Source organism: Schistocerca cancellata, chromosome 2 (genome assembly GCF_023864275.1).
Source record: "Schistocerca cancellata isolate TAMUIC-IGC-003103 chromosome 2, iqSchCanc2.1, whole genome shotgun sequence".
In the NCBI taxonomy this organism is placed as follows: Eukaryota; Metazoa; Arthropoda; class Insecta; order Orthoptera; family Acrididae; genus Schistocerca; species Schistocerca cancellata.
In genome coordinates this window covers 933,809,657-933,881,745 of record NC_064627.1, presented here as the reverse complement: position 1 = coordinate 933,881,745, position 72,089 = coordinate 933,809,657, and the positions used below count along the sequence as shown (strand labels likewise).

Here is a 72,089-nt window from a genome sequence, read left to right as displayed (position 1 = left end):
CGAGTTTATGTCGTTCACAAGACTGGCAAGTTCGGTTAAGACCAAAAACACCATTTCCGTTGACTCAAACCTAGGGTCGGGCCTTCCAGCTACCTGCGTGCAGTGTCCCGATTTCGAGTGTGGGATTAACCTGACCCTTTCACAGTACCCTCCGTGTGGTTATTAATTGGAGTCCGTCCAGGGAAACTTGGTGAATCTCCCGTTCGACTTCGAACTTGGCAGTTTTTCGTTTCTACTTGGCCATGATAACGGAGACCGAACTCGAAGGTTTTGATGCTACTTGGTCATTCTGACTAAGAGTGTAAAGTTGATGCATTAAGTTTTTCTGAAAGCGGTGCTGATATTTAAGACAATAAAAGCGGGTTAAAAGCTATGAGCTATCTGGGGAAGTTAACCTTGTATTACTGAGCAACTGTTTCACCAGGTATCCAGTCTAGCTTACCAAGTTCCCAACCAGACTAACATTAATTATAATCTTTTAATAGTCATCTTACAACAACCGATGATATATATATATATATATATATAAGAGCATTGAAATAAAAAGAAATAAATCAGTTTATATTTGGACATTTATTTTAACATTGATCATTGTTCCATTAAAATTTCAGCATATTAAACTTGATTCATAACTAAACTGGTGCCTTATTTAGGATTGTGAAAATGTGAGTTTGTAATCTTACGGAACACATCAAATATGGAGCCAAGATTGGGAGACTGCATTCATAAAATAACACACAAAGAATGTTGAAACGTATGGAAGAGGAAATTAACCACAACCAACCGATTCAATTATCACCCAAAGAAGTTGCGTTCGTAGCGCAATCCTGTCCATCATGAAATTACCACTCACTGGTATACTAAATTCATACTAACTCTCTGTGAAATCTTCCTGAAAAGAATAGCTGAGGGCTACTTTGATGATTACACCACATGCTTCACGTGGTCAACTTGGTTTACACAAAGAGTGTAACTCCACAATAATTTAGATAATTAAAATAAATTACATAGAAACGCAATTTACAAAAGAAAAACCTCGAACTGGTTACTATCGTCTTACTATTAACATGATGGGTCAAACAATTGTAGAAGGATGTGGTACTGGTCTCACAAAGTACACCCCACGTTGGTTGAACATAAAGAAAAGTCGCTATATTGAAAAATATTGTCAAGACGAGAAGTTATAATCTCACGCACATTCGCATTTAAGATTGATGATCTTAGAGTTACGGGTCATCAACACGTGGTTCAACTTTACTCACAAAGTAGTGATAAAGCAACTACTGGAGGTATTCTGAACTTCACACTCGAAATTTGCAATTTAAGATAACATTAGATATTTAAACCTGAAATAAAGGTGATTAAATTTTCAGTTACGCTGAACTTAAGAAATCCATTGTCCTATGGACTTAGCAGGGACGCGCTTAGCCGGAGATCTTACCACTTAGACGCTCGCCGCAGACCGACTGGCCTGTGCCCCTACCAAGGGTACCTCACAGATACAGATGGAAGCGACCAGAGAGGCTGCTTCCTAAACCAACATGACAAGGGACGGACAGGACCATACTAAGAATAGAAACCTCTTTGCTTCTAGAAAGCGTAGCTACCTGTTCTGACGTTGGTCCTACTGTTCTCTAGCAGACAGGCTTGTCTGCTACCATCAAGCATGCAACTAGAAATACATTTGCTCATTCATTCTTTCACACAGAAGGGAAGGGGGATGACAGTATCTTATCATATACAGTATATAAAAGAAAGCGGATGTAGGTTCCGTATGAGGCTGTGTGACATGAATAACATATTAACTGCGTTTTAAAGCGTAGTAGTGTGACAGATCGTTCTTGTTTATGTGTAAAAGTAACACGTTCCACTGCCCAGTCTCCTCCCAGATAGTCAGAAACACCACAGTAAATTTAGAAGTGGAATGTATGCCGTAAATGACAACAGTTTTAAGAAGTTAACATGAAAGGAATCCAACAGAGACCTTTTAAGAGCTATTCACTGTGTACATTCGGTAGAGGACGCTCTCAATGTTCAGACCTCGATCGAATTAGTGAAGTGACTTTCAACTGACGATAGGGGCAGACTGCGTGAGCACGACGATATTTGCATCCGCTACCAATACTTGAAGCGAGGGGGAGAGTTGCAACCGCGCCCCGGCGTCAGCTGCCGTAACCATCGAGTCAGCCACGATAAGGAGCGCACAATGCAAAGCATTGAGGGCACACCGGAAGGAACAGAGATGGGTCTGAGATTACATAGCGTGGGGGAATAATATGGGTAAAGCGGGGAACCGAGCCTAGTCAAGCGATGTTAATCTGTTTCTTTATTGTTGGATGTGAGGTCCGCCAGTTATGCAAAACACCGTTTTTTCTCAGTACCCAAACATGTTTCGGCACCACTGTGCCATCATCAGTGGGTTTTCTTTTTTATTTACTCTGTAGTGTGAACATTTTTGCAAAATTATTATAAAATTATGTGCATCTTTGGTTCGAACAATACATCGTTTCTTTTTGTAAATACCTTTACATTGTGGTGTGCTTGGATCTTCTGGATCACTCGTGTGCTAATTACTTTATTATTCTGTCACAGCTAAGCGGTGACTCATTGAAAGGATTAGACTCGCGACATCGTGTGTCGTGATGTTTAAAGCCGCGAAACCACCTTGGTTCAGTTCCTTAACAGAGCCACGGTCATTTCCTCCACTAGTTCTGAGTCAGTGTGAGTTCGTAACTGTTTGTCTTGAATCTTAAGTGTATATGATTCTCTTGGTTAAGGCCGTTGGGATTGTTTTTCATTCAAGCGAGTGTGGCGACCCAAATTTCGTACTATTTGACTGAATAAAATAATAATTTGGATCATGGTTTTTCATTCAATAGTTTTGATTATTATTGTAATTCCGTTCTCATCCACCATAACCTAGTTCGCTGTTACGAATTAACAGTTAATTTTGACACCACTGACTAGATATCGTTTCCACTTGCGTAACAGATTTGTGACGGCTAGGTTCATGGGAGGGCCCTTGCATCGCAGGGTCCAGAGTGACAGGGACTAACGGAGGTGTTGCGTTCTGGTCCCCAAGAGTTGTGGCAACTAGCACGCCAAACGGCCATAGTTTCTTGTCATACAGGTAAAATGGTTCAAGTGGCTCTGAGCACTATGGTACTTAACACCTGGGGTCATCAGCCCCCTAGGACTCAGAACTACTTAAACCTAACTAACACAAACACATCACACACATCCATGCCCGAGGCAGGATTCGAACCAGCGACCGTAGCAGTCGCGCGGTTCCGGACTGAAGCGCCTAGAACCGCTCGGCCAGCGCGCCCGGGTGGTCATACAGGCACTATTGTTTTCTTACTGTGACGTGTCCGAGACAACCAGGAAGTGTGGCCGTCTAGGTTACAAAGTCGCAGCAAAGACGAATAACAAACTCATACGACGGCATAACACACTAGTTTGCCCGCATCTCGTGGTCGTACGGTAGCGTTCTCGCTTCCCACGCCCGGGTTCCCGGGTTCGATTCCCGGCGGGGTCAGGGATTTTCTCTGCCTCGTGATGGCTGGGTGTTGTGTGCTGTCCTTAGGTTAGTTAGGTTTAAGTAGTTCTAAGTTCTAGGGGACTGATGACCATAGATGTTAAGTCCCATAGTGCTCAGAGCCATTTGAACCATTTGAACACACTAGTTTAGAGACCAGACCTTGTGGGCCGTTATGAAAGACTGTGTGTACGGAATATCTAAAGCGCTGCATAAAGCGTACAGACGAGAGTGCGGGCGGCAACGAACGAAGGCGACAAATGACTTCACAGACAATGCCAGTAAGAGAGGTGACAGTAGTTGCCGTAGCAGATCAGACGACAGCAAAACAGGCGAAGAAGGACTAGATGTATAGTCACCGGAGTTCCAAGAAACCAACTGTTAGACAGTAGTAGCTGATTGTAGGAGAAATGTAGAAATAGAGGACAGCACACGCTACCGGGTAGAGCAACCCAACTTAGATGTAGAATCAGGCCATCTGAGGGCGTGAGGCTCAAACTATTCCTGTGATCCTCGCTCTTTAGCGAGCGAGATGGCGCAGTGGTTAGCACCCTGGACTCGCATTCGGGAGGACGACGGTTCAAACCTGCGTCCGGCCATCCTGGTTTAGGTTTTCCGCGCTTTCCCTAAATCTCTTCAGGCAAACGCCGGTAGGGTTCCTTTGAAAGGGCATGGCTGACTTCCTTCCTCATCCTTCCCTAATCCAGTGGGACCAATGATCTCACTATTTGGCGCCCCTCCCATAAAAAAAAAGAAAAAAAAAACGTACGGGCGGTGGCTGCCCAGGTGCGAGACGCTCTATAGTTTTCTGAGACACTCCATCGTGCGCAGCATCGCAGGCGGCATTCTATTAATCTACAGGGTGGTCCATTGATCGTGATCGGGCCAAATATCTCACGAAATAAGCGTCAAACGAAAAAACTAAAAAGAACGAAACTTGTCTAGCTTGAAGGGGGAAACCAGATGGCGCTATGGTTGGCCCGCTACATGGCGCTGCCATATGTCAAACGGATATCAACTGCGTTTTTTAAAATAGGAAACCCCATTTTTATTACATATTCATTTAGTACGTAAAGAAATATGAATGTTTCAGTTGGACCACTTTTGCGCTTCGTGATAGATGGCGCTGTAATAGTCACAAGCGTATAAGTACGTGGTATCACGTAACATTCCGCAGGTGCTGACGGAATTTACTTCGTGATACATTACCCGTGTTAAAATGGACCGTTTACCAATTGCGGAAAAGGTCGATATCGTGTTGATGTCTGGCTTTTGTGATCAAAATGCCGAACGGGCGTGTGTTATGTATGCTGCTCGGTATCCTGGACGACATCACCCAAGTGTCCAAACCGTTCGCCGGATAGTTACGTTATTTAAGGAAACGGGAAGTGTTCAGCCACGTGTGAAACGTCAACCACGACCTGAAACAAATGATGAGGCCCAAGTAGGAGTTTTAGCTGCTGTCGCTGCTAATCAGCACATCAGTAGCAGACAAATTGCGCGAGGGTCAGGAATCTCAAAAACAGCGGTGTTGAGAATGCTACATCAACATCGATTGCACCCTACCATATTTCTGTGCACCAGGAATTACATGACGATGGCTTTGAACGTCGTGTACAGTTGTGCCACTGGGCACAAGAGAAATTACGGAACGATGACAGATTTTTTGCACGCGTTCTATTTAGCGACTAAGCGTGATTCACCAATAGCGGTAATTATTGGGCAACGGAAAATCCACGATGACTGCGACAAGTGGAACATCAGCGACCTTGGCGGTTAATGTATGGTGTGGCATTAAGGAGAGGAAGGATAATTGGCCCCCATTTTATCGATGGCAATCTAAATGGTGCAATTTCCGACGTAATGTTCTACCGATGTTACTACTGCATGACAGAATGGCGATGTACTTCCAACATGATGGATGTCCGGCACATAGCTCGCGTGCGGTTGAAGCGGTATTGAATAACATATTTCATGGCAGGTGGATTGATCGTCGAAGTCACCAGATCTGACGTCCCCGGATTTGCTATCGTGATCCACCGACAACGCCTGACAACGTGCGTCAGCGCATTGTCAATGCATGTGCGAACATTCCGGAAGGCGAACTACTCGCTGTTGAGAGGAATGTCGTTACACGTACTGCGAAATGCTTTGAGATTGACGGACATCATTTTGAGCATTTATTGCATTAATGTGGAATTTACAGGTAACACGCAGTAACAGCATGCGTTCTCAGAAATGATAAGTTCACAAAGGTACATGTATCACATTGGAACAACCGAAAGAAAATGTTCAAATGCACCTACATTCTGTATTTTAATTTAAAAAACCTACCTGTTACCAAGTGTTCGTCTAAAATTGTGAGCCATATGTTTGTGACTATTACAGCGCCATCTATCACAAAGTGGAAAAAGCGGTCCAACCAAAACATTCATATTTCTTTACGTACTACACGAATATGTAATAAAAAATGGGGGTTCCTATTTTAAAAAAACGCAGTTGATATCCGTTTGACCTATGGCAGCGCCATCTAGCGGGCCAACCATAGCGCCATCTGCTTTCCCCCTTCAAGCTAGACAAGTTTATTTCTTTGTAGTTTTTTCGTTTGACGCTTATTTCGTGAATATTTGACCAGGTCACGATCAATGGACCACCCTGTATACTATTTGCTATTTTTCTCTCTTCTTGATACATAAATTGTTAATTTTAAGCATTATTGATTCCTGATTAGTTTTAAGTTAACGAGAATTTATGACTGCAAATTGTTAAACTTTTTTAAAATATTAAGAAGCCAAACAAGCATCACATTATGTACATGTACAATTTAATATTGTGAAAACACGTCCTTTCTTAGGAATTAGGTGGTAGATCAGGAAGCGCTGCAAGCCCTGTGCAGGACGAGGACAGTGGTGCCTCTTTCAAGCTTCGTCCAAGCTGATTTTGCTTCAGACGTGACCTGTCCTAAAGACAGATTGCCTTTTCTATGGCCTTTATGGCTTCGAGATCCGTCCTCTCGTTGTGCTAGTATTGATCTACCCCGGTTGTTTTATTTCCCCAGTACCCGTCGTCATATCTGGTGGCCAAATTAGTAAATATATTAAATCATAAAGTACTAAAATACACATTAATTGAACGCTACAAAGTAACAGAGTTGTCTTTACTACTGCATGGTAGCGAATGTTGGACCCAAACATCTGATCTATTACGATGAATCCAACCATCAGAGATCAAGTTCCTCAATTTTGTAGTGGGATATTGATTATTGGACCATAAAATAAATACTAATATTCGACAAGAACTAAATATTGAACGGTATACATATGTATGTGGAAAATACTAACTGAGCTGGAAAGACCATGTCCGACGTATGTCTAATGACAGAGTAACTAAAGCCGTAATACAGTATAACCCAAACGGAGAGCAGCGCGCTTCGTTACAGGATCATTTAGTAAACGAGAAAGCGTTACGGAGATGATAGATAAACTCCAGTGGAAGACTCTGCAAGAGAGACGCTCAGTAGCTCGGTACGGGCTTTTGTTGAAGTTTCGAGAACATACCTTCACCGAGGAGGCAAGCAGTGTATTGCTTCCTCCTACGTGTATCTCGCGAAGAGACCACTAGGATAAAATCAGAGAGTTTAGAGCCCACACAGAGGCATACCGACAATCCTTCTTTCCACGAACAATACGAGACTGGAATAGAATGGGGAACCGATAGAGGTACTCTAGGTACCCTCCTCCACACACCGTCAGGTGGCTTGCGGAGTATGGATGTAGATGTAGATGTAGATGTAGAAACGTCGGACGTCCCTTAAAGAGATAGCGTGAACGATTCTGAGCTGGAACAGGCCAAAAGGTCAGAAGACGATGACGAGGAGACACGTCATTCGATATAGTCGTGCACATTATGTGCATAGTCTTGTGATTCTATCTTGGTGTATACAAAATGTTCTGTGTTATCGACATCGATACTCAAACATTTGTTTGTCTGGCCTCTGTACCAGATGACGCTAGTGATGGGCTATGTGCCCGAATAGCGGTCGGCCAAATAAGTGCTTCTGAACTATAGCCCATGATGTAGAACAAGATGTCCTTTATCAAACGTCAAAGAAGATATTCTTGAATATAATAAGAAAAAAAAGAAATATGTCTTTATTATTAAATGAAAAAAAAAGTTGACAACAGTTGTCGTGACAATACGTCACGCTTCTTAAGCTAGCTGGCGGTCTGACTACAAAGCAGTTTATACTGGCAGACAGGGTGGGTTGGTTATTGGCCATTCACGTAACGGTAAGGGCGTACGGCTGCAAAACACAAAGGCGCTGCCTTGAATTGAAGCCCACAGTAGGAGGCAGGACGAGGGCACGAAAACTGGCTGCCTACTTCGAGGGCAGCGGGGCCACACAAACGAAGTGAATGCGAACCAGTCAACTGTGATGACGGACCGAGGCGTAAAAAACGTTAGCTGTGGATGACGGAGGGGGGGGGGGGGGGGGGGAGGCGGCAGGAAGGAGCGACGGGAAAGAGCGACGTAAGCAAAAACAGGAGCAAAAAAGGACGTGTATGTAACAGGGAGCAAGAAGCGAGGCCCGGTCCTTTTGGAAGAGATTGGATAATAGGAGGGCAGGCTGTGTCGCCGTCGCGTAGTGAAAGTTTAGCTAATGAGCAGACTATTGTCTTTTAACTGTGCACACAGTAGCAAACACTCCACAGTTCTTTTGTCTCTCTCATTAGGATTCATTCACACTGATGTATACACAGTCGATAATTAGGTTAGCTTCAGTACAGACGGCAGAAAATGAGCATGTTGTGCTTTTTAATTTTATTTTACCCACACTGAGTCTTGCTGAACTGTTTGGCTGCTATTAAATTAAGGATTATTAAAGGTAACAGAACAGTATCCAGTTACAAATACTTTCAAGATTTATTTAACTTCTATGACTGGTTCTGGGCCTGTCTGTCCATCTACGTATGGTTACAAGAAAATGGTTCAAATGGCACTGAGCGACATGGGACTTAACATCTGAGGTCATCAGTCCCCTAGAACTTAGAACTAGTTAAACCTAACTAACCTAAGGACATCACACACATCCATGCCCGAGGCAGGATTCGAACCTGCGACCGTAGCAGTCGCGCGGTTCCAGACTGAAGTGCCTAGAACCGCTCGGCCACAGAGGCCGGCACGTATGGCTACACTTGCTGTAGTAAAGTGTTAGGATCGTCAGCAGAACGTCGTCTCTTTTCTTGAACGCTATGTTAAGTCTGACTGTCTTCCCCGATGAACCGAGGCTGTTATCAAGATTGGAGACGGTGTCGTGCAGTGCTGATTTTTATTAATTTTTTTGTCCCTTGTCCCGTGAGCTATAATTAAATTCCCAGCAACTCACCGAGTTCCTGTGTAGGCTGTAATTATCGTATGACAGTGAAATTTGGCAGATATACTGATGCGTTAATGGAGAACCGATTTACGGTGCAAAAAAAAAGAAAAGAAAAAAAAAAACTAATTCCAACTTTGGCCACCAGGTGCATATCTGGCGCTGTTAATAAGAGAAAGACGTCTAGAAATGTTTCCATACGTGATGCATTAGGAACAGATCGTGGACAGAAAAATTCAAAGAAGTCAGAAAGGCATAACATCGATTTTTTAACAAACTGCCTCTTACACAATTTGTGCAGTATGAGCGCCGATGATTCAAAATGGTTCAAATGGCTTTAAGCACTGTGGACTTAACATCTGAGGTCATCGGTCCCCTAGACTTGGAACTACTTAAACCTAACTAACCTAAGGACATCACACACATTCATGCCCAAGGCAGGATTCGAACCTGCGACCGTAGCAGCAACGCGGTTCCGGACTGAAGAGCGCCGAAGACATCGATGAGATACTGTATCTGTAAAACTACGTGATCAACAGTTGCTGGCAGCATTTACGGTGGAGTCTGAGCAAAGTGTTCTTTGCACTGGCCTTCAGATCAGGTACAGGAGAGACGTGTCACTGATAAACGCTTTCTTTTATGTGTCTTCAGAACCAAAAGTCACATGGATTCAGATCAGTTGAATTTGCAGCCGTCTGGAGATAACACGTTCGTGGAAGCCTGCGCTAAACAGACCTTCCACTGGATGAGCGGCCTGAGGTATTGCCCCATCTTGCACGAAAACAGTGGTTACCACACAGTTGCGCTCTTCCAAAGCAGCTGTACAAGAAGATCTCGATAACGTGCAGACGTCACGACACACCTGACGGGCCCTCTGGATGTATTCTCTCCAAGGCGAACAGACCGAGAATATAGGTGCTTGAGAACCCACACCACAAAGTCACATATGGACAGTGCAATGACTCATTGTGCACAACGAGGCTTGCCGGGGTGGCCGAGCGGTTCTAGGCGCCACAGTCTGGAACCGCGCTACCGCTACGGTCGCAGGTTCAAATCCTGCCTTGGGCAGGGATGTGTGTGATGTCCTTAGGTTAGTTAGGTCTAAGTAGTTATAAGTTCTAGGCGACTGATGACCTCAGAAGTTAAGTCCCATAGTGCTCAGAGTCATTTGAACCATTTTTGCACAACGAGCAGTATAACAGTACCCCAAATTCGGCAGTTCTGGGTATTCACTGCACCGTGTAGTGTAATATGTGCCTCGTTACTCTACAGATTATTGCCCAGCCATATGTCATCAACGTCGATCCGTGCCAGAAATCGAAGAGCAAATTCAGAACACTTCTGCGGGCCGTGAGGTTTCAGTTGCTGCGCCGTCTGGATCTTTTGCGGGCACCAGTGTAAAACAGACCGCAAAACTTTCAGTATAGTTGCCCAGGGGATGGACAATTCTCGTCACACTACATGAACACTAACACTACCCGGCTCACGTGCCACACGGCTGGTTAGAGCAACAGCAGCCTCATCAATAACTTCCACCGGGACAAGACGCCTACCTCTTCCAGGTGGCACACCAAGGCCACCCTTGTGTTTCATTACTGCCTTTTTTAAACCGTTTAATAACGTCGGGCCTCTCCTCAGACCTTTGTCGACAACACTCTCTCGATGGAGCCTTGTAATTGTCGCCGTTCGCATGAAAGAGTTTCGCTAACAGCGCACAGACTCTCTTCTCGATAGGCGTAGTGTTCACTCGTCGTTATGGCTTGTACAATGACAGTGTGGATGTCATACCGTAATACAAACAGTGTACAGTGCCAGATTTGCACCTGGTGGCCAAAATTGGAACTAATTTTTTCCCACCATAGATTGGTTCCCCATTAACACAGCAGTATATCTACCAAGTGTCACTGCCATACGATAATTGCAGTCCATACTGTGCGTAGCTGCACTTTAATTATTTGGCTGGTGGATACGTTCGTAGCGTTTTTCGTAGGTTTAATAAACACAAAAGGGACTTTAGTCATCAATAATATATTCTCCTTAACTATTTACGACAGTCTGCCTACGCTAGGGTAACTTTTAGATTCCGTGACTTCAGAAACCACGTGGTTTTGAGGCGAAGAACTAGTCGAAATATGTTCGGAGCACATTTTTATCCTGAAACGAAGTTCGTTGAAGGTTTCTCGACAGATAGAGCGGAAAATGTGAAAATCAGGTGAATAAGGTGGATTCGGAATACCGTCCCAATCCAACTCTTATACAGTCTTCCGAAATGCCTTCACAAAAGAACTCGAAGTAAATATTCCAGAATTCGAATCAAGAACAGCTGCCAACACGAGTAACGTAGAAGTAAATATCCTCTGAGTAGTGAAGCAACTTAAACGACTTAATAAAACCAAGTTTTCTGGTCCAGACCGTATTCCAATTAGGTTCCTTTCGGAGTACGCTGATGCATTAGCTCCATACTTAACAATCATATACAACCGTTCGCTCGACAAAAGATCCGTACCCAAAGACTGGAAAGTTGCACAGATCACACCAATATTCAAGAAAGGTAGTACGAGTAAGCCACTAAATTACAGGACCATATTGTTAACGTCGATATGCAGCAGCATTTTAGAACATATATTCTGTTCGAACATTATGAATTACCTCGAAGAAAACTGTCTGTTGACACACAGTCAACATGGGTTTAGAAAACATCGTTCTTGTGAAACACAACTAGCTCTTTATTCATATGAAGTGTTGAGTGCTATTGACAAGGGATTTCAGATCGATTCCGTATTTCTGGATTTCCGGAAGGCTTTTGACACTGTACCACACAAGCGGCTCGTATTGAAATTGCGTGCTTATGGAATATCGTCTCAGTTATGTGACTGGATTTGTGATTTCCTGTCAGAGAGGTCACAGTTCGTAGTAATTGACGGAAAGTCATCGGGCAAAACAGAAGTGATTTCTGGCGTTCCCCAAGGTAGTGTTATAGGCCCTTTGCTGTTCCTTATCTATATAAACGATTTGGGAGACAATCTGAGCAGCCGTCTTAGGTTGTTTGCAGATGACACTGTCGTTTATCAACAAATAAAGTCATCAGAAGATCAAAAGAAACTGCAAAACAATTTAGAAAAAATATCTGAATGGAGCGAAAAGTTGCATTTGACCCTGAATAACGAAAAGTGTGAGGTCATCCACATGGCTGCTAAAAGTAACTTGTCAAACTTCGGTTACACGATAAATCAGCGTAATCTAAAAGCCGTAAATTCGACTAAATACCTAGGTATTACAATAACGAACAACTTAAATTGGAAGGAACACATCGAAAATGTTGTGGGGAAGGCTAACCAAAGACTGCGTTTTACTGGCAGAACACTTAGAAAATGTAACAGACCTACTAAAGAGACTGCCTACACTACGCTCTTTTAGAATACTGCTGCGCGGTGTGGGATCCTTACCAGATAGGACCGACGGAGTACATCGAAAAAGTTCAAAGAAAGGCAGCACGTTATGTATTATCGCGAAATATGGGAGAGAGTGTCACAGAAATGATACAGGATTTGGGCTGGAAATCATTAAAAGAAAGGCAATTTCGTTGCGACGGAATCTTCTCACGGAATTCCAATCACCAACTTTCTCCTCCGAATGCGAAAATATTTTGTTGACATCGACCTACATAGGGAGGAACGGTCACCACGATAAAATAAGGGAAATCGGAGCTCGTACGGAAAGATATAGGTGTTCATTCTTTCCGCGCGCTATACGAGATTCTGATAATAGAGAATTGTGAAGGTGGTTCGATGAACCCTCTGCCAGGCACTTAAATGTGATTTGCAGAGTTTCCATGTAGATGTGGATGGAGATGTAGATGTAGTGTGTTTGGTCAGACTGTCACAATGCGGGCGGGCGTTATCGTTGAGTAGCATCACTTATCACTTCAGGCAGTATTGGCTGTTCTTACATTTTGTCTGCAAAAGTCTCAGTTGTTGACAGTAAATATCAGCAGTGATGGTTACACCTCGGGGAAGCAATTCGTAGCACACAACACGGTCGCTGTTCCAGCAGATGTGTAATAATCTTTTGTGGACGCGCGCAGGTCTTGGTGCAGGGAGTTGCTGCTTTGTTTGAGCTCAGCCATTCCTTTCTTTTCCTTGTGTTAGCATAATAACACCATTTCTCGTCACCAGTAATGATACAGGATAGGAATCGTCGGTGTTGTACACGAGCCAATTGATGACGAGGAAGGATACATGCAGATAAGGTCACCCGCTCATATTTGTGATTTTGGCTAGCGATACCCATACATCCGATTGTTGAACCTTCACCATTGCATGCGTTTCTCGCACGATGATGGAACGGTCACATTTCATCACATTTGCCAGTTATCGAGTAAACCAACGAGGATCATTGTGGATTAACGCATTTAAACGATCTTCATCAAATCCTCAAGGTCTTCCTGAAAGTGGAGAGTCAATAATCTCAAAACGTTTCTGCTTAAAACGAGAAAACCATGCTCACATGCCGTGCTCTGTCCAATCGCATTACCCTCATAGAAGACGCAAATGTTTCTGGCTGCCTCCGCTGTCGTCAGCTCTCTACTGAACCCAATCAGAAGAATGTATTGGAAATTTTTCAATTTCTCCACTTGGCACTCCATTTTATAGCGTCCGCAGCTCGCGTTGCTATCTCAAAATGACAAAATGACAATGTGTAAACTCCAATAGCCACAGGAACTACAAGTAACAAATAGCAATCGATAGATAAATTCGTAGCGAGCGGAATACCAGCGTGTAAAGCAAAAACACTACGAACTTAAGTACCACCCTAAGCGCCAAAGAAACTGGTATAACCATGCGTATCCAAATACAGAGATATGTAAACAGGCTGAATAGGCCGCTGCGGTCGCCAACTCCTATATAAGACAACAAGTGTCTAACACTGTTGTTCGATCGGTTGCTGCTGACTGCTGCTACAGTGGCAGGTTATCAAGTTCTAAGTGAGTTTGAACGTGGTGTTATATTCGGCGCACGAGCGATGGGACACAGCATCTCCCAGTTAGCGATGAAGTGGGGATCTACCCGTACGACCATTTCGCGAGTGTACCGTGAATATCGGGAATCCGGTAAAACATCAAATCTCTGACGTCGCTGCCGCTGGAAAAAGATTCTGCAAGAACGGGGCCAACGGCGACTGAAGTGGGTGGTTCAACGTGACAGACGTGCAACCCTTCCGCAAATTGCTGCAGATTTCAGTGGTAGGCCATCAACAAGTCAGTATGCGAACCATTCAACGAAACATAATCGATATGGGCTTTCGGAGCTGAAGGTCCACGCGTGTACCCTTGATGACTGCACAAGCTTTATGCCTCACTTGGGCCCGTCAACACGGACATTGGACTGTTGATGGTTGGAAACATGTTTCCTGGTCAGACAAATTCAAACTGTATCGAGCGGACGGACGTGTACGGTTATTAACACAACCTCATGAATCCATGGAGCCTGCATGTCAGCAGGGGATGATCAAGGTGGTGGAGGCTCTATAATAGTGTGGGGCGTGTGCAGTGGAGTGATATGGGACTCCTGATACGTCTACATACGCCTCTGGTAGGTGCCACGTACGTAGGCATCCTGCCTGATCACCTGCGTCCATTCATGTCCATTGTGCATTCCGACGGACTTGGGCAAATTCCAGCAGGACAACGCGACACCCCACACGTGCAGAATTGCTACAGAGTGACTCCTGGTACACTCTTCTGAGATTAAACACTTCTACTGCCCACCAAACGCCCCAGACATGAACATTACTGAGCATATCTAGAATTTCTTGCAATGTGCTGTTCACAAGGGATCTCCGCCCTCTGGTGCTACGAGGGTGAGTTAAGTGGAAACCTTAAATTTGTAATAACAAATCTCAATTTCGCGCCGTTATCCTGTAAGTTGGCAAGCCTGCTACAAACAGCGTGCAGAATGGCCTGTGGGTGGCAGCATAGTGCAGATGCACACATGCCGTCGCAGTATCAGTATAAAGATGGCCGCCCCACTTGCGACTTGCACCTGGGAAGAACAGCGTTCTGTTATTCGGTTTTTGCGTAGTGAACGTGTGAAACCTATTGTAATTCATCGACGAATGCAGAGGAGAGAGCAGATAGGTGGAAAGAATACATTGAAAGCCTCTATGAGGGTGAAGATTTGTCTGATGTGATAGAAGAAGAAACAGGAGTCGATTTAGAAGAGATAGGGGATCCAGTATTAGAATCGGAATTTAAAAGAGCTTTGGAGGACTTACGGTCAAATAAGGCAGAAGGGATAGATAACATTCCATCAGAATTTCTAAAATCATTGGGGGAAGTGGCAACAAAACGACTATTCACGTTGGTGTGTAAAATATATGAGTCTGGCGATATACCATCTGACTTTCGGAAAAGCATCATCCACACAATTCCGAAGACGGCAAGAGCTGACAAGTGCGAGAATTATCGCACAATCAGCTTAACAGATCATGCATCGAAGCTGCTTACAAGAATAATATACAGAAGAATGGAAAAGAAAATTGAGAATGCGCTAGGTGACGATCAGTTTGGCTTTAGGAAAAGTAAAGGGACGAGAGAGGCAATTCTGACGTTACGGCTAATAATGGAAGCTAGGCTAAAGAAAAATCAAGACACTTTCGTAGGATTTGTCGACCTGGAAAAAGCGTTCGACAATATAAAATGGTGCAAGCTGTTCGAGATTCTGAAAAAAGTAGGGGTAAGCTATAGGGAGAGACGGGTCATATACAATATGTACAACAACCAAGAGGGAATAATAAGAGTGGACGATCAAGAACGAAGTGCTCGTATTAAGAAGGGTGTAAGACAATGCTGTGGCCTTTCGCCCCTACTCTTCAATCTGTACATCGAGGAAGCAATGATGGAAATAAAAGAAAGGTTCAGGAGTGAAATTAAAATACAAGGTGAAAGGATATCAATGATACGATTAGCTGATGACATTGAAGAAGAATTAAATGATCTGCTGAACGGAATGAACAGTCTAATGAGTACACAGTATGGTTTGAGAGTAAATCGGAGAAAGACGAAGGTAATGAGAAGTAGTAGAAATGAGAACAGCGAGAAACTTAACATCAGGATTGATGGTCACGAAGTCAATGAAGTTAAGGAATTCTGCTACCTAGGCAGTAAAATAACCAATGACGGACGGAGCAAGGAGGACATCAAAAGCAGACTCGCTATGGCAAAAAAGGCATTTCTGGCCAAGAGAAGTGTACTAATATCAAATACCGGCCTTAATTTGGGGAAGAAATTTCTGAGGATGTACGTCTGGAGTACAGCATTGTATGGTAGTGAAACATGGACTGTGGGAAAACCGGAACAGAAGAAAATCGAAGCATTTGAGATGTGTTGCTATAGACGAATATTGAAAACTAGGTGGACTGATAAGGTAAGGAATGAGGAGGTTCTACGCAGAATCGGAGAGGAAAGGAATATGTGGAAAACACTGATAAGGAGAAGGGACAGGATGATAGGACATCTGCTAAGACATGAGGGAATGACTTCCATGGTACTAGAGGGAGCTGTATAGGGCAAAAACTGTAGAGGAAGACAGAGCGGGGACGAAACCTGGGCTTACTTCCACCAACCGGAAACGAAGAGAGCGAGCAAGGAATGGCGCCATTCCTCATCACCAATACCGAAGAGGTGAAACGAACAGAACCATCAGCAGGAATGGTTATGCAGACTCTCTTTTGGGACCAAAAAGGCGTCATTTTGGAGCATTACATGGCTAGAGGGACCACTAGGGACCACTGTTACCAGTGCATCAAACACAAATCTCCTAAAAAATCATCTGCGGCCTGTAATCAAATCAAATCAAAGCGACGTGGATTGCTGTCAGCAGGTGTCCTTTTGCAACATGACAATGCAAGGCCCCACACTGCCCGTACAACAGTTGCAACAATCGCAGACCTCCATTTTGTGTGTCTTCCTCATCCATCATACTGACCAGACCTTGCTCCAAGTGATTTCCATATGTTTGGACCACTCAAAGACTCAATGGGAGCCAGCCGAATTGGCCGTGCGGTTCTAGGCGCTGCAGTCTGGAACCGCGAGACCGCTACGGTCGCAGGTTCGAATCCTGCCTCGGGCGTGGATGTGTGTGATGTCCTTAGGTTAGTTAGGTTTAACTAGTGCTAAGTTCTAGGGGACTAATGACCTCAGAAGTTGAGTCCCATAGTGCTCAGCGCCAGTTGACACAATGGGAGGAAAGAAGTTCTCTTCTGATCAAGAGGTACGCCACGCAGTGCATGAGTGGTTGCGCGGACTACCAAAAGAATTTTTTGTTAAAGGAATTCATGCACTTTGTAAGCGCTGGAGGACTTGCATTGAGCGTCGGGGAGATTATGTTGAAAAGTGATACAACTTTATACCACTTCTGCACAGTAAATGATATTTAAAAAAATATTTAAGGTTTTCATTTGACTCACCCTCGTATTACGGATTTATGGGCAGCCCTGCAAGATTCATCGTATCAGTTCCCTCCAGCATTACTTCAGACGTTAGTCGAGTCCATGCCATGTCGTGTTGCGCTACTTCTGCGTGCTTGCGGGGGCAATACGCGGTATTAGGCAGGTGTACCAGTTTCTTTGGCTCTTCAGTATACAACCACGCGGTATGTGTATAGGAGCCTCGATGGGTCCTGCCAAGAGTGAAGTGATCACAGATCGTCAGGAATCGTACTCCACGTAAGACCTCCTCAGAAAGAGAGAGAGAGACAGAGAGAGAGAGAGTGAGAGAGAGACGGGTGGAAGAGGTCGGCCTGGGTTCCCGGCCTGCGCGGGCGGAAGGCACGCGGCGCGCCCGCGTTGTATCAGCACAGAGCGGTACAGGGCTTATCACGGCCGGCTTCCTGTGGCCGTGGGAAGTGCGCACTGTTTACTCGCGGCCGGGAAGCGAGGCCGCATTGCGACAGCTAAGCGGTTCCGGTCGCCTAATCACCGGCAAAGGCTGCGGAAACACTTGCTAATAAAATGCGCGCGGCGTATTAGAAGTAGTCCGCTGGCCGATAGAAACAACGACGGGAAGCATTGCAAAGGACGAAATTTTACTTTTTCGCCGTATACAGTACAGTGTGTTAACTGTAGGACGGCAGAGTTGTGAGGGGAGTGCGGGGAGAGGAGGAGGCAAGCATTGGCTGGCGAGGGGGAGGAGCCGTTGGCGGGGGGGACAAGGCACGCCTACCAGTTGCAGTGCTGGCACTACAAATTGCGCGTCATGCTTACACGAAAGCAGACGAAAGGTTTGGAAGTAAAACTCGCTTTAAATGTTGTTCATAAACGAAACTGAAATAGCCGGCCGGAGTGGTCGTGCGGTTCTAGGCGCTACAGTCTGGAGCCGCGGTCGCAGGTTCGAATCCTGCCTCGGGCATGGATGTGTGTGATGTCCTTAGGTTAGTTAGGTTTAAGTAGTTCTAAGTTCTAGGGTACTCATGACCTCAGAAGTTAAGTCCCATAGTGCTCAGAGCCAGTTGAACCAGCCGAAACTGAAAACGTCATGTACATTACAATCTACACTCCTGGAAATGGAAAAAAGAACACATTGACACCGGTGTGTCAGACCCACCATACTTGCTCCGGACACTGCGAGAGGGCTGTACAAGCAATGATCACACGCACGGCACAGCGGACACACCAGGAACCGCGGTGTTGGCCGTCGAATGGCGCTAGCTGCGCAGCATTTGTGCACCGCCGCCGTCAGTGTCAGCCAATTTGCCGTGGCATACGGAGCTCCATCGCAGTCTTTAACACTGGTAGCATGCCGCAACTGCCTGGACGTGAACCGTATGTGCAGTTGACGGACTTTGAGCGAGGGCGTATAGTGGGCATGCGGGAGGCCGGGTGGACGTACCGCCGAATTGCTCAACACGTGGGGCGTGAGGTCTCCACAGTACATCGATGTTGTCGCCAGTGGTCGGCGGAAGGTGCACGTGCCCGTCGACCTGGGACCGGACCGCAACGACGCACGGATGCACGCCAAGACCGTAGGATCCTACGCAGTGCCGTAGGGGACCGCACCGCCACTTCCCAGCAAATTAGGGACACTGTTGCTCCTGGGGTATCGGTGAGGACCATTCGCAACCGTCTCCATGAAGCTGGGCTACGGTCCCGCACACCGTTAGGCCGTCTTCCGCTCACGCCCCAACATCGTGCAGCCCGCCTCCAGTGGTGTCGCGACAGGCGTGAATGGAGGGACGAATGGAGACATGTCGTCTTCAGCGATGAGAGTCGCTTCTGCCTTGGTGCCAATGATGGTCGTATGCGTGTTTGGCGCCGTGCAGGTGAGCGCCACAATCAGGACTGCATACGACCGAGGCACACAGGGCCAACACCCGGCATCATGGTGTGGGGAGCGATCTCCTACACTGGCCGTACACCACTGGTGATCGTCGAGGGGACACTGAATAGTGCACGGTACATCCAAACCGTCATCGAACCCATCGTTCTACCATTCCTAGACCGGCAAGGGAACTTGCTGTTCCAACAGGACAATGCACGTCCGCATGTATCCTGTGCCACCCAACGTGCTCTCGAAGGTGTAAGTCAACTACCCTGGCCAGCAAGATCTCCGGATCTGTCCCCCATTGAGCATGTTTGGGACTGGATGAAGCGTCATCTCACGCGGTCTGCACGTCCAGCACGAACGCTGGTCCAACTGAGGCGCCAGGTGGAAATGGCATGGCAAGCCGTTCCGCAGGACTACATCCAGCATCTCTACGATCGTCTCCATGGGAGAATAGCAGCCTGCATTGCTGCGAAAGGTGGATATACACTGTACTAGTGCCGACATTGTGCATGCTCTGTTGCCTGTGTCAATGTGCCTGTGGTTCTGTCAGTGTGATCATGTGATGTATCTGACCCCAGGAATGTGTCAATAAAGTTTCCCCTTCCTGGGACAATGAATTCACTGTGTTCTTATTTCAATTTCCAGGAGTATATATATATATATATATATATATATATATATATATATATATATATATATATATATATAAATGAATGTATGTATGTTTGTCTACTATGCGCTCCCCCATGTAGTGACACCAACGACACTCTCTTCACGTAAGTCACCCCTTCCTCTGCCAACATTTATTAAACGTTAAGTTATTATCGATCCACGATTCATCGAGATAAAATATTTTTCTGCCTGCTTCCCCGAAGTTCTTCATGTCAACAATGAAACGAGATCCCCAGTGCACAATGTCTGGACGTTCTAACAACACATTCCTCTTGTTTTCTACCTTACGCCATATGAATCCCATAGACAAAAGTACTTTTCTCAGAGAGACAATACTCCACTCCCAGCCTATTTTGTCGTGCAAAACTGGAAGCAGTGTTCGCATGCTCGGCACAATCTTCCGCACAGAATAAAATTCCACTATCGTGTCGCGAATGACACGCTGGTTGAAATCATCGATCATTACTTGGATTTCTCCACTTCTTTTCCTACGTTAAAAGAGAGACAAAGATTTATAAGAAAATGCCTCCTGCACTGCATGTATTTTTTTCAATTTGGAAATGTACTGTAATATGAATGTGTTTCGAAATAATACAGTAACCAGTGGTGTTTCCATACAAAGCAATACAGTAGCAAGGGAAAAATGAAATTAAGGTAATTCGGACGAAATAGGGGGCTCCTTCAAAGTGATCGCGAACAAAATATCTGAAATGGAAACTCACCTTCTCTTGCCAGGCGTTTGTCGTGATACGCCAGGATGATTCTTGGCAAACTGTTTGAATCTTTCAATGCTGCACATGCTTTGTCCTGTGTATGTAGCAGCTCTTACTGAAGATTTGTAAATGGGGTGAGGCAATTTTTTCTGCTCCCTTTCCCTTTCGCAGCATTCAATCACACGCAATATAATTTTGAGATCATCGCTACGTAATACTGGTTTCCTTCTAACTTCCGAGATGGGCCAGCAACTGTCTCTTCACTCATTTTGACAACGTTTAGGACAACTGCACAATAAAAACACGCAGAAGAGTACAGCGCAAAACAATAACGAAGCGGACGACAATGGCTATCTTGTACAACACAGTCAGCTACGTAATATTGGCAGCAGTCGAAACTGCGTGTCTTCCGAAGCCTCCGACGTTTACCGACTTCTACCGATTCAGGACTAGGGAGAGGTCTGCCATCTCAAAGTTAACACACTGTATAGTAGTAAGAATAGGCGATTAAATATTGTGGCAATTTCAGGATATATACAGGGTGGTCCATTGATAGTGACCGGGCCAAATATCTCACGAAATAAGCATCAAACGAAAAAACAACAAAGAACGAAACTCGTCTAGCTTGAAGGGGGAAACCAGATGGCGCTATGGTTGGCCCGCTAGATGGCGCTGCCATAGGTCAAACGGATATCAACTGCGTTTCTTTAAATAGGAATGGTTCAAATGGTTCAAATGGCTCTAAGCACTATGGGACTTAACATCTGAGGTCATTAGTCCCCTAGACGTACAACTACTTAAACCTAACTAACCTAAGGACATCACACACATCCATGCCCGAGGCAGGATTCGAACCTGCGACCGCACCAGCAGCGTGGTTCCGGAGTGAAGCGCCTAGAACCGCTCGTCCACAGCGGGCGGCTTTAAATAGGAACCCCCATTTTTTTATTACATATTCGTGTAGTACATAAAGAAATATGAATGTTTTATTTGGACCACTTTTTTCGCTTTGTGATGGATGGCGCTGTAATAGACACAAGCGTATAAGTACGTGGCATCACGTAACATTCTGCCAGTGCTGACGGTATTTGCTTCGTGATACATTACCCGTGTTAAAATGGACCGTTTACCAATTGCGGAAAAGATCGATATCGCGTTGATGTATGGCTACTGTGCTCAAAATGCCCAATGGGCGTGTGCTATGTATGCTGCCCGGTATCCTGGACATCATCCAAGTGTCCGGACCGTTCGCCGGATAGTTACGTTATTTAAGGAAACAGGAAGTGTTCAGCCACATGTGAAACGTCAACCACGACCTGCAACAAATGATGATGCCCAAGTAGGTGTTTTAGCTGGTGTCGCGGCTAATTCGCACATCAGTAGCAGACAAATTGCGTTAGAATCGGGAATCTCAAAAACGTCGGTGTTGAGAATGCAACATTAACATCTGTTGCATCCGTACCATATTTCTATGCACCAGGAATTGCATGGCGACGACTTTGAACCTCGTGTACGGTTCTGCCACGGGGCACAAGAGAAATTACAGGTTTTTTGGACGCGTTCTATTTAGTGATGAAGCGTCATTCACCCACAGCGGTACCGTAAACCGGCAGACTATGCACTATTGGGCAACGGAAAATCCACGTTGGCTGCGACAATTGGAACATCAGCGTCCTTGGCGGTTAATGTATGGTGCGGCATTATGGGAGGAAGGATAATGGGCCCTCATTTTATCGAAGGCAGTCTAAATAGTGCAATGTGTACTGATTTCATACGTAATGTTCTACCGATGTTACTACAAGATGTTTCACTGCATGACAGAATGTCGATGTACTTCCAACATGATGGATGTCCGGCAGATAGCTCGCGTGCGGTTGAAGCGGTATTGAGTAGCATACTTCATGACAGGTGGATTGGTCGTGGAAGCACGATACCATGGCCCGCACGTTCACCGGATCTGACGTCGCCGGATTTCTTTCTGTGGGGAAAGTTGAAGGATATTTGCTATCATGATCCACCGACAACGCCTAACAACATGCGTCAGCGAATTGTCAATGCATGTGTGAACATTACGGAAGGCGAACTACTCGCTGTTGAGAGGAATGTCGTTACACGTATTGCCAAATGCATTGAGGTTGACGGATATAATTTTGAGCATTTATTGCATTAATGTGGTATTTACAGGTAATCACGCTCTAACAGCATTCGTTCTCAGAAATGATAAGTTCACAAAGGTTCATGTATCGCATTGGACCAACCGAAATAAAATGTTCGTACGTACCTACGTTCTGTCTTTTAATTTAAAAAACCTACCCGTTACCAACTGCTCCCTCTGACACTAATAACGGAGGAGGAGACTGGTGTTTAACTAGCCATCGACAGCGAGGTCATTAGAGACGGAGCCCAAGCTCGGATTAGGGAAGGATTGGTAAGGGCGAGACATCAGCCATTTATGTTAGCGCGGTTCCAAGACAGCAATTGGCGCACAGGAAAAACACGCGAACGGTAATCGTAGGGTAGCAGGGTCGAGTTCTTCTGCGAAAACTTTTTTTCATTCCTTTTATTTTGAATTTGTAAGGTACTCGTACTGCAAATGAACCGAAATAATGCTCAATATATTGTATTTTTTAACATTTTCATCAAAGGCACGAAAAAGAAAGTCAAAGCCAAATTTAGGTTTGTAAATAAGTTTCCATTAAGAGGGTTGTAATGCGTAACGAAATCGCAATATATAAAATTAGATACTTTTGTTATTTTACAGTTGATGATTTACATCTGCTGGGGCGATATTCATCTTAAAACACGGGAACCAGTGGCTTTCATGGAATTTGTTCAGGTTATAAAGTCCGCATTTTTTCAGTTACATGTTTATTTTTATTAGGAAAACAAAACTGGTTTACATTCATTAAGTTCTCTTTTATCGCACAGTTTAGCAGAAAATCATGCACAACGCAACATTTCACCAAATATCGAGAGGATGGCTGGTGATCTACAGTGAAATATATTTTGACACAGTCTTCTCTAGTACCAAAATGAAATTAAGGAAATACAAAGTCCTGGAAGCGTCAGTTACAATGCCTTTTTGAAATATTAATTGCGAAGTCCTCCTGGACGCCCTATGTACAATCCTTTCTTGGAAATTTATCTGCAATCACAAATTTTCCTTTGCCTTTCCTTTTCATGCCTGTTATGAAAGCATAACTAAATAAAACATTTTCAGCATTATTTCGGTTAATTTGCAATGTAAGGAACGTATCACAAATCGTTAATGGTTTGCCGGAACCGCGCAAAAAACGCTTTCTAAACGCTTGGCCATCTGCAGCTCTCTAGCCGGCCGCGGTGGCCGAGCGGTTCTAGGCGCTTCAGTCGGGAACCGCGCGACTGCTACGGTCGCAGGTTCGAATCCTGCCTCGGGCATGGATGTGTGTGATGTCCTTAGGTTAGTTAGGTTTAAGTAGTTCTAAGTTCTAGGGGACTGATGACCTCAGATGTTAAGTTCCTTAGTGCTCAGAGTCATTTTTGCAGCTCTCACTCCCGACACTTTGATTTCTGGCCAAGCCCCAAATGTACCATAAATATGGACGAAATCAGTGGTGATGAGTAGACCCTGCACCCTTGTGAGCTTCAATGACAGATGCCATACTGCTTCAACTCCACACAGAGGCAGTCAATCATAGTGCATGGAAAGTAATGGCATACCACTTTTTCGGCATCCAGTGACCAGATATGAGCCCTAACCTCTGCTTCCTTGTCTACACGGTCTTTGTGAAAAATGTTCGTTGGTGGTCGCATAACCGTTTTGCAGTCAGCCGCAAATGCCCGTTCTCTAAACCTTTTCAATAGTGTTTCGAGAGAAGATTGTGGCCTTCCGTTCATGGATCCCCACCTGATTTCGCAAAACATTCCCGTAACACTCGCAAGTTGATCGAAGATACCTGTGACAAATATCTAGCAGCATGCCTCTGGATTGCTTGTCGGTTTTCCTTTAATCCAACATGATGGGTATCCCAAAGACTCGAGCAACATTGGTGTTTCATACGCGTTTTTTTTTTACTTTTTTTTAATTTTTTTTTATAGGTGAGCTTCACTTTCCTAGAATTCAACCAGTGAATCGAAGGTGACCATTCGCCTTCCCTATTACCGGACTTACGTGCTCGTTCCATTTCATAGCGCTTTGTAACGTTATTTAATCGACGTGACTGTATCAAGGAGCACACAACTAATATTATTCTCGAATAACAGAATGTTGTTTTCATGCTCGTCTGCTTTAACTCATATTTTTCTACATTTAGAACAAGCTGTCATTCATCGTAGCAAGTCTCTCCAAGTCGTCCTGTGTTCAAAATGGTTCAAATGGCTCTGAGCACTATGGGACTTCACTACTGAAGTCATCAGTCCCTTAGACTTAGAACTACTTAGACCTAACTAACCTAAGGACATCACACACATCCATGCCCGAGGCAGGATTCGAACCTGCGACCGTAGCAGTCGCGTGGTTCCAGACTGAAGCGCCTAGAACCGCTCGGCCATCCAGTCGTCCTGTGTCCTCATAGTTGCTGAACGACGATACTTTCTCGTGCACAACAGCGTCACTGGCACACAGTCGCAGGTCGTTGCTGACTCTATTCGGCAGATCGTTTGTGAAAACAAACTATAAGAGCAGTCCTGAACATACCCTCGTCTCTGTTGAACACTTACCATCCAGGACAACACACTGGGTTCTCTTAGTTAAGAAGTCATGCCTAACGCTGGAGCCACATTCTAGAATAGATCACAAAACTCTGTTGAATGCGGTTTCTTTTAAGGGGCTCCGGAAAGGCTCAAAATCATGAAAAGTTCAATTTTTACTTTTTTTCGTTTTCTGAATCTGCAGACTATTACCTTTTAATAGATATATAATTTATTCAATTCCGAAGACTACAACTATTTTTAAATTGTTTTTGAAATGTGTTCTACATGGGCGTGACCCACTGTGGCGCTGTTAAACTGCTGTCAAATGGTGTTATTATTAACGTCCGTGTTCATCAGGTACATTTTAGTGATGTGAGATAAAGTATGTGTTGTGGCTAACCTGTGATGGTTCAATATATATCGCTGGTGTGATTGTCGATTGTTTCATGTTTATTTACTCTGTCGTTATCTCGAAAATATTCGTAATTAATTCTGTTTCTTGAGTCTCTGTTTTGTTGAAGTATAATAATGAGTAAAAGTAAAGTTATTAGAAATCCTCTGAAGGCTTTTAAGAAAAGGAGAAATGTTGGAAAGCCAAAGGTATTTAGAAATATGGGAATGAAGGTAGGTTCTAACATGGTACGAGCGATGCTTGCTTTAGACAAGGAACGCCTTCGGGCTGCAAACAGGGCTGTAAAGAGTCTAGAAATACAAGCAAGAGTAAACAGGAGGAGGAACAAGAGGAAGCTGGAGGAGGAGTTTGCAGAGGATGAAGATAATCCGTCCTATGGACCTGGAATGCACTAAAAAGTTAATCCAATCTTTGTCGCTCGATTCCCAAAACTATTATTTTCTCATACTAATTACATGTTTTCTAAGGATCTTCCAAACATATTTGTTTCAAACTTTCAGTAAATGTTACACAGTACCTTCTGCATAATTTAACACAGCCTTTTTCCAAAAAACTGTATATTTTTGAATATATAAATAAAAAATTGCAAAAAAATGTTGTGAATTTTCATTACAATTGAAAAAAAATCATCTTTAATAACTGAACTAAAATTTTGTAAAATCCCTGTGTTAAGTTGTAGCCTATATTCCAATAAATAATCTGTAAAAAGATCAACTTCCTACCTCAAATACTTTGTGAGGAAAGATGTAATTTATAAGCGTTATTTTAACATTGCAAGTATAGGGCGTTCCGGAGCCCCTTAAGGCGGAGAAACTTAAATTTTGTTATTTTTCACTTATTCGATCGGAATGGATTGCTACAAGCTAACTTTATTGCACATTAAGATGTGTTTCAGACCTGAATATAATTTTTCTGGTTATGAGACTGTGCTGTTATGTAAAATTTACCAACATTTCGACAAGTATGGCTTCGTTAGCGTGATGAAGTTGGACTATTAATAAAAATCGTTATTGAGACTTATTCATTGTATACAGAAGTCTACTCATGTTTAGTGTTGCAGTACTCAACTGCCGATGAGATACCAGTGGAGAGAGTGTTTTATGATGCTGGTTTACCAGTCCGCGCCTGCAGAAGGGAGGTCGCAGTACGTCATTGCGGAACTGTCCCTGCTTCAGAGGCCAGCGATACATATCACCGTTTCGAGGGTCACTAGCTGGCAACCGTTACGGCAGAGAACTGAGCCGCCCATTCACTGTGGCCTCAGGGAGGGGTGGGGTTGGTCGCTGACCTCTGGTCACTGCCTGACCATTAGCCCGCCTCACGTCGCTTCCTGCATAACGGCCTTTCCACGGTTCAAATGTGAGGGCCGACCCCAGCAGTTTAGGCTTTCTACAGGACCCCTCGTTGTATTGACAGTCTTTATAACTGTCTAGCTGGAGGGTGGCGGTTCCAGCCGCCGTAGACAACGGAAGGCGTTTTTTTCGCACTTATCTTTCCGTCGTCCGTCTGGGAAGCGTCTACCTGTTCTTTCCGTGTGGGAACTCTGTAAGTACGTCAAACTGCACACACTGCCTTATCGGATAGTGAAGAGAAGATACTTACGTGGAAAGTGCGACCACTAATGGGTTGCAACGAACAGCAGCAGTCCGTAATAGTTTCACGAGACACGCAGGACCTGTGAAATATATATCGTCATCATCATCATCTCCTTCCAAGAATTAGGCGTTATAATCATCTGTTCCGGTCTCTACCGTCCATCTATCCATCTCTTAACGAGATCTGCCTGGTCCTCTCTTTCCAGTCTGCCGATAATGCATTATCTTTTTTGGCAACCTATTTTCTGTCATTCTGTAAACGTGATCCTCCCATTTCCTTCTATTCTCTTCCATCTCGTCATTAACTCAAAATATTTTTAAATCTGATTTTATTGTTTCATGCTTTATTTTATCTACTTTTTACATCATCTTGCATCTCTCATGAACTTCATTCTCTGCTACTGCTGGTGCTGCTGCTGCATGTATACATGACTTTTTTTTGTCTATGATTCACAACCGTATACAAGAGTCGGTACGACCATAAGTTTATAGAATTTAATTTGTGTTTCTTTCCTTGTTTTTCTTCCCAAAGTTCTTATAATTGTTCCGCAGATACCTAGATATTTATTAATCGTATTCTCAATGTCGTTGTCATGTTTAAAGCTAATATCACATCCTAGATAACTGAAGTGGAATACCTGTTCTAAAGTTTTCTCAATTGTTATTACATTCTATCTGACTGGATACCTTCCTTTGCTTTCCTTTTGTCTTGTTTGCACATATAATTAACTTGTAGTATCTTACGTTTTTGTTCAATCTATATACTGCTCTTTGTAAATTACCGTCTGTTTCCTGTATAACTATCTCATCATTAGCACATAACATTAGATGTACGCTAGATCCTATTTTAATTCCTAAGTGTATTTCATCTTTCCGTTTCATAGCTAGGTACTCAATAAATAAATTAAATAAAATGGTTGATGGACTACTCCCTTGTCGAAAACTTTTATGTACTAAAATGTCCCCTAGAACTTAGAACTTCTTTTGTATATGTACATAGACTCATTATGGTATTAATAAGGTTCTTAGGAAAATCTTTTATTTCCAGTGTTTTCCACAAAAGCTGTCTTTTCATCTTATCAAAGGCTTCATCAAAATCATTAAATGCTAATTGCGTTTCTAAGCTAAATTCCCCAAGTTTTTCAGTGATTTGTGTTATTATAAATGTATTGTAATTAGCCGAACATCCCTTTCTGAAACCCGAATGTTCTTCTGAGGTTCTTGCATCAGCGATAGTTTGTAGCCTCTGAACAAATATTTCCCCATAAATTTTATATCCTTATTGCTCTATAATGTCCTGTGTCTCCCCTTTTTCCTTGTTTAAAAACAGAAAGTACTTTAGCTGTGTTCCATTTTTCAGTATCACATCAGTTCTTCCAAATGGTTCAGATGGCTCTGAGCATTATGGGACTTAACATCTAAGATCATCAATCCCCTAGAACTTAGAACTACCTAAACGTAACTAACCTAAGGACATCACACACGTCCATGCCCGAGGCAGGATTCGAACCTCCGACCGGAGCAGCAGCGTGGTTCCGGACTGAAGAGCCTACAACCGCTCGGCCACCCCGGCCGGCAGCTTTTCCAACACATATTTAAAAAACGGAGAAAGCAAAATTTTAAGATGGTTCCTCCACGTTTGACTAATTCAGTATTAATACCAGTAGCTTTTCTGTATTTTCTTTTTTTACATTGAAGGCTGCTTTTAATTCTATTTGATTTACAGAGTAATTATCATTTTTATAGAATAACTTCCTTCACTATCTTCATGATACCATAAATTTCTGTAATGGTGTACTATTGATTTCCTGTTATTATATTAGTGTATACTGTATATGTTTCTCGACTTTATTCATATCCGTCATAGGTTAAATGCTGTATTCTGTCTTCCTTGAATGTCACGTTCAACGTTAGCAATGATCATTTCCCAGGATTCACTATGGTATCTATTTACAAAGTTCGTTTTATTTCTTTTCTGTTTATGTACGAGTATATTCTGGAGTGCCATTTCTTCTTATAGCAGGACCCTCTTGGTTGGCATCCACGTCATCCTCACAACACAACGGCACGTCGACAATATTCTACGTCCCTTTCTGTTGTTCTTCAGGGCAAGCCATCTTCGGCTTATATTTCACCAAGATAATGGCTGTTCGCACACTTTGAGTGTCTAATGATTCGTACTTGTCAAACCCTACAATGGCCAGCGAGGTCGCCAGATTTATCCCCAGTTGAGAACATCTGGAGCATCACGGGCGGAGCCCTCCAACCAGCTTTCAATTCTGACGATCTAAAGCGCCAATTAGACACAATTTGGAACGATATCTCTCAGGAGGACATCCAACAACTGTACCAATCAACGACGAGCCAAACAACTGCTTGCATAAAGCCCATACGTGGACCAACAGGTTATTGACTCGCACACGTTATGAAGCTCTTTCTCGTGAATAAATCATCCAACTTTTCTGTAACTGTAATCATTTTTTATCTGTACATGTATATCACATCTACTGATTTCCGTCCCATTCGGATAATTCCTTCGTGGTGCGTAATTTTTTCCGTCTTAGAGTGCAGACCAGATGCACAGAATTAAAGACCAATGGCACTAACATCCTCTAGTTGTAGGATCCCACAGTATATTCTGAGGTCAAATATTGTGAGGTTCCTGAAGGAAAGCAAGCAACTGTGAAAGAATCACCAGAGTTTCGGAAACAAGACACCCTTGAGAAACACAACTTTCTTTATTCATATCCGACATCTTGTAAACGATCCATAACGCTGAAAATGTAGATTGAGCCCCCCTAGATTTCCGTGAAGCCTTCAACCTTCTGCCACATCGTCAGCTATTAACCAGCACACGATCATATGGAGTACCTTCGCACATACGTGTTCGACTGGAGGAATATTTGATTAATAGAATCCAGTACATTAGACTGAATGGCTAGAATTCCACAGAAGAGAGAGTAACATATAGTGTGTCACAAGGAAGCGTAATAGGACCTCTCATGTTCTCAGTGTATATACAAAAAATAGTCGTATAGCGTTAGCGACACAGTAAGAGCCATTGCTGACCAAGCAGGTGTCTACAAGAAGCGCTGTCGTTGGACGAGCGTAAGGAATTGCAGTATGACTTGGACCAAATTTGCACTAGGTGGAATGAATGACAGCTCTCCTTATTTGTGGAAAACGTGTAACGGCAGCCAAATGAAAACGAGACATGTTGAAAAAAGGTAAGAAAGCTGTTTATTTTTTCAAAAGCAATCCCCATAACTCTTCAAACACTTATCCCATTGTGACACAAAACGGCCAATGCCTCCATGGAAAGATGCGGTTGCCTACGGAGCGCTGATTGTACCCAGACGTGCAGCCCTTTGTCCGAAGCAAATCGACGGTCACGACCGTCTTTTTTCAGGGCGCACCCACATGTTGGAAATGGTGTTGCGATTACGCTGCAGAAGTCTCACTGTGAAGCCTTTACACATCCTCTGCACGCTCCCGATTTCTCCTCGTGCAATTTCCATACATTTCGTGGCCGTCGATTTGCTTCGGACGAAGAGGTGCAAGGTTGGTTACAATCAGGGTTCCATAGGCAACTGCAATCATGAAGGCATTGGCTGTCTTGTCCCACCGTGGGATAAGTGTACCGGATGTCTCTCTTACGAGTCATCAGACGCAATTTCGCTACTTTTTGGGCAGATACTTGCAATTTTGTTTTTAAAACGTGTAGCTCGAATCAGCGCAAACAAATCCTGATCACCACGTCTTCTACAAAAGAAAAAGTGTAAATTATCGCGTTCGTCTTTCGTAACGACGTCCACCGTCGACGGAAAGCGTCGGTTTGTTTCCCATTACAAACAAACGATGCCCATTCTATAGAGCGGTCCGAAATTAGTCTAGTGTTGTATGTCGATATGTATTAACGGGAACAGAAAAACACGAAGAACAATCAGTACTCCAGCAGCTAGTGATGAGCGCTTCTGCATGGCGGTAGCAGTGGGCGCGGACCAAGCAGGTACTATCACTGCTGGAATACTCGCTATTCTTTGTGTTTTACTGCTTCTGTTAATAAACATCGGGCAACGGCCTTGCCGCAGTGGGTACACCGGTTCCTGAGAGATCACCGAAGTTAAGCGCTGTCGGGCGTGGTTGGCACTTGGATGGGTATCCAGGCCCCCATACGCTCTTGCCATTTTGCGGGGTGCATTCAGCCTCATGATACCAATTGAGGAGCTACTCGACCGAATAGTAGCGGCTTCGGTCAAGAATACCATCATAACGACCGGGAGTGTGGTGTGCTGACCACATGCCCCTCCTATTCGCATCCTCCTCTGAGGATAACACGGCGGTCGGTTGGTACCGATGGGCCACTTGTGGCCTGTAGACGGAGTGGTTAATAGACGTTGATAAAGTAAACATTCGACTAGACAAATTTTGGACCACCCTGTAAACAGAGAATTCCGCTTTAAAAATTCAACTTTAAAAATAATTTTGTCTGTAACAGGAAACAAACCGACACTTTTCATCGTCACTGGGCGTCGCATGGAAGACGTGATGAGCAGCATTTGTTTCGGCTCACTCCAGCTACACGTTGCAAAAACGAAATTGGAAATATCTTCCGAAACACCAGATAAAATCCGCCTGACGTCTCTTAGGAGAGACACCCGGTATAATGGGCGATCAAAATGTTTCTGTTCGAAGGCTGTGCAGCTCACAGTCGACGTATAAGACAGGCAAAATAGCCGTAAGTACTGAGACAATCAACCCACCGATGCACCAGTTGAAGATACCCCTTTGGTAAAACGCTGTGTGCTGCTGCGTGAAGAAGAACGTAACTACCTGCTGCACATCCTCTTCCGACAGGAATTGTCGGCCCTTCAAGGCCTTTTTTTAAGGAGCTACATGCGTGATAATCGCATGGGGAGGGATTGGGACTATAGATCGGGTGCTCAAGTGTCTCTCACTTGAGCTGGCTAACTTCTGCGTTACATTTGCGATATGAGGACGTGCGTTATAATTAAACAGCACCCCTTGTTCAGCTTTCCCAGGAGTTTCGCCTTAATTGCACACATTTTTCATTCTCCGAGGGATGTCTACCGGTGTATGTCCTTCTGGAGCCAAGGGCGCCGGCCGTTGGTGGCCGAGCGGTTCTAGGCGCTTCAGTCTGGAACCGCGCGACCGCTACGGCCGCAGGTTCGAATCCTGCCTCGGGCATGGATGTGTGTGATGTCCTTAGGTTAGTTAGATTTACGTTGTTCTAAGTTCTAGGGGACTGATGACCTGAGATGTTAAGTCCCATTGTGCTCAGAGCCATTTGAACCATTTTTTTAGCCAAGGGAAGAATAACAACACGTGGGTCCTGTTAGCACGCATTTGGTAATTACGTCTCCATAGTTCAAATTGCCACATTTACCGTGCGCCTGTCGGAAAGACGTGATTGTCATCCCAAGGCAGTCGGCACACGGGCCGTGCTTTCGAACGTCGACGTTGAGCGTGCCTAGTGAAACGCGCTGCTGCACGCTCAGAAACGCCCTGACTTGTGCAAAAGGTGCGTGTGTCTCAACGTGGTATAAATGATTGCAGTGCGCTCCAGCGGCAGCTGTCAGCAATAACTGGTTCGCAAATCACATTGTCTACGAAATGGATTGGCGTAAAATTCTTACGGTAGGTCTATTAAAACGCAAATTTCCCTCCCCCCCCCCCCCCCTGTCGATACACTAGTCATGTTGTTTTGTCTGTACTATACATAAATAAAAATTTCAATACCCATGAACGTAGTATAAGGCAAAAAGGAAAGTACTCGGTCCAGTCAATAACGACATCGGATTATAAAAGTTCCAGTACAAATAGTGCGATGCAAATGTACAATAGTTCTGTGCGTAAGATAAAAATTAGAATGCTAAGCATTGAGAGTGCCGAGTTTCTGAGGTCACAGTGTGGAAAAAGCATTTTGGGGAGTCTTTCAAAACGTGCATCATTTTCACATTTTAGTAAAAACTTAACGTCATTTTCGCTTGATCACTGTTCCTAGTCACTAGAAGAATCTTTACGACTTGTGAAACACAGAACTTGAAACAAGAAAGTGCAAAATATCTTGCTGCAAGCAGTGCACGCCGTCTTGTAAATAAACCCAATTGAACAAACTCAGTCCTCAGAAAGTGCGCACTTATATTCACACAACATCGAATATTATAGAATATTCTTCTATTAAGCTAATAATAAAGTATAAGAACATATTAGAAAACGTGAAGAATAGTAAAAAAAAAGTATTACGCTGCAGTAGGATGCGAACCAGTATTAAATTACTAAACTGCGTCGCTACTCATTACGCTACATCGACCATAAATGTTTTATGACCATACTTCGCGTCTAACCATCTCCTGAAGCCTTTAATCGTAGATAATTTATTAACTTACCTTTAATTATAACAAATTGTGACATCAACAATGCGTTTTTGATGAATCCTCGATATCCTGTTGCAGTGAAGTGGCGTACTTTCATAATATCCAAATTACAAGAATTCTTTAATCACCAGTAAGACGTTTTATTACAACGAATCGTACAATTGACTGCGGGGTTTCAAGAGATCCACAATTTCCTGGTGCTTAGAAATGACATATTGTGAGCTTCAATTAAAAGCCAAAATGGCGTTTCGCGTCCATCGACTGAAGGGAGATGATTCATCTGAGGTAGGCTGCGTTCTTCCATCTTACTGGTCTACGTTCAAACGTATGTTCAGAATATGCCCTGCACTTTCTGAAAGACTCCTCAAAGTGCTTTTTCCACACTGTGACATCAGAAACTCGGCACTCTCAATGCTCAACATTCGAATGCACAGTCCGTGTGCCGACGGCTTAATCCCTTGCCTGAGTCTTGGTGCTCATATACCCGCACGAGAGTCGCGCTACGTTGCAAATGCGCTGAAGCAAGGTACTCAAATGGAAAATTTTTGATCGTCCCGCATATTAGCAGGTATGACGATTACTTTTGAAACAGTAAACAGTTTTATGTAAGCCCGCAAGTTTCCTTCGACGTTGCCTCTGAAGTTAAAATCTTCTGGGTTGTTAGGCGGTGTCGTAGTTCTTCCATGCGATCGACATTTAGATCCATCGGGGTATCCGCTGGGATCTTCTTCAGGATCTTGTGGTGCCCACGGTTAACTGAGAAGATTTTGCAGTCAACAAACTGTTTACTCACGTTTCCTCCCGCTGTGCCGTTTTCGGCTGCTACGATCGCAGGTTCGAATCCTGCCTTGGACATGGATGTGTGTGATGTCCTTAGGTTAGTTCGGTTTAAGTAGTTCTAAGTTTATGGGACTGATGACCTCAGATATTAAGTCCCATGGTGCTCAGAGCCATTTGAACTATTTTTTCTGCCGTTTTCATTTGACTGCCCCTTATTAGACAATGACTATAACAAATGGTTCAAATGGCTCTGAGCACTATGGGACTTAACATCTATGGTCATCAGTCCCCTAGAACTTAGAACTACTTAAACCTAACTAACCTAAGGACATCACACAACACCCAGTCATCACGAGGCAGAGAAAATCCCTGACCCCGCCGGGAATCGAACCCGGGAACCCGGGCGCTGGATGCGAGAACGCTACCGCACGACCACGAGCTGCGGACTGACTATAACAAAGAGAAAGGACGATATACATCTGATTACAAGATCAGTGTTGAACACCCTGAAAATGTTACATAGTATAAGTATTTATGGGTATTTAAAGATATGAAATGTGCCGATCACGTACAATCAGTACTGGGGAAGTCGAACGGAAAACCAAGATAAGTAGGAAGCACTTTTAAAATGGATTAAAACATTCTACACCGTCAAAACATTTATTTCGATGGTAACCGGTTTCGCTCAGTATCTGACAATGCTCAGACCCTCATACCATGATAGTAGGCGGTGGCCACGAATGGAGCGGCTGATGTGATTCCAGGAGCGTCAACTGCGGCGTGCGGGTGTGACTCCACGAACGTCCACTATAACTGACGTTCGTGGAGTCGCGAAACCCGCTCTATTCATCGGCGCCGCCTATCATCATGATGTGAGGATCTGAAGATGACCAAATACTGAGACAAACTAGTTACAGTAGAAATAAATACTGTACTTTTGCCTTCGAAACTGCGTGTATTCCATTCTTAAAATACTCTTACCAAGGCTTCTCTTTTTCCGAGAGAAATGTTTTCAAAAATTATTTGCAGGAAGGATTCTGGGAAAAAGGGGTGCATTTGTGATCTAAATCGCATTATGACTCTGTGAGTTCTAGGGTATATGCAACCTAAATGTTGCTGTCCAAATACAAAAAATTTGATTTTATTGTAGCTCATATAAGTGATACGTACAGTTTGTTTAGCTCGCTGTTCCATTAACAGACTATTTAAACGACACTTCCTTATGTTATGGACCGTGTCAGTACGTTGCAAAATCAGTAAAGAAAGTGCATCTTCATCTGTGGCTGTATGTTGGCGATTTACTTACTTATTCGTGAACGATACGTCCACTCCTTCCTTTTCTTTTGTCTTCATGCAATACCTGCACTACGTCGGTGTGGTATTATCGGAAGTGGCACTATTAATGTTAGATGATCGCCGGATGCCCTCTCTGTGGGTTACCACCCTTTTAAACCTCTTCCCCCCTACCTCCTCCGCCGGCCGCGGTGGTCTAGCGGTTCTGGCGCTGCAGTTCGGAACCGCGGGACTGCTACGGTCGCAGGTTCGAATCCTGCCTCGGGCATGGGCGTGTGTGATGTCTTTAGGTTAGTTAGGTTTAAGTAGTTCTAAGTTCTAGGGGACTTATGACCTAAGATGTTGAGTCCCATAGTGCTCAGAGCCATTTGAACCCTACCTCCCCCCCCCCCCCCCCCATCTCCCTCCACCCAACGGAATAGAATTTCTGAACCCCAACAGCCTGTGTGTAGAGTTATCCATGTAAAAGTGAGTTAACGTTTTCAAAATGATTGCGAATCCACGTGCTACTACGCGGGGCTACATTGCGATAAATGTACTTAATCCCTTATTATTTAGCTACAAAATAGCAGGTCAGCAACTGGAAGCAGTTAATTCCATAAATTATCTGGGAGTACGCATTAGGAGTGATTTAAAATGGAATGACCATATAAAATTAATCGTCGGTAAAGCATATGCCAGACTGAGATTCATTGGAAGAATCCTAAGGAAATGCAGTCAGGAAACAAAGGAAGTAGGTTACAGTATACTGGTTCGCTCACTGCTTGAATACTGCTCACCGGTGTGGGATCCGTACCAGACAGGGTTGATAGAAGAGATAGAGAAGATCCAACGGAGAGCAGCGCGCTTCGTTACACGATCATTTAGAAATCGCGAAAGCGTCACGGAGATGATAGATAAACTTCAGTGGAAGACTCTGCAGGAGAGACGCTCAGTAGGTCGGTACGTGCTTTTGTTGAAGTTTCGAGAACATACCTTCACCGAGGAGGCAAGCAGTATATTGCTCCCTCCTACGCATATCTCGCGAAGAGACCATGAGGATAAAATCAGAGAGATTAGAGCCCACACAGAGGCATACCGACAATCCTTCTTTCCACGAACAATACGAGACTGGAATAGAAGGGAGAACCGATAGAGGTACTCAAGATACCATCCGCCACACACCGTCAGGTGGCTCGCGGAGTATGGATGTAGATGTAGATGTAGAATCGTGTAAATGAGGCGGGACGTCGGTACCAGCTCGGTATTCACCTAGTCGGATGGGAGAAAGCGCCTAAAAACCACATCCACATCCACACCTGCCCTCGTCCTTAATCCGTCAGGCGGATTCGATCAGGGATGGCGCCTGCCCCAATCCACGTGCTACTACGCGCGGCTACATTACGATAAATGTACTTAATTTCAGGTTAACCTCACTCAAAAGAAAAAGCTACGTACACTGACGAAAAAAAAAAAAATCGCAACACAAAGAAGCAGTTGTGCGACGTAAACGAAAGTTGGCAGGAGTGATCTACAGCTGAAAGATGATTTCTTCTCATATTTAGCGCCAGTCGCATAACATTGATGCTAGTAGCGCTACTATAAGGATGCAAATCAGGTTTACTCTTAATACACGCTGTAACGGTCGGGAGCATTAGTGAGTTACCTTTGAGATTCCACGTGGTCAGCTGATGTTAGTCAAGAATGCCTTTCAGGCGACAAGGACGCCATTATGAACACCTTTCTGAGCTTGAGCGAGGTTGTATAATTGGGCTACTAGAAGCTGGATGTTCCTTCTTGATACTGCAGAAGGGCTTGACAGGAATGTAGCCGCTTTACACGACTGCTAGCAACGGCGGTCGCGGGAATGTACGCTCGCAAGAATACCGGGCTCCGGACAGACGCATAGCACTACTGAAAGGGTAGATCATCGTGTTCGTGGTAAGGCTCTGGTGCATCGCACTGCATCTCGAGCAGCAATCTGAGCAGCAGTTGGCACCACAGTGATGCAGCGAACTGCTACAAATCGATAACTTCAGGTACAGCTCCGAACCAGGCGCCCTGTAGCGTGCATTTCACTGACCCCAAACCACCGCCACATACGACTTCAGTGGTGTCAAGTGAGAGCTCACTGGAAGGCAGGGTGGAGGACTGTAGTTTTCTCTGATGAAAGCCGGTTGTACCTCGGAGCCAGTGTTGGCTCTGCGTTAGGAGGAGGCCTGCTTAGGGCCTGCAACCAACCTCTCTGTGTGCTGGACACACTGGACCTCACCTGGAGTTAAGAGCTGGAGTGCGATTTCGTATGACAGCAGCAGCACTCTCGTAGGTATCCCACGCACCCTGACTGCCAATCTGATGATTCGTCCTGTTACGCTGCCGTTAATAAACAATATTCCAGGGGCGTTTTCCAACAGGATAACGCTCGCCCACATACCGTTGTTGTAACCCAACAAGCTCTACAGAGTGTCGACATATTGCCTTGGCCTGCTCGATCACCAGATGTGTCTCCAGTTGACCACATGTGGAACATCATCGGACGACAGCTGCAGCGTCATCCACATCGAACATTAACCGCCCCTGTACTGACCGACTAAAAGTGCAGCAGGCAAGGAACTCCATCCCACAAACTGACATTCGGCATCTGTACAACAGAGTGCGTGCATGTCTGCATGCGTGCTTTCGACATTCTGGCAGCTACACTGATGATTAACGTACCAGCATTTCATATTTGTAATGTTTTAGCTCGCTCTTACATTAACCTGTGATCTTGCAATGTTAATTACTGAAATATGTTACCAGGACAAATGTATTCACGAAATTTCATTACCCTACATTAATTATTTTTTAGTCAGCGTAGTTCCAACTGCTGGATTCTTCTAGAATATTTCTTGCAGATAAGATCCATTAGTTTTTTTAAAAACGTTTTTATGATATTTTGGGTTTATCACACCACTAAACAAATACTTGAATACTGTTACGCCACGCAAACGGTGGGTAAGAAATGGTTCAAATGGCTCTGAGCACTATGGGACTTAACATCTGAGGTCATCAGTCCCCTAGAACGTGGAACTACTTAAACCTAACTAACCTAAGGACATCACACATATCCATGCCCAAGGCAGGACTCGAACCTGCGACCGCAGCTGTGGCGCGGTTCCAGACTGAAGCGCCTAGAGACGCTCGGCCACAGCAGCCGGCAACGATGGGTAATTTACCCTTTTAATACAAGGGTAGCTGGAAAGGACACACTTCGCCTGGTCTTTTTTAATTTGTTTTCTGAATTGGAACAAATATGCAATTAATCATTTTATTTGTATAGCATCTAACGTATTCAAACTGTATTAAGATAAACTACATTTGGTGTTTCGCTTTCGTGTGCAAAGACAGATATGATTAGTGGTTGTAAAACAGGCGAACACAGTAACTATAGTTAGTTGTCGCTGCGAGAAAAAAGGTTCTCTTAATGCTAGAATACTAAAGGAGGGGTTGGGGGATGTTACATTGCTACTAAATCATCGTAGATTTTACTACCCCAAATTTTATTCAAAGGAAGTCAAAATTTCCAGGTTACGCACTAGTTAATGACAATTATTAGATCTCCAGTGGTATGTTACATACCAAATTAAGAACGAAATGTCCTGTTTTATACCCTACTGCAATCGTTAACTTAACGAAGGTTTACTAATCTAGCGTTAAATTCAGTCCACAACATTCACCAAAGTTTTCCCTGTTGCTGTATTGATAATCATACTGTTCGCTGATCCTGCCGGAAATTGGAGTCTTTTAAAGCTGAAGGGTAAGTTAGTTGGAGTGAGGGCACCCGTGACATGAACACTGACTCGTCATTTCTAGTACTTCCGCTTCGATGATGTTATTCAGAAGCTTTTTTACGGAGGCATACCGAGAAAGTGAGCGAATTTAAAAATTCTGATGAGAAGTTAACACTTTACCCTTGCTTCATCATTATATCAATGGGTTTAAAATTTTTTTCTTCCACTAATATCATATTCTGTACACGTTGATTTTTTTATTGTGCTTTGCCATTTTTTGTAACTAGAATTGTTCTCTTACGTAGCCCCTGTTTGTACGTAGTTTCTCTCTGTAACTGGATACGCTTTTTCGATGATTTGTTCCTCTTTCTTGACCATGTTGCACAACTCAGTATTAAGATGAATTTATAATTATAGCAATGCTGAGTGAGTAACATATTCTTTCTCTACACGTATCTTCTATACAAATTATATATTAAAGTCCGCTGTCATTTTTTCTTGTTCTGTGTGATGGCTACTGTAGGGATTTTGATACAATTTTCACTAAGAGACAGACTGATTCACCAGAAAGGTTTGTGTGTACAGTTTATTACCTCTAGCCAGATACGTCGTTCAGCCGTAGATCTCTGCAAATCTACGATCGGCCACTAATATCGTATAGTGTTTCTAAACATATCAAAAATCTGTCCTTAATTTTAACTAGGTAGGTTTTGCTTCAAATATGTGGCACTTTCGTTTCCAGAAAATTACCCTATTCGACAAATAGCAGGGTCAATACCAAACGCAGTGGAAGTGGAAACACAGTGGTATCCTACGACGCAAAGCTCCCGTTGGTGTGTACTGTAGGTGGCGCTAGTAGACTTGCCAGCTATGAATTTTGACTCAATGGATAGTAGCCTCTACCATGCACTTCACAATAGTTTGTGTGGTGTGGATATAGACGTAGATACCTTGTCATAATGGATGAGTGAGGATCTAGGGAAACGGGCGTTATCCAGCGGGCATTTTTAATGACCTGTAGAAGGGTACTGTGAAAGTGCCAGTGAGTCCCACACTCGAACTCTGCAGCGCTGTACGCAGTTAATGGCTCAGATGGCTCTGAGCACTATGGGACTTAACTTCTGAGGCCATCAGTCCCCTAGAACTTAGAACTACTTAAACCTAACTAACCTTAGGACATCACACACATCCATGCCCAAGGCAGGATTCGAACCTGCGACCGTAGCAGTCGCGCGGTTCCGGACTTAAGCGCCCAGAACCGCTCGGCCACCGCGGCCGGCTGTACGCAGTTAGCAAGACTGTCCGACCCTCGGTATGAGTCGACGGGTACCCTATAGTTCACAAGACTTTGTGCAAACATAACGTCATTTTGACATCACACACACATATCGGGGGCTGTAGGAACAGCTAACACTCGATGCTGGGTTTTTGCGAAAATTGACGTCATATTGGATTCCACATTTCGTGATGTAACTTGGGTGTTATGAAAGTATGCCGTTTCAAGACAATGACACGTTGAAGATTTATAAAAACACTCTTGGTACGATCTGTTATAATTGAACGTCACATAATGATGTATTGACGGTTAAAATCTTCATTAGATGCAAGCTACAGTACAAAAGACAATCCAATATTAGTTCACGCGGTGTAGTGGTTATAAGGGTGAAGTTACGGACTTTAGCGTAGCAGTATAGGATGTTGGCGTCCTACCGTGTCTGTAGTCTTTATTTACCTTCACATTTCTAAAATGTTCTGGAATTACTTCAGTAAGTTAATAGAAGTATGTCCTATAATATTGGACATCTTGTAAATATAAGAGTGCTTTCTCTCTCTCTCTCTCACTCTCTCTCTCTCTCTCATGAGTGAATTGTCATTGTAATTAATTTACAAATTAAGCAAGAAACACGCAAATGCGAATAAATGTTTAAAACACATTGACCATCTGGTAAAACAAACTATGATTCCGAAAAAAAGGCATAGACACGACTGCAAAAGAATTAAAAGACGACTTAGACTCAGCCATCTAGTAAGTATAATAGATAACTTGGGAGCTAGTTCTTTTAAGACTTTTCTTTGCCGAACAAAATTGTCTTTAGTTAAAGTGCATCTTGAACAAACAATATGACGCTTTTCGTCACTTTATTACAACAAATTTTAGCAGTAGCGATGCGTTTTCGAGAGATCCTCAATGTTTTGAAACAACGTTTATTCATTGGACATAACACAAATGAGCTACTACTTTAATTAGTCTGCTAGAACGGCTATTCAAACTTTTTAATTACAGACTAACTTCTGAAACTAGTTTTCACAGTTTCGAAAAATAAGCTTATTTTGCGAGACTCCTTAATGAGCGCTATTGAAAATATAAGCTTTTAAAAGTCAGTGCTGGCTGGCTTCAGCCGTCTATTTTCGCTTGTAAATCAGTAAGTCGTCTCATTTTCGCAGTATGAAGGCATATTAGGAAAACTAGAACAAATTTTTCAGTAAGTTTCGGAGGTAATTCTAGCCCACCCTTTCAATTTGTCCCTTACCCACAGATCAGTCCACACGAATGCAGAACTTTATATAATTAAAAACGACGCTACTTCGAGGTTAACGTACCGTAAGCAACGAAAAAGCCTAATTATCATTTCTCTCTACTTGATGTGAATGTTATTGTTCTGAAAGTCATTTTCGTCTCACCTGTTGAGAACGGAACGATCCCAAAAGTTGACAGACAGCTCTTCTCGTCTTCGATATAGCGTGTGATGTTAAAATGACGTCACATTTGTACGAAGTGTTGAGACCTGTAGGTTAACCGCAAATCAACGCGAGTGGTGTTCCTGGTCCTAACCGCACTTGTCAGTCCTGTGAACGACAGCAGCTCGCTATCATGTGAGCAGAATCACATAGTGTTTCGTTGTGTAGTTCAAGTTAGACATCGAAGCGGGAAATATGGTAGCACATCACGTTTTGCAACCTGTTTTTAGTGATCGTGGTATGATACGTTTAAGCTGTGACGGTTATAAATTAAAATCTTACGGAGGAACTGAAGAACGTGGATGGTTATGCTGTGGTAAAAATTCGCGGTGTTCTATTAAATTTGTGTACAGTAGGCACGGAAACGTATTTTCGCGTTTGGAAGGCACTCTCGACCACACCCCAGTTCTACAAAACTTATTAAACAGGAGAATTTTATGGAATTCTCTTAAAACAAAAGGAGATGTTTCGTATGAAAGACCATAAACGTTATACGCAAAGTAGACGACAACCCGACAACCGTGAACACATTAAAGAAGAAGAATGTAAGTTATTTCTGCTCTTTTGAAGAATAGGTCTAAAGTACAAAATCCCGCGAGGTTGCCTTATAGGAGATAGAAGTTTTAATAACAAAAGGTGAAACCTTTGGTTTTAGTAATGTATGGAAAATGTTTATGTTATTTCAACCGACTCCAAACTTGAACAACTACGTCTGCAGGAAACCATATTAATTGATGGTACTTTTCAGTATCTAGCGGAACACTTTCTCCAGTTATTCACAATCCGCAGTTACTCTGTAGGTTCTTACATATGATTAGTGTTCAGCCTTATAAAAGTGAGTTTGCGTGTATCAAAGTATATGACATGAATGGCCATATCTTCTGACTGCAGTGTTTTAGAACCTTAACAACACTAAGGGTCCTTTGACGCAAGCATATAACATAAATTTCAACTCGATAGGTCTACCCGTTCTTGAAAAAAGCTTTCTTAACAGACGGAGGACGTAGAGACAGGCGGACAACAAAAAGTAAAAAATTGTTTTCATGTAATTTAATTACAAATTAACAAGTTTTGGATTTTTTCCTTTACTTGTAGGTGAAACCTTGCTTCTTGCCAAGATTTATGATTTTCCGTCGACGAGGTTTTGACGAATGAGTTTGCGAGTATCAATATACGTGACATAAATGGTCGTGTCTTTTCATTGCGCTGCCTTAGGGGCTTTAATTTTTTACACGGCCAAGGGACAGTAGACCTCAACGTGTGACATGAATTTAAAGTTGATTCGTCCATCCGTTTGTGAGGAGAAAGGGTTTTTAACAGGTCAGGAAGGACAGATAACAAAGTGATCCTATAATGTTCCATCTTTACCGACTGAGATATGGAACTCTAAAATCGATTAACTGTACCAAACTTAAGAGAACTTTTAGTTTGTTTTAGGCCTGTACATGGAATGATGTTGATATTTTATCGATTGCGGCAATAACTTCCTGTGTGGGGAGATCCTCTGAGGGACTTCTGTTGTACTGTTGCAGTGCAGTCCATCTGAAACGTGCTGCTTAAAACTTGGGACTGCAGGTCTCTGATGTTATATATTACTGTTTAATCTTAAATGTCTTGGTTGTAATATGGTTGTTGAGGGTTATGTAATTAATTCTGATCGCTGGTTCCTTAAAGGAAGTATTTCGTTTTAAAATATGTGCTCGGACAGAGCCTATTTAAATATGATTTTAACTCATCATTCAAATTTTCTAGTCTTGCTTTCTTAAAAGGCTTTCAGTTAAATGATTGCTATTTGCCTGTTTGAATGTTTGAGTGACTTAAAGGAAAAGAATATTATTTTGTAATTTGTACTGATTGTTCCTTTTGGGTAATACCTGACTTACGTGTTCAATAAATGAGTGTCTCGTCAATGGTGATGCACTGTTCTATTGCTAGCCTACCCCTTCCACTCCACAGCCTATTGACCTGCTTTGTGTCGAAATTGTGTTCAGAACACCCCTCTGACCTGACACCTCATTGGTAGCAGAGCGTGGTTTCGATCCACGGACCTCTGGGTTATGGGCCTATTAGAGAATTAAAGCAACGTAAATACACTTCCTGTTACATAAGCTGCATTAGTTTTGTGTTAAGTAATCGAAAAGCTTACAACAATGCTGTTTTTAGGCCAGCCACTGCCTCCCCAGGTCAAATATCGACAAGGGAGGATACTTTTCATATTCTGTGCAATTCAGTATAGACGTATCCGCATGATATTAACACCAAACAACAAGGGGCTGCTGCAGAAGAGACCAATTACCTTAAACAGAATACGTACAGGGCACAAACAATGCGCAGCGCGCTGACCGCGGTTTCCGCTTTGATTTTACCGTTAACAATGCGAGTACTCCGGTTGGTCGTGGGAAGCGAGGGCCGGGGCGCCAGGAAATTGTTTAAATGCTGTGCGGAAGAGGAAGGGGAGCGGCTGGAAACGCTGGAGGGTGGCTCTGGAAGGGGCGCCTCCCCCCGCACAGGAAGTCGGCCGGCTTCCGCCCGTCCTCACACTCGACGTCCGTTTCTGGGGCTTCCGTTGAACGTTAAGCTATTAGTAAGCCCGCATATCCACCCGGCTCTGTTTTACATGCAAGAGGCAAACGGCGTTGTTGCTGGAGTGCCAAGTACCGCTCTCCTCAAGGGGGAAGGGGGAGAAGGGAAATGAAAGAAAAGGGGAGGAACTAATCACATCAGTTGCACCGGGAGTTTGTGCGGAATCACCGGCTACGAGTGAAAATGTGCGCCAGGCCGGGACACGAACCCGAGACCTTCTGTATTAACCACTGCGCCACCCGGACATCGTGTTTATGGCAGTTGGGCGAACTATCTCGGCTCACATTCCCACTTAACGTCACCGACTTGCGGTTACCGTCCATGCGCTCCAAGCTCGATAATTTGATGGGACGTAAATGTCCATCCGCACTGAAGCTTGTGGATTCATTGCCCATCTAGGCGAATCAATTATAGGAATGCCTGGGAGTCACAAAATCATCCCTAATTGCTTGCTGCGATGTCGAAGGGAAATTCCTTCCACCCGACTTCATGTTTAAAGGGAGGAACCTACACTACTGGCCATTAAAATTGCTACACCACGACCATGACGTGCTACAGACGCGAAATTTAACAGACAGGAAGAAGATGCTGTGGTATGCAAATGATTAGCTTTTCAGACCATTCACACAAGGCTGGCACCGGTGGCGACACCTACAACGTGCTGACATGAGGAAAGTTTCCAACCAATTTCTCACACACACAAACAGCAGTTCACCGGCGTTGCCTGGTGAAACGTTGTTGTGATGCCTCGTGTAAGGAGGAGAAATGGGTATCATCACGTTTCCGACTTTGATAATGGTCGGTTTGTAGCCTATCGCGATTGCGGTTTATCGTATCGCGACATTGCTGCTCGCGTTGGTCGAGATCCAATAATTGTTAGCAAAATATGGAATCGGTGGGTTCAGGAGGGTAATACGGAACGCCGTGCTGGATCCCAACGGCCTCGTATCACTAGCAGTCGAGATGACAGGCATCTTATCCGCATGGCTGTAACGGATGGTGAAGCAACGTCTCGATCACTGAGTCAACAGATGGGCACGTTTGCAAGACAACAGCCATCTGCACGAACAGTTCGACGACGTTTGCAGCAGCATGGACTATCAGCTTGGAGACCGTGGCTGCGGTTACCCGTGACGCTGCATCACAGACAGGAGCGCCTGTGGTGGTGTAGTCAACGACGAACCTGGGTGCACGAATGGCAAAACGTCATTTTTTCGGATGAATCAAGGTACTGTTTACAGCATCATGATGGTCGCATCCGTGTTTGGCGACATCGCGGTGAACGCACATTGGAAGCGTGTATTCGACATCGCCGTACTGGCGTATCACCTGGCGTGATGGCATGGGGTGCCATTTGTTACACGTCTCGGTCACCTCTTGTTCGCATTGATGGCACATTGAACAGTGGACGTTACATTTCAGATGTGTTACGACCCGTGGCTCTACCCTTCATTCGATCCCTACGAAACCCTACATTTCAGCAGGATAATGCACGACCGCATGTTGCAGGTCCTGTACGGACCTTTCTGGATACAGAAAATGTTCGACTGCTGCCCTGGCCAGCACAATCTCTAGATCTCCCACCAATTGAAAACGTCTGGTCAATGGTGTCCGAGCAACTGGCTCGTCACAATACGCGTCACTAGTCTTGATGAACTGTGGTATCGTGTTGAAGCTGCATGAGCAGCTGTACCTGAACACGCCATCCAAGCTCTGTTTGACTCAATGCCCAGGCATATCAAGGCCATTATTACGGCTAGAGGTGGTTGTTCTGGGTACTGATTTCTCAGAATCTATGCGCCCAAATTGCGTGAAAATGTAATCACACGTCAGTTCCAGTATAATATATGTGTCCAATGAATACCCGTTTATCATCTGCATTTCTTCTATCTGTAGCAATTTTAATGGCCAGTAGTGATCTTATGTCTCTAGCTTCCTACGTCGAAATGAAAGATAGGTGTGCCTATGTGAATATGGTTGCGTTTGCGAACTGGCTGAACAGTCACTTCATTGCTAGGAAAGAATCTTGGCAAAGTACTGCTGATTCTCGAAGGGCACGCGTCACCATGTTCTGATGTCTGTCTTGTTGATTTGGCACCTGAGAATCAGATTATTCTCCTCCGCCTACATAGCCACACTACGCAAATCACTTCATTCCTAAGAAGGAATACGGCAATCTATTGCTGATTCTCGATGTGCACAGGTCGCAATGTTGTGATGTCAATCTTCTTGATGTTGCAGCTAAGAATCAGATTATTGTCCTCTGCCTACATAGGCATCGTACTCAATACTTGCAACCCCTAGATCGGGTCTTCTTAAGGCCCTTAAAAACGTTATGACAACTGGTTTTGGCAACTGGCTGTCAACAGCGGGGTTCACAACCATCCAGGCTGCGAAATTACTCGTCTTCAGTTTGGACAACTGTTGAGTTCTGCATGGAATCGCACTGCAACAGTTGGTAATGGCACTTCTGGATTTTCGGCCTATTGAATTTACCCACATGACCCATCCAAAATCCCATTTGCGATATGTGACAGAGAAATTGGCAATGCAGTTGGCACACAACTGCAAATATAATAATAATTCCTCTTTTGATAACATAAGTCCTGTCCCTAAGGCTTCAGCAAGAGGAAAATGTAAATTTCAGAGGTTCTAACGAGCAGCCCAAGAAGAAGTTATATGAGAGACAAAGCACAAAAGAACGGATAAAAGCCGGCCGGAGTGGCCGTGCGGTTCTAGGCGCTGCAGTCTGGAGCCGAGCGACCGTTCCTGTCGCAGGTTCGAATCCTGCCTCGGGCATGGGTGTGTGTGATGTCCTTAGGTTAGTTAGGTTTAAGTAGTTCTAAGTTCTAGGGGACTTACGACCTACGATGTTAAGTCCCATAGGGCTCAGAGCCATTTGAACCATTTTTCCCTTCTACAATAACATATGAAACCTTCCCTTAGGATTTCTATCTCTTGCTTGATAATAACAATCCCTTTGAAATTAATTCTCTTTCTCAATAATAATAAGTGCAATCTTCGCAAACAAATTTAAATACTGCTTATTAAAAGTGATTTGCTGATTATTTCGACGAAACATAGAATGTGTCGTCGTGGCCCTCAGTCGTTACCTCCAATAACTCAAAACTGTTCCTGACTGCTACATCGAACTGCGACATGAATATACTTACTCTGTTTTACTACACTCTATTAGCTGCTGGTGGGCTTTCATAATAAGTGGCTGTATTTATTACCAAAGCTGACGTTATTCTTTAATAGCAAAGCTGACGTTATTCTGTAATTAATTTGACTGAAGTTACGTAATTCATAGTTAAACTTTTTCTTGACAATAATAAAATTACATACCTTCAGTAGTCTTGAGCTTCTAAAAAATTCAATAATATTTGTTCCTCTTATGATAATAGTTAGCTGATGTCTCCGTGCATCCGTTTATAATCTCTTGTAAATCATAGCTGCTGACTGTCAGGCACACAGCTCCTCTCAACCTCTCGCTTCAGACCTGCTCCCGACTCGCTTCAAATCTCGTTTACTACTGACTTCCTACGAACGCTGAAGTGCGGTCTCTCCAGCCAACAATGCTTTCTGGTGCAGACAATCCCTGCTACCATTACAAAATGTATCAATGCCCGGTCTTTCCCGCTCTTTTCTTAAAATGTATCCATACGCGGTCTCTCCCGCCCTTTCTAAAATTATATCAATGTGCGGTCTCTCTCACCAAAAATACATTTAGTGCAGACATTCCCTGCTAACACAGTTATTTTCAAAATGAAAAATATTAATTATTCCTACTTAATCCTATTAATAAAATATAAACATCTTTCATAAATTGTGGTTTGACAATAGACACTAGAAATATACACGTCTTACAAAGTGTAAGTGGATCCAACCCACTGAGTGTAAGAATTGTTTACATTAGGACATGAACCATGGACCTTGCCGTTGGTGGGGAGGCTTGCGTGCCACAGCGATACAGATAGCCGTACCATAGGTACAACCACAATGGAGGGGTATCTGCTGAGAGGCCAGACAAACGTGTGGATCCTGAAGAGGGGCAGCAGCCTTTTCAGTAGTTGCAAGGGCAACAGTCTGGATGATTGACTGATCTGGCCTTCTAACAATAACCAAAACGGTCTTGCTGTGCTGGTACTGCGAACGGCTGAAAGCAAGGGGAAACTACGGCCGTAATTTTTCCCGAGGGCATGCAGCTTTACTGTATGATTAAATGATGATGGCGGCCTCTTGGGTAAAATATTCCGGAGGTAAAATAGTCCCCCATTCGGATCTCCGGGCGGGGACTACTCAAGAGGATGTCATTATCAGGAGAAAGAAAACTGGCGTTCTACGGATCGGAGCGTGGAATGTCAGATCCCTTAATCGGGCAGGTAGGTTAGAAAATTTAAAAAGGGAAATGGATAGGTTAAAGTTATATATAGTGGGAATTAGTGAAGTTCGGTGGCAGGAGGAACAAGACTTTTGGTCAGGTGAATACAGGGTTATAAATACAAAATCAAATAGGGGTAATGCAGGAGTAGGTTTAATAATGAATAGGAAAATAGGAATGCGGGTAAGCTACTACAAACAGCATAGTGAACACATTATTGTGGCCAAGATAGATACGAAGCCCACACCTACTACAGTAGTACAAGTTTATATGCCAACTAGCTCTGCAGATGATGAAGAAATTGAAGAAATGTATGATGAAATAAAAGAAATTATTCAGATAGTGAAGGGAGACGAAAATTTAATAGTCATGGGTGACTGGAATTCGAGTGTAGGAAAAGGGAGAGAAGGAAACATAGTAGGTGAATATGGATTGGGGCTAAGAAATGAAAGAGGAAGCCGCCTGGCAGAATTTTGCACAGAGCACAACTTAATCATAGCTAACACTTGGTTTAAGAATCATGATAGAAGGTTGTATACATGGAAGAACCCTGGAGACACTAAAAGGTATCAGATAGATTATATAATGGTAAGGCAGAGATTTAGGAACCAGGTTTTAAATTGTAAGACATTTCCAGGGGCAGATGGGGACTCTGACCACAATCTATTGGTTATGACCTGTAGATTAAAACTGAAGAAACTGCAAAAAGGTGGGAATTTAAGGAGATGGGACCTGGATAAACTGAAAGAACCAGAGGTTGTACAGAGTGTCAGGGAGAGCATAAGGGAACAATTGACAGGAATGGGGGAAAGAAATACAGTAGAAGAAGAATGGGTAGCTTTGAGGGATGAAGTAGTGAAGGCAGCAGAGGATCAAGTAGGTAAAAAGACGAGGGCTAGTAGAAATCCTTGGGTAACAGAAGAAATATTGAATTTAATTGATGAAAGGAGAAAATATAAAAATGCAGTAAATGAAGCAGGCAAAAAGGAATACAAACGTCTCAAAAATGAGATCGACAGCAGGTGCAAAATGGCTAAGCAGGGATGGCTAGAGGACAAATGTAAGGATGTAGAGGCTTATCTCACTAGGGGTAAGATCGATACTGCCTACAGGAAAATTAAAGAGACCTTTGGAGATATGAGAACCACTTGTATGAACATCAAGAGCTCAGATGGAAACCCAGTTCTAAGCAAAGAAGGGAAAGCAGAAAGGTGGAAGGAGTATATAGAGGGTCTATACAAGGGCGATGTACTTGAGGACAATATTATGGAAATGGAAGAAGATGTAGATGAAGATGAAATGGGAGACACGATACTGCGTGAAGAGTTTGACAGAGCACTGAAAGACCTGAGTCGAAACAAGGCCCCCGGTGTAGACAACATTCCATTGGAACTACTGACGGCCTTGGGAGAGCCAGTCCTGACAAAACTCTACCATCCGGTGAGCAAGATGTATGAAACAGGCGAAATACCCTCAGACTTCAAGAAGAATATAATAATTCCAATCCCAAAGAAAGCAGGTGTTGACAGATGTGAAAATTATCGAACAATCAGTTTAATAAGCCACAGCTGCAAAATACTAACACGAATTCTTTACAGACGAATGGAAAAACTAGTAGAAGCCGACCTGGGGGAAGATCAGTTTGGATTCCGTAGAAATACTGGAACACGTGAGGCAATACTGACCTTACGACTTATCTTAGAAGAAAGATTAAGGAAAGGCAAATCTACGTTTCTAGCATTTGTAGACTTAGAGAAAGCTTTTGACAATGTTGACTGGAATACTCTCTTTCAAATTCTAAAGGTGGCAGGGGTAAAATACAGGGAGCAAAAGGCTATTTACAATTTGCACAGAAACCAGATGGCAGTTATAAGAGTCGAGGGGCACGAAAGGGAAGCAGTGGTTGGGAAGGGAGTGAGACAGGGTTGTAGCCTCTCCCCGATGTTATTCAATCTGTATATTGAGCAAGCAGTAAAGGAAACAAAAGAAAAATTCGGAGTAGGTATTAAAATCCATGGAGAAGAAATAAAAACTTTGAGGTTCGCCGATGACATTGTAATTCTGTCAGAGACAGCAAAGGACTTGAAAGAGCAGTTGAATGGAATGGATGGTGTCTTGAAGGGAGGATATAAGATGAACATCAACAAAAGCAAAACGAGGATAATGGAATGTAGTCGAATTAAGTCGGGTGATGTTGAGGGTATTAGATTAGGAAATGAGACACTTAAAGTAGTAAAGGAGTTTTGCTATTTGGGGAGCAAAATAACAAATGATGGTCGAAGTAGAGAGGATATAAAATGTAGACTGGCAATGGCAAAGAAAGCGTTTCTGAAGAAGAGAAATTTGTTAACATCGAGTATAGATTTAAGTGTCAGGAAGTCATTTCTGAAAGTATTTGTATGGAGTGTAGCATTGTATGGAAGTGAAACATGGACGGTAAATAGTTTGGACAAGAAGAGAATAGAAGCTTTCGAAATGTGGTGCTACAGAAGAATGCTGAAGATTAGATGGGTAGATCACATAACTAATGAGGAAGTATTGAATAGGATTGGGGAGAAGAGAAGTTTGTGGCACATCTTGACCAGAAGAAGGGATCGGTTGGTAGGACATGTCCTGAGGCATCAAGGGATCACCAATTTAGTATTGGAGGGCAGCGTGGAGGGTAAAAATCGTAGGGGGAGACCAAGAGATGAATACACTAAGCAGATTCAGAAGGATGTAGGTTGCAGTAGGTACTGGGAGATGAAGAAGCTTGCACAGGATAGAGTAGCATGGAGAGCTGCATCAAACCAGTCTCAGGACTGAAGACCACAACAACAACAACAATAACAACAGGACTATGGAAATGGCAGTGACTACGGAATATTTGTAAAACACGAATCAGATAACACTGAACAGCAAGTGAAATCCTTAAGAGTGTGGTTTCTGTGAAAATTTAAAAAAAGGCTTCTTGTTTTTTGACTTAAATATTCTCTGGGACGTCTGCTTTATTGCAGTGTTCATGCGAAGTTCGCCAATAACTCACTCATAGAATTACACGGCGATTTTTAAAAAAGTGTGTCCGAAAACCATTCACAGCGAGAATAAAAATAGTATCGCCATTGTGGTAGCATGTAATGTCGACTACGGCTTAACAAGCATTATGGAACCTTGGCTGGAGATAGGACCAACCTGTTACAACTTCTGCGTAAACGCGGACGAAACGCTTGTCGAGCGAGCAGAGCAGCGGATGACAGAAACTGTCAAAGAGGCCCACAGGATCACTATCGCAACGAAGAGGACGCAGGAGGACCTCCTTTTGGATCTGGAAGAACTGTCGTATGATCCAGGGATCGCTGATAAGAGGTATGTTTGACGTAACTCCAAAAAAATGTCAACCTAAACTTCAAACCCGCTTTTCTCGAAACCGTATTTTTCGAATTGACGGGAAACGTTACTTCAGAGTGGTAAATACGGTTTTGATGGGAATTTAATGACGGCATTCTAAATTCAATTCTCTACCAACGTACGTAGCCGTTTTTCGTTATCTTCAAAAGTCTGTTTTCGTTCCCTGCTTTGACTTCATTTTGTGGGCTAAGAAAATTTCTTTTGTTTCAACAGGTCACCATTTAGTTAACATTTAATATTCTTCTAAATGGTTCAAATGGCTCTGAGCACTATGGGACTTAACATCTGAGATCATCAGTCTCCTAGAACTACTTAGACCTAACTAACCTAAGGACATCCACACATCCATGCCCGAGGCAGGATTCGAACCTGCGACTGTAACGGTTGCGCGGTTCCAGACTGAAGCGCCTAGAACCGCTCGCCCACACCGGCAACAATATTCTTCTGAATCCTATTTATATTGATAGAAAATACATTGAATACGACTTGTACGAAATTATTTTGTTACAGGTTCAAAATGTGGGCTTCCGGAGTTTGCGCCAGTGACCAATGCTGCAAGGGGTTCTTCCACTTGGTGCAGCGCTTGCAGTGACCGTCCGATGTGGATACAAAAATGAAGACAAAAGTCTAAGGAAAATCACTATATTTAACATCAATTTTTATATGTGCAAGGAGGGCTATCGCCCTAATCTAGCAATAACCAGCTGATGACAGCTAGATTATTCTTGTTTGTGCTTTATCATGATCAAAATAAATTAGTTTTGTTGTCTTGTACTTCACAGATTCTCAAATTTTGTATCTATCTTTCAGACAGTTGCATCTTCTCCCCGTACAAGTGGCTTCTGACCCAGCATTCAGTGAAAGATGCCAGCTATACAGTGCTTTCAGTATCACCGTATAGCTATCATGTGTTCAAATATTTAACGTTTATATTTTCTATGTAGTTAAATGCAGGATCATATTTGAACTCAAACGGAATTTCAAGATTTCTGGATGCGTGATTCAGCCGTTATGGAAGAAAATTCCTTAAATATAGCATCTTTCGTCGGCTTACCTTATAGTGTAAAAATCAAATTGTGTATGAAAAATAAATGCTATTGTTGTCTTAGAGCTCTGTACTATTAATGTATTTACTCCTACACCTATACTCCACAAGCTATCTTGCAGTATGTGGCTGTGGGTACTTCTGCTACTACTATAATTTCTCCTCTTCCCAATTCCCTTCCTAATGGTGCATGGGAAGGATGCCGATAAACCACTGTACGGGCTCTAACCTCCCTAATTATCTCGCCTTGATCGTTTCACGAGACGCATATGTCTCCTTATTTTTCTTGAAACGTACGCCGGCCGCTCTGGCCGAGCGGTTCTAGGCGCTTAAGTCCGGATCCACGCTGCTGCTACGGTCGCAGATTCGAATCCTGCCTCGGGCATGGATGTGTGTGATGTCCTTAGGTTAGGTAGGTTTAAGAAGTTCTAAGTCTAGGGGACTGATGACCTCAGATGTTAAGTCGCATAGTGCTTAGAGCCATTTGAAACGTACGGTCTCGAAATTTCAGTGATAAACCTCTTTCGAAAGGCATTTTACAGCCTGAATAAATAAGTACTGTGGGAAATTTTGATGAAAAAAGTTTTTCCACATAATCTAATTATGGCTATTAAAAGTCTATATCAGAACAGCCCTTTGTTAATTGACGCGTATAAACGACTAACAGCACCAGTAAAAATAAAGAAATGAGTTACACAAGGCTGCTGTCTCTTCAACAATTTAATATGTATGTGGACGTAGTTTTAGTGAAAAGGAAACAAAGTTTCAACGGTGGTATAATGCTCCCGCCGCGGTATAGTTTAAGTGGCATTTTATATGCAGACGACGTTCGTTGTTATTGTGGAACAGACAGAAGGTTACCTGCAAAGTGGCGATACAGAGAATATGGACTTATAATATCTCCACATAAATCAAAAGTAATGGCATTCTTGAGGAAACTGTAAGATCCAAAATTGACAGTCACGGAAAAATATTGGAGCAAGTATCCACTTTTAAATTATTTTGGATATGGAACGCTAGACAGCGACGCAGAAATAAAGTTTGACAAAATTAAAAATATATGTGGAACCATTCATAGAACTGTGAACAATAAAACCGAAAAAAGAGACTAAACTCAAGTTTTATAAAGCACTCGCATTCCCATAGTGCTATATGGAAGTGAGATGTGGGTATTATCGAAGAAAGAAGGACATTACGTCAGCTGAGTTGAAATTTCTCATGGCTACACACTGATTGACAAAATAAGAATTGCATAAATAAGACAATTTATTTATTTATTTATTCACACTTCAAGTTCCACAGGACGAAATTGAGGAGCAAATATCAAAGGTCATGGAACGTGTCACTACATGAAATTACAACATAAAAGTAATAGCAGGTAAAAACAAAATGTTTATGAACTTGAAAAAAGTCAAGCCATGAGTTTAAGTAAACGCAATCAACAACACAAGAAGAATCAGCTTAATTCTCAAGCAGCTTCTCGACAGAATAGGAGTGACCCATCAGGAAACTCTTCAGTTTCGATTTGAAAGTGTGGTGTCACCGCCAGACACCACACTTGCTAGGTGGTAGCCTTTAAATCGGCCGCGGTCCGTTAGTATACGACGGACCCGCGTGTCGCCACTGTCAGTGATTGCAGACCGAGCGCCGCCACGCGGCAGGTCTAGAGACACGTCCTAACACTCGCTCCAGCTGTACAGCCGACTTTGCTGGCGATGGTTCACTGACAAATTACGCTCTCATTTGCCGAGACGATAGTTAGCATAGCCTTCAGCTACGTCATTTGCTACGACCTAGCAAGGCGCCATTATCATTTGCTATTTATCTTGTGATGCATGTACCGTCAGACCGATGTTCACCAATTATGAATTAAAGTTGAGTATTCCAGTAGTTACTTACGTTCTTTACTACTATAAATTCCCTTAACTGTTGCAGACCTCACGCCAGCCTGCGTGAGCTTAAACGCGTGCCTTTCGGCTACTAATCATAGTGGCTTGGCTGTCTTGCCAAGTCACAACAGAAAGAGCGTAGATTACTGCTAAGACTTTTTAATTCTAGTGGTAGCTTATTGAAAATGGATGCAGCAGTATACTGCACACCTTTCTGCACAAGAGTTAAGGAAGCCTGATGCAAATGCAGGTATGATTTCTGCCAAGTATTAACTGAGTGAAAACTGCTTATTCTTGGGAGTAAGCTGGTACTGTTAACAAGAAATGACAGTAAAGAATATACAGGGTGTTACAAAAAGGTACGGCCAAACTTTCAGGAAACATTCCTCACACACAAAGAAAGAAAATATGTTATGTGGACATGTGTCCGGAAACGCTTACTTTCCATGTTAGAGCCCATTTTATTACTTCTCTTCGAATTACATTAATCATGGAATGGAAACACACAGCAACGGAACGTACCAGCGTGACTTCAAACACTTTGTTACAGGAAATGTTCAAAATGTCCTCCGTTAGCGAGGATACATGCATCCACCTTCCGTCGCATGGAATCCCTGATGCGCTGATGCAGCCCTGGAGAATGGCGTATTGTATCTCAGCCGTCCACAATACTAGCACGAAGAGTCTCTACATTTGGTACCGGGGTTGCGTAGACAAGAGATTTCAAATGCCCCCATAAATGAAAGTCAAGAGGGTTGAGGTCAGGAGAGCGTGGAGGCCATGGAATTGATCCGCCTCTACCAATCCATCGGTCACCGAATCTGTAGTTGAGAAGCATACGAACACTTCGACTGAAATGTGCAGAAGCTCCATCGTGCATGAATTACATGTTGTGTCGTACTTGTAAAGGCACATGTTCTAGCAGCACAGGTAGAGTATCCCGTATGAAATCACGATAACGTGCTCCATTGAGTGTAGGTGGAAGAACATGGGGCCCAATCAAGACATCACCAACAATCCCTGCCCAAACGTTCAAAGAAAATATGTGTTGATGTCGTGATTGCACAATTGCGTGCGGATTCTCGTGAACCCACACATGTTGATTGTGAAAATTTACAATTTGATCATGTTGGAATGAAGCCACATCCGTAAAGAGAACATTTGCACTGAAATGAGGATTGACACATTGTTGGATGAACCATTCGCAGGAGTGTACCCGTGGAGGCCAATCAGCTGCTGATAGTGCCTGCACATGCTGTACATGGTACGGAAACAACTGGTTCTCCCGTAGCACTCTCCATACAGTGACGTGGTCAACGTTACCTTGTACAGCAGCAACTTCTCTGACTCTGACATTAGGGTTATCGTCAACTGCACGAAGAATTGCCTCGTCCATTCCAGATGTCCTCGTCGTTCTATGTCTTCCGCAGTCGCGAGTCATAGGCTGGAATGTTCCGTGCTCCCTAAGACGCCAATCAATTGCTTCGAACGTCTTCCTGTCGAGACACCTTCGTTCTGGAAATCTGTCTCGATACAAACGTACCGCGCGACGGCTATTGCCCCGTGCTAATCCATACATCAAATGGGCATCTGCCAACTCCGCATTTGTAAACATTGCACTGTCTGCGAAACCACGTTCGTGATGTACACTAACCTGTTGATGCTACGTATTGCTGTGCTTGATGCTAGTACTGTAGAGCAATGAGTCGCATGTCAACACAAGCACCGAAGTCAACATTACCTTCCTTCAATTGGGCCAACTGGCGGTGAATCGAGGAAGTACAGTACATACTGACGAAACTAAAATGAGCTCCAACATGGAAATTAAGCGATTCCGGACACATGTCCACACAACATCTTTTCTTTATTTGTGTGTGAGGAATGTTTCCTGAAAGTTTGGCCGTACCTTTTTGTAACACCCTGTATACTACTGGCAATTAAAATTGCTACACCAAGAAGAAATGCAGATGATAAACGGCTATTTATTGGACAAATATATTATACTAGAACTGACATGTAATTACATTTTCACGCAATTTGGGTGCATAGATCCTGAGAAATCAGTATCCAGAACAACCACCTCTGGCCGTATTAACGGCCTTGATACGCCTGGGCATTGAGTCAAACACAGCTTGGGTGGCGTGTACAGGTACATCTGCCCATGCAGCCTCAACACGATACCACAGTTCATCAAGACGAGTGACTGGCGTATTGTGACGAGCCAGTTCCTCGGCCACCATTGACCAGACGTTTTCAGTTGGTGAGAGATCTGGAGATTGTGCTGGCCAGGACAGCAGTCGAACATTTGCTGTATCCAGAAAGGCCCGTACAGGACCTACAACATGCGATCGTGCATTGTCCTGCTGAAATGTAGGGTCCGCAGGGATCGAATGAAGGGTAGAGTCACGGGTCATAACACATCTGAAATGTAACGTCCACTGTTCAAAGTGCCATCAATGCGAACAAGAGGTGACCGAGACACGCATCCAATGTGCGTTCACCGCGATGTCACCAAAAGCAGATGAGACCATCATGATGCTGTAAACAGAACCTGGATTCATCCGAAAAAATTACGTTTTGCCATTCGTGCACCCAGGTTCGCCGTTGAGTACACCATCGCAGGCGCTTCTGTCTGTGATGCAGCGTCAAGGGTAACCGCAGATATGGTCTCCGAGCTGATAGTCCATGCTGCTGCAAACGTCGTCGAGCCGTTTGTGCAGATGGTTGTTGTCTTGCAAACGTCCCCATTTCTTGACTCATGGACCGATACGTGGCTGCACGATACATTACAGCCCTGCGGATAAGATGCCTGTCATCTCGATTGCTAGTGATACGAGGCCGTTGCGATCCAGCACGGCGTTCCGTACTACCCTCCTGAACCCCCCAATTCCATATTCTGCCAACAGTCTTTGGATCTCGACCAACGCGAGCAGCAATGTCGCGATACGATAAACCGCAATCACGATAGGCTACAATCCGACCTTTATCGAAGTCGGAAACGCGATGGTACGCAGTTCTCCTCCTTACACGAGGCATCACAACAACGTTTCACCAGGCAACGCCGGTCAACTGTTGTTTGTGTATGAGAAATCGGTTGGAAACTTTCCTCATGTCAGCACGTTGTAGGTGTCGCCACCGGCGCCAACCTTGTGTGAATGCTCTGAAAAGCTAATGATTTGCATACCACAGCATCTTCTTCCTGTTGGTTAAATTTCGCTTTGTAGCACGTCATCTTCGTGGTGTAGCAATTTTAATGGCCAGGTTCGTGTGTAGTACGTCTCGTCCGGGAAGAATACAATCCATGGATCAATGTTTTGTTGTCCCATTCAAAGAAGGAAAGCAATCGTTCGTGTCGCCAAACGTCACACTTTAGCCAAGGGGCCGCATATGAGGCGGTGTTCATCGTTGCCCAGAGTTTGGCACTGAGGGCATAATGGTGAATCTCTCATATGAAGCGCACGGAGTCTGGATCAGGTGACACTTTTACCATTAACTTTTAGGTATCACATTGTATGTGTCTCTGTGTCTAAGGAAACATGGGTATCGATCGCCATATTTCTTCCCAATTGATACGTCGATGCTTCCTCTCAACAGAATTTCTGTATCGTCTGGTCGTTAGTATCCGATAGATGTCAGGCGCCGTTGCAGAGGTCTGATTTCCGGCATACCTGCGGGAGTCGAACCCAGGATGTCCTGCATACTAGGCAGGTGTGTTAACCATTGCGCTATGCAGGACACAGCATAACAGCTCCTAGGTTGTAACCTCCCCCCAAATTTAATAAATAATATGAATATGATTTTAATTTACTGTAACCTCAGGCCCGCATCTCGTGGTCGTGCGGTAGCGTTCTCGCTTCCCACGCCCGGGTTCCCGGGTTCGATTCCCGGCGGGGTCAGGGATTTTCTCTGCCTCGTGATGGCTGGGTGTTGTGTGCTGTCCTTAGGTTAGTTAGGTTTAAGTAGTTCTAAGTTCTAGGGGACTGATGACCATAGATGTTAAGTCCCATAGTGCTCAGAGCCATTTTTTTTATAACCTCAGAACAAAATTTCTTTACCATATAACGTGCCCACAAAATTCTTTTCTCATTTAATGTAAGCTCAAAACAGAAAAATTCCTAAACCTCTCAATTAAATTGTCACACACTTATGACTTTTCAATAATTGACTGTGAATTTAACCTGGTAAATTTTGGACGTCAGCAGTGCTGCGTCATGGCCCTGAAAGATCATTCTGATTAAAAAAGAGAAAAATTGTTACCTCAATGAAGTCGCCGGATAACGCACATATATCTGCTCTTAAAATAATGTTTTCTGGCACAGCCCTGTGCAATGCTGGCCGATAAATTTGTCATTTATGAATGGAAGCAACTGATTTTTCTTTTGCAACAATCGGTATGATCATGGATGGGACAAATTAGTAAATTCTTTAAATTGAAATGAATGGATATTAAAAGTTACTTTTTATGAGAAAGATTATTATTGTGAGATTTTTTAACACATTTACATGGGACTTGAGATGACATTACTACATATGCGCGAGGCTGCTTTTTACCTTATACAGTAATACTCAGGCTCCGGCACCGCCGCACCGCGACCGGCCCAGCCAACACGATACACCAGACGAGACCAGAGCAGACTGCAGACTAGCCACAACTTACTGCTACAGCTACACAGTTCCTACTGCAGTCAACACTGCTCTCTGGTCAGCGATTCTCTTATACCTTGCATATCGCAGGCAGCGCATGAGCAATACATCGAAATTACATCTGCTCGGACCTCTTACAAAGTGGACTACCTCGGCATCCGTCACAGCCACCTATCCGCAGTCCCCGCCATTTCCTCCAAGTTCGCTCTCTGAGATTCCCACAGGAGGTCGGACGTATTTGTGCATCCACCCTGAAGAAGGTGGATCCATTGCCCAGCTAGGCCTGCCAGATTATATGAACGTGTGATGTCTGTTCCTTTGGACATATCCACAAGAACAGGCACCACGCATTCATATAATTTGATAGGCCTAGCTGGGCAATGGATCCACTTTCTTCGGACACTTATATATATAGGTTGTAATGGGGATAAGTGAATAAATTTCTGTTGCTGTTTGGGGACAGTGTAATAAACAACATTACACCAGTATTTACATCATTTTCAGACTAATAATTACAGCTATTATAGGAGTAGTATATTTTTAGGTTGGGTAGTACCTCCAAGTACATATGGAAGGAGCAAGCCATTAACGTACTTACTTTTTCCTTGAGCAGTAGGCCAGGTGTTGATGTGTGGACACGTGGTCGCAAAACGGTTAGTCTATACCGAGAGGTGTAGTCTACGTAGGGTGCAGTTACGACCATGCAGCAAACATTAGGTCGTAAAATTTGTGACGTGTCTGCGGGAAGACTGAACCAGAGAGAAAACAAACAGCAGACTGATACGTGTATGTATTAAGGTGCTACATATAATAATATCTGCACTTACATCTGTTATTGTTTGCACAAATTTGCAATTTTCACAATTAACTTTTTCTTCTTATTCTAGCCTCGTCTTCTTCTTCTTCTCCCTTCGTGGATCAGGTGATGTCACGTTTTCTGGTCACAAGGTCCAGCCATGTCTTCCGTGGTCCTCCCCTCTGTCTTGTCACTCTAGATTTGTAGTAAGAATTTGTTTTGCAGGTTTAATTTCATGCAGTCTGTCTACATGTTCCCACCACCTATTTCTGTTTAAATCTCCTTTCTTGTCCACTGAATCGACCTGTAATTCATTTCTTAGTTCTTCACTTCTGAAGTATCTTCTCTGGTGCAACTTTTAACACCGTGGAGAAATCTCATTTCCGCAGCCTGAATCCTGCTTATATCCTTATGAGTTCGAATCAAAGTTTCAGATCAACGGAGCAATTTGGATACCGCTGGAAACAGGTGACATTCTTATCTAACTCCCTCTGTACTTGTTAAGTGTTTAGACAAGTTACCTCCACCTGTGATTATAATTTTTTTGACTGTTTGCAAAGAATTTCTACAGAGCTAATTATGTGCGTTGGGAAGCCTTTTTTTTCATTATCTGCCACGGTAGCGTTTTCGTAATCTATAAACGCTACGTTGTAGATGTTGTACAGCTTTAAGACGCCTCCAGAATGAGATTTTCACTCTGCACCGGAGTGTGAGCTGATATGAAACTTCCTGGCATATTAAAACTATGTGCCGGACCGAGACTCGAATTCGGGACCTTTGCCTTTCGCGGGCAAGTGCTCTACCAAGCACGACTCACGCCCCGTCCTCACAGCTTTACTTCTGCCAGTGCCTCGTCTCCTACCTGCCAAGCTTTACAGAAGCTTTCCTGCGAACCATGCATAACTAGCACTCCTGAAAGAAAGGATATTGCGGAGACATGGCTTAGCCATGTTGTTGTGGTCTTCAGTCCTGAGGCTGGTTTGATGCAGCTCTCCATGCTACTCTATCCTGTGCAAGCTGCTTCATCTCCCAGTACCTACTGCAACCTGCATCCTTCTGAATCTGCTTAGTGTATTCATCTCTTGGTCTCCCTCTACGATTTTTACCCTCCATGCTGCCCTCCAATACTAAATTGGTGATCCCTTGATGCCTCAGAACATGTCCTACCAACCGATCCCTTCTTCTGGTCAAGTTGGGCCACAAACTTCACTTCTCCCCAATCCTATTCAATACTTCCTCATTAGTTATGTGATCTACCCATCTAATCTTCAGCATTCTTCTGTAGCACAGCATTTCGAAAGCTTCAATTCTCTTCTTGTCTAAACTATTTATCGTCTATGTTTCACTTCCATACATGACTACACTCCATACAAATACTTTCAGAAACGACTTCCTAACACTTAAATCTATACTCGATGTTAACAAATTTCCCTTCTACAGAAACGCTTTCCTTGCCATTGGCAATAGCAAAACTCCTTTACTACTTTAAGTGTGTCATTTCCTAATCTAATTTCCTCAGCATCACCCGACTTACTTAGACTACATTCCATTATCGTCCTTTTGCTTTTGTTGATGTTCATCTTATATCCTCCTTTCAAGACACTCTCCATTCCATTCAACTGCTCTTTCAAGTCCTTTGCTGTCTCTGACAGAATTACAATGCCATCCGCGAACCTCAAAGTTTTTATTTCTTCTCCATGGATTATAATACCTACTCCGAATTTTTCTTTTGTTTCCTTTACTGCTTGCTCAATATACAGATTGAATAACATCGGGGAGAGGCTACAATCCTGTCTTACTCCCTTCCCAACCACTGCTTCCCTTTCATGTCCCTCGACTCTTATAACTGCCATCTGGTTTCCGTACAAATTGTAAATAGCATTTCGCTCCCTGTATTTTACCCCTGCCACCTTCAGAATTTGAAAGAGAGTATTCCAGTCAACATTGTCAAAAGCTTTCTCTAAGTCTACAAATGCTAGAAACGTACATTTGCCTTTCCTTAATCTTTCTTCTAAGCTAAGTCGTAAGGTCAGTATTGCCTCACGTGTTCCAGTATTTCTACGGAATCCAAACTGATCTTCCCTGAGGTCGGCTTCTACAAGTTTTTCCATTCGTCTGTAAAGAATTCCTGTTAGTGTTTTGCAGCTGTGGCTTATTAATCTGATTGTTCGGTAATTTTCACATCTGTCAACACCTGCTTTCTTTGGGATTGGAATTATTATATTCTTCTTGAAGTCTGAGGGTATTTCGCCTGTTTCATACATCTTGCTCACCAGATGGTAGAGTTTAGTCAGGACTGGCTCTCCCAAGGCCGTCAGTAGTTCCAATGGAATGTTGTCTATTCCGGGGGCCTTGTTTCGACTCAGGTCTTTCAGTGCTCTGTCAAACTCTTCACGCAGTATCGTATCTCCCATTTCATCTTCATCTACATCCTCTTCCATTTCCATAATATTGTCCTCAAGTACATCACCTTTGTATAGACCCTCTATATACTCCTTCCACCTTTCTGCTTTCCCTTCTTTGCTTAGAACTGGGTTTCCATCTGAGCTCTTGATGTTCATACAAGTGGTTCTCTTATCTCCAAAGGTCTCTTTAATTTTCCTGTAGGCAGTATCTATCTTACCCCTAGTGAGATAAGCCTCTACATCCTTACATTTGTCCTCTAGCCATCCCTGCTTAGCCATTTTGCACTTCCTGTCGATCTCATTTTTGAGACGTTTGTATTCCTTTTTGCCTGCTTCATTTACTGCATTTTTATATTTTCCCCTTTCGTCAATTAAATTCAATATTTCTTCTGTTACCCAAGGATTTCTACTAGCCCTCGTCTTTTTACCTACTTGATCCTCTGCTGCCCTCACTACTTCATCCCTCAAAGCTACCCATTCTTCTTCTACTGTACAGGGTTATTACAAATGATTGAAGCGATTTCACAGCTCTACATAACTTTAATATTTGAGATATTTTCACAATGCTTTGCACACACATACAAAAACTCAAAAAGTTTTTTTAGGCATTCACAAATGTTCGATATGTGCCCCTTTAGTGATTCGGCAGACATCAAGCCGATAATCAAGTTCCTCCCACACTCGGCGCAGCATGTCCCCATCAATGAGTTCGAAAGCATCGTTGATGGGAGCTCGCAGTTCTGGCCCGTTTCTTGATAGAGGAGGTTTAAACACTGAATCTTTCACATAACCCCACAAAAGAAATCACATGGGGTTAAGTCGGGAGATCGTGGAGGCCATGATATGAATTGCTGATCATGATCTCCACCACGACCGATCGATCGGTTTTCCAATCTCCTGTTTAAGAAATGCCGAACATCATGATGGAAGTGCGGTGGAGCACCATCCTGTTGAAAAATGAAGTCGGCGCTGTCGGTCTCCAGTTGTGGTATGAGCCAATTTTCCGCGGGATACGCGTGAAACTTGCCCGCACGCGTTCAACCGTTTCTTCGCTCACTGCAGGCCGACCCGTTGATTTCCCCTTACAGAGGCGTCCAGAAGCTTTAAACTGCGCATACCATCGCCGAATGGAGTTAGCACTTGGTGGATCTTTGTTGAACTTCGTCCTGAAGTGTCGTTGCACTGTTACGACTGACTGATGTGAGTTCATTTCAAGCACGACATACGCTTTCTCGGCTCCTGTCGCCATTTTGGCTCACTGCGCTCTAGAGCGCTCTGACGGCAGTAACCTGAAGTGCGGCTTCAGCCGAACAAAACTTTGTGAGTTTTTCTACGTATCTGTAGTGTGTCGTGACCATATGTCAATGAATGGAGCTACAGTGAATTTATGAAATCGCTTCAATCATTTGTAATAGCCCTGTATTTCTTTCCCCCATTCCTGTCAATTGTTCCCTTATGCTCTCCCTGAAACTCTGTACAACCTCTGGTTCTTTCAGTTTATCCAGGTCCCATCTCCTTAAATTCCCACCTTTTTGCAGTTTCTTCAGTTTTAATCTACAGGTCATAACCAATAGATTGTGGTCAGAGTCCACATCTGCACCTGGAAATGTCTTACAATCTAAAACCTGGCTCCTAAATCTGTGTCTTACCATTATATAATCTATCTGATACCTTTTAATATCTGCAGGGTTCTTCCATGTACTTTTTAGCCATAGCCTGGTGGATGTTTCCAGAATGAGATTTTCACTCTGCAGCGGAGTGTGCTCTGATATGAAACTTCCTATCAGATTAAAACTGACGCCTACATAAATCTTTTTTCCTCTATCTTTATTATTTTGTTTCATTCGTTATGTTTATCAATAAATATCAATAAATTCAAGTAAGATATCTTACATTATGTTCGTAAGCCGATTTCACAATACCATATCTGGGTGGTCATGGAAACACTCCATAATAAATTACGGAAATCCGTTTCTAGCTGTCGGTTTTACACTTCCATAACTGTTAGGTGACGTCTTATTCTCAAAATATTCGGCTAATATGGACGGGCACTGTGCAGTAAAGGAAAAACAGAAATATTAGACTGAGCACGATTCTGTTTACCTCTAGTATTTACATGAAGATAAGTAGCGATTGTGCTGACTAAATCAGAAACTGAGACAGCTCTTTTCCAGATGCAGTGTCTAACTGTTGTAATGGTACTTGAATTACGTAACCATTACGGCACCTCATCTCATCCTCTCGATACCAGCAATATTCTACTGTGTTTCTGTAAAATAGTTAACATATTTCTGTGACAACATTCAGATTTGATTTCATTAATGTAGAGGTACTTCGATACATCGATATGTATATATTGCAATGATATTATTCTTATGTGTATTCTTTCTTTTGTCACTATGATCTCTGACGTAATTGTAACTCTGATTTTAGGGCGCGTAAGCGGTAATTAGAGAGTCAAGCTTTGGTCGTCATGTTAAAAAGACGCATATTGTAATCAGTTCATGAAATTTGAACTTTAAGAGTGAGGAAGATATTTTCAAGTGTGTTTTATATTGTGAAGTGATTTTTTGGAACGAGTTACGTGATATTGCAACAAAAGTAATAAAAAAGAAATGTAACTTAAATTCGGAGTGCTGACTACTTTTTTACATCACCATTGTCCTAACTTGCAAAAGTTTAATCTTCAAGAATAGTTGATGAAACACATCTATAAATCTTCTGAACATCGCAGAATAACACCTAGGCCTCTTTGCATCCGAGCTTGGAATCATCACTACCCAGATTTTCGACGATTGAGCCATGAGTTCACAACGAGACCAGCGAGCGAAACATGAAAAGATGAGTGCCTAGTTTATCCATTATTTCATGAAATGACTTCATTAACTGTGCTCTAATGACACCTGCCACATAATATAACTTTGTTGTTGCCCGAAAATGCAGTATTTAGCAGCGTGAGCAACACTACAATCATAATTAATTTTTGACCTTTGTTGTGGTAGGGTTGATAGACTGTGCTAGCAAATCCGCATCAGAACTTAACATGTAAACATGACAGCGGAGAACGGTTTCTGAAATTCGGTTTTCGTTTTTCGGAAGATGTGTCGCAAGTAAAGGTGGTGTTCCAGAACGTAAATGTTTCAGTGTATTTGTATGTGTCTTAGCTATAAGAAAGCCTGTTTTTGAGTATCGAAACTGAACACAAGAGTGGTTGCTATGACGAGAAGGGCGCTGATGATTGGTTTGTTGCCTGGTGGCGTGAGTGATGTGTTGGTTTTTGCATGACTGATGTGTTGTTTTTCGTATATAGAGACACCAATAAAACATTCAAATCAATGTGTGCACGGTATCGTGTAAACTGCAGAAAAACAATGGTTAATAGTAAACTGTGAACTTTCCGCTCTACTTTTTATTCGTGAATGAACTAAGAAAATTTTCGGGTGTGCAGTGGACGCAGATCGGTGTGTCATTGGTGAAAAAATGCGTGTGCATCGTAGCAGGTCTTTACTTTTCGAGGACTGTGATTTGATGCGAATAAACCTTGAATTGTGCCGCATCAGTCACCGAAATGGAACTGTTTCGCGGGTGCCATGAAGTAGGACACAATGGAGACGAATATACTGTGTAAATAAGAGAGCGCCGCGTATTGCAAATTGTCCACATTCGGGAACTGCAATGCCACGACACTAACCTCACGACGGCAACTGCGACGGTACAGGAATCTTGTGAGTGCCGGTAATTTCCAAGAAAGTTTGCCTATCGAAGCCGCGGGTTCCAAACGATGGATATCGAACGTGCGATTCTAAATCGATCACGCGACTGTGATGGCGGGCGTTATGATAAATTATTTGTGAGCTGCTAGGGAAACCCAGGCGATTTATGCCGGTAGTGAGTGGGATGTCTGGTATTGTAGACGTTTCTTCGGCCGATTGCCTGACGTGGAAGAACCTTATTCCATGCTTATGCAATGTAGAAAATTGTTTGAGCTTTTGTTGAAAATATGGACAAATACTCGATGACAAAAGGAGGGAGTGTGTGTAGACTGAGCTGGGGCGAGGTCTATAAAAATTTGTAAGAGGAGTTCTGATAGTGAAATACCTTTACAATTTCATTGCGGAAACTGTGGTAAACGAACGACTATCAGGAAGAATACATGTTTTGACTGTTCAAAATTATCGATCCAGACCATTGTAATTTTTCTATCTTGCTGGATTAGGGACTATCCCCTGCAAGCAACAGCATCGGAAACTGACTTATCTGATAATAACGTGTGCGACTATTTCGGGTTTTGCAGAGAAGTGTGTTATGTAATAGTGACGAACGACAGTGTGCCGATCGGTGGACTGAATACAGTTGTTGAAGTGGACGAATCGCACATAGCAAGAAGGAAAAACAAGAGAGGACGACCTTTAAAGAATGAAATCAAATATACTTGGGTATTTGGTGGTATAGAACGAGAGTCCCGGAAGTTCTTTGTGGTAAGAGTGTTGTCATTAGAGAAGGTAACCTTAGTCGGTGTGATAAAGCACTTTACACTGCTTGGTAGCAAAATGATTACAGACGGCTTTCAGTCTTACAAGACACTGAAAGAAGAAGGATTCAACCACGAGTTCGTCGACCACTCTGTAGAGTTTGTGTCTTCCGATAACCCCAGAACGCTGAACGGCTGTGGAAATCAGTGAAATCTTCCATCAAAAGAGAAGGGTGTGCAGTAAGAAGAGACGAACTCTACTTGTTTCAGTATCTGTATTTCCATAACTTGCGGTTGCAGGGAAAAGTTGACGCATGTGACACTCTACCCATATTTTTGCGTGACATTGGCCGGCGTCGACGACGACTGAGGTAAGTCGTTTGTTTTGTAAGTACAACTATTTTAGTAACGCTCTTCTTTTTTCGTTGCTATATTGTCCACTATAAACATGCTCATAACGCCGCCACCACAGTTGCGTGATCGATTTAGAATCGCACGTTCGATATCTATCATTTGGTGCTCGCGGCTTCGATAGGCAAAGAAGAGCCTTCAGCAGACGTGTAATGGATCTGGAGACATTAATTTCAACGCGGAGCTGTCAAACACCGGCATCGCGCATCATCGTCGTCACACTATCTCGGAATTTTCCAACGAGGTGATATGCAGGCAAAGCAGAGATTTTCGAGAAAGGTATCGAAACGTGATCAGGCTTTCATTTGTAAGAGTAATGTGTTATGCTTTCTCTTTAAAAGAACTGTACCAATCGTAACACTGTAATTTGTCGATCTACATCTACATTTATACTCCGCAAGCCACCCAACGGTGTGTGGCGGAGGGCACTTTACGTGCCACTGTCATTACCTCCCTTTCCTGTTCCAGTCGCGTATGGTTCGCGGGAAGAACAACTGCCAGAAAGCCTCCGTGCGCGCTCGAATCTCTCTAATTTTACATTCGTGATCTCCTCGGGAGGTATAAGTAGGGGGAAGCAATATATTCGATACCTCATCCAGAAACGCACCCTCTCGAAACCTGGACAGCAAGCTACACCGCGATGCAGAGCGCATCACTTGCAGATCCTGCCACTTGAGTTTGCTAAACATCTCCGTAACGCTATCACGCTTACCAAATAACCCTGTGACGAAACGCGCCGCTCTTCTTTGGATCTTCTCTATCTCCTCTGTCAACCCGACCTGGTACCGATCCCACACTGATGAGTAATTCTCAAGTATAGGTCGAACGAGTGTTTTGTAAGCCACCTCCTTTGTTGATGGACTACATTTTCTAAGGACTCTCCCAATGAATCTCAACCTGGCACCCGCCTTACCAACAATTAATTGTATATGATCATTCCACTTCAAATCGTTCCGCACGCATACTCCCAGATATTTTACAGAAGTAACTGCTACCAGTGTTTGTTCCGCTATCATATAATCATACAATAAAGAATCCTTCTTTCTATGTATTCGCAATACACTATATTTGTCTATGTTAAGGGTCAGTAGCCACTCCCTTCACCAAGTGCCTATCCGCTGCAGATCTTCCTGCATTTCTGCAACTTCTCTGTATACTACAGCATCATCCGCGAAAAGCCACATGGAACTTCCGACACGATCTACGACAACGTCATGATTGCAACAGTTCCATCGTATAAACGTAGTGTTTTCTTCACATCCCGCATTACAATTTTTCTATTGTTCAGTAAAATAAAAGTCACGCACGGTACAAGTCACTCAGTTCATCAAGCTCGTTTCGCGAGCTCTGTTTCTCACGTCATAGATAAACCTTTTTTTGAAGTGAACAGCTTATACGACGGGCGCCCGAATCATCGTAAGTGTGGTTTGTTTTGATTGGCCAAGAAACACAGCCCGTGTAGAGTTCGAATTTGAGAAGTGTTGCACTCATGTTTGGGATGGGTTCGGTTGCAATATTACGCGAGATGTTTTGGGCTTGTCAGTGGAATTCGAGTAAGTGAGTACATTTTTGAGTTCATGCATGCCCATTTAACAACATTGGTACTGTGCGATACTATACTTGTATACTTGTGGCAGTTACATTTAATACTAGAAAATGATGTTATTTAAATTCCTTGATCCTGGTTTTTGCATGTTCAAGTAAATATACGTGGTGAGTATATCAGACCAGTTTTATTGCTTTTGAGTTGCAAGGCACAGGTCGCTGTGGCCGATCAGTTTTAGGCGCTTCAGTCCGGAACCGCGCTGATGCTGCGGTCGCAGGTTCGAATCCTGCCTCGGGCGTGGATGTGTGTGTGATGTACTTAGGTTAGTTAGGTTTAAGTAGTTCTAAGTTCTCGGCGACTGATGACGTCAGATATTAAGTCCCATAGTGCTTAGAGCAATTTGAATTGCACGGCAAATTTAATTTCATTCTTTTCACCTCTGAACCCGACAAGTGGAATTAAATCACTGTCGACTAACGCTCTTAAGCTTATCAGTGCAACATAACGAGATTAGGTAACCAAATGATTTTGTGGTCATTTACACAATTTAAATTTAGGTCTATCGTTCCTGTTACGTTGTAAGCTCGTCAGTGTCCCATCCATGTCAAAAATCCTTTCTTAATTTTAATTACGGATGGTGACACATGTTTTTATATGCAGGGTGCATCAAAAAAAGTCATCCGATTTAAAAAAAAAGTCATAACTGTTCCGTTATTTGAGATATGTGTGTGATTAGCTTAGTGTTGGAAAGAGCAAAACCTCGAGTTGTACGTGGTTCCCGTTAGGTAACAGCAGTATGCGCCCACTTTAGTTCCAGTAAAAATGGTGTCGGGGCAACAGAGAGCCTTTTGTGTTCTACGTTTTGCGCAGTGCGGGTCAGTAATATCTGTTCAGCGTGACTTTCATACTAGATACAGTGTGGAGCCTCCTACAGCACAAAGCATTAGACGATGGTATGAACAATCCCGAGGAACAGGTTATTTGTGTAAAGGCAAATCGAGTGTCCGACACAGATGTCGAACGCATCCGCCATAGTTACACAAGGAGACCGCAGAACTCCGTTCGCCGCGCAGTTCGACAGCTCAACATGCTCCCGATGTCCGTCTGGCGTGTGTTGCGTCGACGTTTACACATGAGACCATACAAAATTCAGTTACTGCAAGCTCTTGTTGAAGGTGACAAACAACAACGTGTGGTGTTCTGTAATTTAGTTCTTGGAAAGGTGGAGGATGACAGTTTTAGTGTTTAGTGACGAGGCAATATTCCATTTTAATGGAAAGGTGAACCGTCAGAATGAGAGAATATGGGGTTCGGAACGAGCACATGAAGTTGAACAACATGAGAGGGACTGTCGAAACTTTAATGTGTTTTGTGCAGTTTCACAGGAAAAGATGTATGGTTCTTCATTCTTTGTCGAGAACACTGTTACAGGAAGCACATGTCTCGATATGCTTGAGAACTTCCTTTTCCCACAGTTGAGACTGATTCAAACGACTTCATTTACCAACAGGATGGGGTACCGCCACACTGGCATCTGGAAGATCTTGAATTTTGAAATCAAAGGATGACTGAACGATGGATCGGTCTCACCTGTGATTAGGATACTGGCCTCCAAGGTCACCGAAGCTGACTGTGTGTGATTATTTCTTGTGGGGGTTCATAAAAGGGCCTGTTTATTTGCCTCCGTTACCACCAACAGTGAATGAACTGAGACATCGCATAATAGCAGCTGTGGAAGCTGTAACTCAAAGACATGGTCGCTGCAGAGTGGGAACAATTTGAATACCGCATTGACATATGCCGTGGATATAAAGGCGGGCATATTGGTCACGTATACGAGGGTGAGTCAAATGAATACCTTAAAAGCCGGCCGGAGTGGCCGTGCGGTTCTAGGCGCTGCAGTCTGGAGCCGAGCGACCGCTACGGTCGCAGGTTCGAATCCTGCCTCGGGCATGGATGTGTGTGATGTCCTTAGGTTAGTTAGGTTTAATTAGTTCTAAGTTCTAGGCGACTGATGACCTCAGAAGTTAAGTCGCATAGTTCTCAGAGCCATTTTTGAACCAATACCTTAAATTTGTAATAACAAATCGAAATTTCGCACCGTTATCCTGTAAGTTGGTAAGCGTGCTACAAACAGAGTGCAGAATTGCCTGTAGGTGGCAGCATAGTGCAGATGCACACATACCGTCGCAGTATCAGTGTAAAGATGGCCGCCCCACTTGCGACTTGCACCAGGGAAGAACAGCGTTCTGTTATTCGGTCGGTGAAGCTGT

General features: G+C 43.4%; 1 long non-coding RNA gene across 1 annotated transcript; it reads left to right on the top strand.

Annotated features, from left to right (window-relative positions):
- Positions 1 to 27,135: 27,135 nt before the first annotated feature.
- LOC126148817 (uncharacterized) lies at positions 27,136 to 53,719 on the top strand. Its single transcript, XR_007530642.1, has 2 exons — positions 27,136 to 27,246; positions 53,120 to 53,719. It is a non-coding gene; the product is annotated as an uncharacterized LOC126148817 (long non-coding RNA).
- The last annotated feature ends 18,370 nt before the right edge of the window (positions 53,720 to 72,089 follow it).